The sequence below is a fragment of the Microcebus murinus genome, chromosome 4, assembly GCF_040939455.1.
Source record: "Microcebus murinus isolate Inina chromosome 4, M.murinus_Inina_mat1.0, whole genome shotgun sequence".
Classification (NCBI taxonomy): domain Eukaryota; kingdom Metazoa; phylum Chordata; class Mammalia; order Primates; family Cheirogaleidae; genus Microcebus; species Microcebus murinus.
Genome location: NC_134107.1, coordinates 22,799,271 through 22,869,165, shown reverse-complemented (window position 1 = coordinate 22,869,165; position 69,895 = coordinate 22,799,271). Strand labels below are relative to the sequence as shown.

At 53.4% G+C, this 69,895-nt stretch overlaps 1 protein-coding gene across 5 annotated transcripts; it reads left to right on the top strand.

The window, feature by feature from the left end:
* The first annotated feature begins 17,308 nt into the window (after nt 1–17,308).
* On the top strand, nt 17,309–67,775 carry PRDM11 (PR/SET domain 11). Of its 5 annotated transcripts, none has more exons than XM_076002010.1 (8): nt 17,309–17,811; nt 18,404–18,523; nt 18,866–18,969; nt 19,549–19,811; nt 38,992–39,059; nt 53,047–53,234; nt 57,104–57,730; nt 58,872–67,775. In XM_076002010.1, exons 2-8 carry the CDS (start codon nt 18,405–18,407, stop codon nt 61,034–61,036), a joined length of 3,534 nt encoding a protein of 1,177 aa, XP_075858125.1. In that variant the 5' UTR covers nt 17,309–17,811; nt 18,404; the 3' UTR covers nt 61,037–67,775. The 5 variants fall into 5 exon arrangements, with proteins under 5 accessions (XP_075858125.1, XP_075858124.1, XP_075858127.1 ...); XM_076002009.1 differs by having other exon boundaries at nt 18,399–18,523; XM_076002012.1 differs by lacking the exon at nt 57,104–57,730 and having other exon boundaries at nt 18,399–18,523.
* Nucleotides 67,776–69,895: the final 2,120 nt, after the last annotated feature.

The following is a 69,895-nucleotide window of genomic DNA, read 5'->3' as shown; positions in this document are numbered from 1 at the left end:
CACTGTCCCCTGATGTCCCAGAGGAGGCTGCTGCCTGGGAATGCAGCGGATGGTCGGGTTCCTGCCTGGCTTGGCCCTGGTGGGTCTGGACCAGAGCCGATGGGGAGGGAAGGAGGTCATCCTGACCCCTTGCTCGGCAGAGCTGGCCAGGAGCCTGGTAACGTAACCCCACCCCAAGGGCAGATTTGCCGGCTCTCAATGGGGCTTGTTGTAGCTGCGGATTTGATCTCCCTCGGCCTGCAGGGTGGGCAGGAGAAGAAAGCAGCTTGGGGCCAGCCTCTCCCCTGAGAGCCCTGGGATGGGACAGCTCTGGGCCACACTGGCTGGTCCAGGCTAGGGTTTGCCTCTGAGCCCGGGGCAAATCACTGCAGCTGGTGATTTATTTAGTGCTGGAATCACGGCCCTTTTGCTCTTTCTCTCACATCCCCCTTTCACGTCCAAACCACGTTAATGTCACTGGCTAAGCAGCTCCTCACACCCACCCTGTGAAACAGGCGGCCCGGCCAAGGCGGTTTCACATGCACCAATGAAGGCTTCAGGAGGTTACGTGACTTTCCCAAAGCCACACGGCTAGCCGCTGGCAGGCTGGGAATGGTAGCCAGGCCATCTGGCTCCATGTCCAGTTCTTTTCCATGAGGCCACTCGATGGGACAGTCTTGCCAAAAGGTGCCTGGACGGGCAGCCCCACTTGGCCCCTCGCCCCCTGGGCAGTGGTGTGTGTGGGCAGTGAGTGCAGAGGCTTGGGATTATGTCCTAAGAGGCGAGAAGCGCCCTGGCTGGCCCCAGGCCCAGCCCTCCCCGTCACCAGCCGCAAACCCTCTCGGTAGCCAGCGGTGGCTGGGCGGCGGAGTGTGGCTGCTCAGCGAAGGCCCGTCTGCCCTGCTGGGGAGACGCCTCGCTCTCCGAGCCTGTCCCGTGACGGGGGCAGGGGCTTGCAGCAGCCCTGGGGACTCCAGGTGCTTCTCCACGGAGGCAGGAGAGTAGCCATCATGGCACCCGCTTTTGGGCTGGAGAAAGTGAAGCTCGGAAAGGCCAAAGGCTCATCTGAGCCGGCGGGTGCAGAGGGAAAACTCAAACCCATCTTCTGGTTCCAGATGTGGGCACTCACCCATCTTGCTGCTGGGTCACACTGACGCAGTCACCTGGCCTAGCTTTGGGTTACGAGCACAGCCCATCGGTGTCAGAGGGGTGTGGTTTCGGTTCTGGCTCAGTGGTCACCATTCATACTTAGGGGGCGCGTATGTGCCAGGCGCTGTCTGTGTCTCACAACGTGTCACTGGATCCTCAGAATGCCCTTGTGAGGTAGAGAAGCTGACACAACTGAGCACCAGGAGGCTGAGTGACCTCCCGAGGTCATACAGGGCGAAGCTGGGACTGGATGGTGGCAGTGTGGCTCCGGGAACGCGTGTGAACCACTACACCCTAATGCTGCTGACGGCCAGGAGGCCACTAAGGCAGCAAGGCACCTGTCTCATTGCCTTCACGGCACCCGACACATGGCAGGCGCCCAGTAAATTTATCGAATAAATAGTTGCGTGAATGAGTGTGAAGCTTTGGGCAGGTGACAGTCTCTCTGAACGTCGGTTTCCTCACCTTTCCATGGACACCGATGGGAAGGTCCAGCGTGGTGGTGTCTGGAAGTGCTGAGCTCAGGGCTGGCGCCGGGGCAGCCGCAGTCCCTCTGGGGAGAGGGTGCCCTGGCTGCTCTGAACCGCGTCCTGGGGAGTGGGCGGTGCCGCCCCCGGCTGCCCACACTGGCACTCAGCTGCCCGCCCAAGGGGACAGAGGCACATTCTCTCTGCATGGGTGGCTGGTCTCGGGCTTCCTCTGGGCAAAGCTGGGGGCGGGGGAGGCGGGGCAGAGGGGCTGAAGGCAGGCACTGTGCCCACGTTCAGGCCGGACCTGCAAGTTCCTATTGAACCCCCCAGCCTACTGGGTGATTCACAAGCACATGCTTTCTTGTCAATTTCATGAGCCCATCTTTAACCAAGGCTCAGGAGGTCAGGGACTGGCCCGAGGTCCCACAGGCGTGGGGTGGGATTCCAGCCTGCCCCACCTACTGCCCTCTGATGAGCCCTCTCCAGTTGCTCACATGGCCCCTGTGCATACCCAAAGTGGGGGCAGGTGCCCAGGGGCAGAAGATCGGGACACCCCATTGTCTCAGGGAGTTACTCCCCCCTCAGCTGGCCCTGCACGTAGAGGACCCCCCCCCGGGCTCTGATTTGCTGTCTTTGTAAATGGTTGTGACGCAGGATCTCTGCAGCGGGACTCAGTTCCAGCCTAGGCCCAGACACGGGTTTGCTGTGTGGCGTGGAGTGAGTCTCTTCCCCTCTCGGGGCCATGGAGTATCACCCTAAAAGTGAGAACAAGGGGCTCGCTGACACCTGCTTCCAGGGGCAAGATTTGTGTCTCAGGGCCCAGACTGAAACTTTCCTTCTCAGCCTGTTTTTAAGACACCGGGATGTTGGGGACCCTCCACCTTGCCAGTCAGGACAAGTGGGCCTGGAGTCGAGGGCCACGTTCTGGTATCGAATAGTCCTGAGACTGAGAAAAGCATGTGCAGGGCGTGGTGGGCCTGGCAGGGTCCACTGCCCTTGCCCCCCAACCCCCCGAACTTGAGGTTCGGTAGATGCACACAGCGTGGGGGAGCAGGCGCAGCTGTGGGGCTCAGGAGGTCTGGGTTCGAATTCTGCCTTTGCCACGTACCGTTGGCCACCCTCTTCTTCTCTCTGAGCCTCAGTTTCCTCGCCTGTAAAATAGGGGAGGGGAAACTTTCCTCCAGAGGTTGAGGTGAGGGTGACATGAGTCCATGCGTGTGACTCCCTGGCAACTCGGTGCTGGCACTTAGCAGTCCCCAGCGCTGTGTGCCCAGTGTGCTTTAGTCTGTTGGGTGGGCCAGGGAGGGGTCAGAGAAAGCTCCAGAAACCTTGCCAACAGCCCTGGAAGCTAAGTCCAGAAATAGAAGACCCGGGAGACAGAGGCTCCAGATGGCCGGGCTGCCCTCTGCCAGCCCCCGGGAGGCCACCGAGCTGGCAGTGCGGGCCTTCCTCCCTGCCCGGGCTGTTGGCTGCATAAATTACTCGGCAGCCTTTGGGCTAATTTTACCTTCTTGGTTTTCATGAATCATTTCCCATCCGGGGGCGTGTGAGCGAAATGGAAACGGCTCTGCCAGCTGGATGCCGGGCGCCAGCCGCAGTGAGCGGCGCGGTCAGACCTGCGTGCGTGCTCTCAGAAGGGCCCCCCAGGACAGGGCACCACGGGCCACAGGGAGGGCCCCGGCGCTGGCTCCTCCCAGCCGTGTCCCTGTGCCTTGGGGTTATCGTGATTTGGCGTAAATGAGCCGCAGCAGATCCCGGGGCTGGGACTTGGGCCACATCCCGGGGGATTTAGAATCAAATGGTTCCACCCTTACGGTCCTTGGGGTCTGCTGTGAGCTCAGCGCTGGAATGGTTTGGCAGAGGGACCCCGTGACCTGCTGGGATGCTTCTTTGGGGCCCAGCTCTGGGAATGTGCACGACGGCTGATTTTTCATAGTCACAGAATGCCAGAGCCAGTAGTTTCTAAGTGAAAACCAAGCCCACCTGCGTCATTGTAGAGACGGGTAAACTGAGGCTCAGAGAGGGAAAGGGATTTATGCAAGGTCAGTCCATCAGTAGAAGAGGCCAGACTAATAGTTATTGACTGGGTGCTTATAACTTTACTCACAACCCTATTCGAGTCTTACTATCCCCATTTTATGGAGGGGTAGCTGAAGGCACAGAGGTGAAATAACGCGTCCAGGTCATGCAGTTAGTAAGCGGTGGGGTGGGATTCGCACACAGGGAGTCTCACTCCAGAGCCCTCGTTCTAACTTCTACACCAGGCTGCCCCTCGGCAGTGCACCGCAGGGCTGCCTAGCGTTGTTCGTGCCCTCCTTGCCCCTTCCCGCCCGTGGGGGTGGGTTTCAGGTGCCCAGGAGGTAGTGCTGGAAACCCCAGTCCCCCCCTCACGGTTCCTCCCTTCCTCCACCAAGTCTGCACTGAGCCCCTGCCAGCTGCCAGGAACCACGCCGGGTGCTGGGGACTTGGGAGCAGCCCGGGTGGAGACAGGCTGGGAGGCTGGGATCTCAGAGGACAGCGTCTACACGGCACCTTGGTCTCTGCCACGCAGCCCACAGACGCCGGCGCCCAGCCCAGGCAGGAGCACACGTGAGCGACACAGGTTGACCGAGACCTGAGCAGGGCCACCACCCAGCACAGCAAGTTGTTGCCATGTGGGACCGCCTGCGTGGTGGTGCCAGCCCTTCCGATTTTCCAGAAAAGCTGAACATCCATGTTTTTACAGGAAATCTGTTCCTTCTGAGCTGGCAAAAATAAAAATCAAAAAAAGAGCAGCCACCAGTTTGCAGCCTGTGTTTCCTTTCCTCCGCTGCCTCTATGCAGGCCGTCTGGGATGGGAGCTGGTTCTCATTCCAGTTACCCCTCAGGGGCATGTTCTCAGGAAGCCCTTTCACTCCCTGCCATGGGAGACAATTTGTCGGCCACCACACTAGACTGTCACCTGGGAGTGGTAGAAAGGGCTTGGGCTTTGAGTTGCACATACTCCAGACGGCCTCTGTGCAGCCTTGTCCAAGCCTCTTAACCTCTCTGATCCTCCATCTCCTAAGTGAAAAACAAATGTAAAACTGTACCTACTAGGTTGTTGACGGAACTAAATACAATCTGACAAAAACTCAAGTCAAGCAGGAGTAGGCAAAAAATGGAATGTGTGGGCTCAGCAAAAGGTCCAGGAGGATCTTGAGAGCTTCAGGCACTGTTGGATCCAGGGGCTCTTGCCCTGTCATTAGGAGTCGCTCTATCTGTGCTGCTTTGCTTTCTTCTGTGCTGGCCCCATTCGTAGATAGGCTGTTGTATGTGGTGGCATAGCAGCTGGCTGCCAGCAGATCCATCCTTATGTCCTATTCTTTCGGTAATCCTTGCAGTGAAAGGACATTTCTCTTCCCAAAGGATTCCCCCAAAGTCCTCAAACTGCAGTGCACCACTTGGCTGGGCCCTAGACCCTATCCTGCACCAATCCTGGGGGCTGCCATGCAGAATAGAGATTGGTCGGTCCTCAGTCACACTCTCAGCCTGGAGTAAAGCGTCTGGAGATGGGGCTCCCCAGGGACAGCAGGGCATCGGGTGCTGGCAGGAAACCCATAGGCATTCCACCCAGGCTGCAAGCCCTATGGCGGAGGGACCTTGGTTCCCCCAGGGTCGCGGCACCTAGGACAGTGCCTGGCACTTGGCAGGATGTGAACACACGTCAGGAGCGGATGCATGGAGACGCTTCACAGTGTGTGTGCAGCGCCCGCACAGAGCCTGACAGCAGCCACATCTGTGCCCCTCCCCCCTCCTTCCAGGAGGACTGCCGCCTTCGGAGGGTCACTTTCCTGGCAGAGTGTCACGGCTCCACAGAGGTGCCTCCTCCAGGATGAGCTTGTCAGCGTGGCCAGAGGAGCCCCAGTGTGCCTGTTTGTTTTCAGCGAGCTTGACATGTAGTAATCATAATCACTAGTGACCACATCGCCTTGCCTTCACAGGTGTCATTCTCTGCAATCATCGCCCTCTTTGTTTGCTTCCTTATGGCTTGAGTCTGGCTAATTCATGTTGCTTGTTACTCTTTTGAGAGTGAGCTGTGTGCTTCGATTACATCAAATGTAGGAAGGGGATATGATCTACCCTGCTGGTCATCGAGAGGACTAAGTGAGATAATGCAAAAATGGAACTCACTTGGCACAAAGACTGGCAGTAACTCGGTGTTCAAGAAAGGTCAGGTTCCCTTTGAATGCCTTCAAATCAGGGTCTTAGTGGGAGCTGACATGTATGAGCCTTTCCATGAATATGCGGGAAGGTACTTAATTCTTAATGCATGACCACGAATGGTGCATGTGCTGCATGCATACACATACATGCACCTATGGCCGCGGAGGAAGCCCAGTCTTGTAGCGTAGATGCTCAAAGTGGCCAGGACTCAATGGATCAGCAAGACAGTTTATGACTCACAGTGCAGCAAACATCAGGATGAGCAGGATGGAAGCGCATACACACACACACACACACACACACACACACACACACACACGCCTTACTTGTCCAAAGATGGGATGGTGAGCTGGCTGCCTGGCAGTGAGTTCACTGTTGTTGGCGGTATTCATGCACACTTGCATCTTGCAGGAAGTCTTCAGTGGTGGAACTCAGCAGTCTGCATTTTGAACAAGCTCCAGGTGATGCCGCTGCTGCTGGTCCGTGGGCCACACCTTGAGAAGCAAGGATTTGGATGGCTTTGAAAATTTCCTTTAATTCTGAGATTCTGTGCAGGATTGGGCGGATAAACAGCCAGTGAGACTGGCAGGGCGGATGAACAGTGAGGGAGAGAGGAGAAGGGAACTGCAGGGGAGCAAAGGCCCCGTGGCCCTGCAGCCCCTCCTTCCTCAAGCCGTCGTCCCCTCTGGTCTCACAGTCCTGGGAGGGGACCTCTTTCCTTGGGACCAAAACACTGAAAAGAAGCTTGTTCTGTTTCTTCAGGGTCCAACCTCCCTAAATGGAGGCTCTGGCTCCGTGTGTCAGAGGAGTTTGAGAACCTTGTGTTCTGTCCTGGACAGGGGCTGGAGGGTGGTCCTGGGGTCCCTTCCCCTCTGGGCCCCACTGTCCTTGTCTAGAAAGGAGGGGCTTGGGCCGGTGTTCTGGGCGCACCCTTTCCACTCTGGCAGTCTGCAGGAGGCAGCGAGATGTGAGAACACACCTTTACCTGGGTTGGCATGCTGGCCCTGCTCCCCAGGGGCCACAGGCGTGACTTAAGCGCTCCACCTTCCTCCTGAGCATCCTGGGGGCGTGGAGCGACCAGACCAGGGCAGCGCTGGGTCACCAGCACCCGCCCCGCGCCCGGCGAGTGGCTGGTGCTGCACGGCTCTGACTGTCCTTAAGTGAATCTGCACGTCCAGGCCTCTTTCACATGTGGCCTTCCCACTCTCCCGCTCCCAGCTGGCCTCAGCCTGACCCTGGCCCTTCGCAGGCCACACCCCTTTGTCCCCAGTTCTTACTTGGCTGTGGCTGACCTGGTGCTCGGAATTCTGGAGCTAGACTGGGCTCGGGGAATTCGTGAGGACTCCGGGGTCCTCTTCCACGGAAAGAGCAGGTGGTGGGGGGAGGCCCCCTGCGCCCCCAGCCAAGTGGCTGCCAGGCTTGGGGTGGGCTGGGGTGTGGTAGGGCCAGCCTGGGACTTAGTTTTTAAACGATTAATACCAATAACTTTTTCTTTTTTTTTGAGACAGAGTCTCACTCTGTTGCCCCGGCTAGAGTGCTGTGGCGTCAGCCTAGCTCACAGCAACCTCAAACTCCCGGGCTCAAGTGATCCTCCTGCCTCAGCCTTCCGGGTAGCTGGGACTACAGGCATGCATCACCATGCCCAGCTAGTTTTTCTATATATTTTTTTTTAGTTGTCCAGATAATTTCTTTCTATTTTTAGTACAGACAGGGTCGAGAATCGCTCTTGCTCAGGCTGGTCTCGAACTCCTGACCTTGAGCGATCCTCCTGCCTCAGCCTCCCAGAGTGCTAGGATTACAGGTGTGAGCCACCGCACCCAGCCCACCAATAAGTATTTTTTTACTTCTTATTATGCAGAAAAGGTAGATACTCTACCTATACTCTCGTATCTACCAAGAGTATAATAAACTTCCACATACCTGTCACCCAACCTCAACAATTAACACGTAGTCATTACTAGCTTATTTTTAAACTCAGAAGTGCATTATACCAGATGGTATAAAATTCAGTGAGAAGTAAGTCCCTTTCCTCCTCTAGCCCTCAGTCTAGGAGCAGCAACTGTCGCAGCCTAGAGCTATTCTGAGCACATCTGAGCACATATAAATAAATGGGTATGTCCTTTTAAATTTTATGCAACCAGGATGTTTATTTCATATAACATAGATAGCTTACTCACTTTGTGCCAGACACTGTTCTACATATATTACAAATATTAGCTCATTTATTTCTCACGACAACCTCAGCAGGTAGGTGCTGTTATCCCTAGGCACAGAGAGGTTAAGGGATTCCCCCAGGGTAACACAGAGGGACGTTGGATGCAGGCAGTCCAGGGTCGGAATCCGTGCTCTTAATTAACAGTTTCTGTTCCTGACTTGGATTTTGCTTTCACTGCCAAGTCAGCAAGTCATTTAACAGACGTCTGTCGTGTGCCGACTTCGTACCGTGCACGGTTCTGGTTGCAGTGAACAAAGCAGGTCGACTTGTCTGCCTTCCTGGGGTTTACAGTCTGGCCGGGGAGACAGAAAGCAAATAACACGACGAAGCGCTACCTAAATGTGATGGTGATACGTGTTCTGGAGAAAAGCACACCAAGGAAGGAGGGGTGGAAAGTGTAAGGGGGTTGGACATTCTGTAGGGCAGCCAGAGGGTGTGCCATTGAGCGCAGGCCCGAGGGAGCAAGCCACGTGGGTGTGTGTGGGAAGAGCACCCCCAGACAGAGGGAACAGCCCGCGCAAAGGCTCTAGACGGCCAGTGCCACGCTGCAAGCAGAGCAGGGCGCCCCGTGGCTGTGATGGGAGCGGCGGGGGAGCAGGAAGGGCTGAGGGCTCAGAGGGGGTGGATGCAGACTGTGTCTGGCTGTCCCACCACTGGAGACCTTTGGCATTTGCGCTGTGTGATCTGGGGGTGGGGGTGGGGGCTTGAGCGGCCTTGTAACAGGTTCGCCCCGACGGTGGCATGGGGACTGGGTGGTAAGGGCAGAGTGGAAGCAGGGCGACAAGTCAGGCTGACCCTACAGCCATTCCGGGAAGAGGGGGTGGTGGCTCGGAACAGGGCGGTGGCCATGGAGGAGGGGGTTGAGTTTGCTCCACGGCTTCCTTCTTTGAAACCACTGTCTGTTTTGTGGTTACGCAGGCATTTATGTGACCAGCCCTCCCGATGGATACATTAGTTGTCTCCAGTCTTTTGCTGTCCCAGACAATGCTGCAAGGAATACTCTTGCACGTATCTCTCGGGGAACCCCTGGATAGAAGGTTATGTGCCTGTTTTAAAGTTCCACAGGGCCAATTTGCTGTCCATGGCGGTTCTAGTTTGCGCTGCCACCAGCAATGCATGAGAGAGAAAGCCCAGTTCAGCTCTTGGGCTTAGGGGAGAGGGGTGGCCAATGGTGGAATGCGCTTTGGTAGGGCAGGGTGCCAGTGAGGATGGCTCACGGCTGCAGGTGACGGAAGCCCTGTTCCTGATGGCTTGGGTGGTAAAGCAGTGTAACAGGAAGCGCAGAGGGACGGTGGGTTTTAGGACTGTTGGTTCAGCACCTCAGCCGGGACAGTTAAAGTCCCCATCTTTGAGATGGTTTCCAACACCACCCACGTCTCTGATTTCCCGACCCCAGCTGGGTGTCTAGCAGTTCAATTCAATTCTGAAACTATGCAGTTAGCACAGACCCCACAGGTGAAGGGCTTGCTGTTATTCCCTAACAAGGTATTGCACAGCATTTACATTGTATTGGATGTTAGAAGTAATCTACCTAGAGGTGATTTAGAGTGTGTCGGGGACGTGCGAAGGTCATGTGCGCATGCTGCGCCGCACGCTATCAGGAACTTGAGCATCCAAGGATTTCGGCGTCTGAGGGGGCCCTGGAACCCATCCCCCTCAGACACCGAGGAACTGTGTGTGTCTTATTCTACCGCCGCGTCCCTCTGCCCTCACGTACCAGCTCCATGCTAAGATGCTTCCTGCTGGGTCCTCCCCGGGACGTGGCTGCCATTCGCAACAATGGCTGTGTGTCATCTCCCGCAAGTCAGGAAATAAAAGCTCTTCCCTTCCCTTTGACTGGGCCAAAGTAGGTCAGGTGTCTGACCTCGGAGGGGCATGCCATGTGCTGCTAAGCTAAAGGCCGGTTCCTGATCCAGTCATGGGAAGGGAGTTGGCATTGCTGTCATCGGCTTCAATGAATCTGAGCCCACGGCTGCAGCTGGGCAAAGGCCCAGCTTCTCTGAATCTCCACGGGTCCTGCAGGGAAGCAGTGGCACCGGAGCAAAGTCCCACTTTTAGTGGGGAGTAACAGGGAGGTGGACGCCATATAAGCCACCCCCAGTGTCCACTGTGAGAAGCCAACACATACAACATGGTGCCACCCCTGCTCACCTTCTCCATGACTCACGAACCTTTACACTGCTTCTTTAACCTCTTGTCATCAGAGTCTTACCAATGATGGGGTCAACAGATCATCTCTAAATAGTTCTGCAGGAGGAACCTCCTTGGGAGACTGTGACCCACTGGCCCTGGCCAGCTGTACCCCTGCTGCTTGGTGGAAACTGCCCTGTGGGTGAAGACCTGAAACCCACCTGCTGTGACCTAGGCAGGAGCCCCCACTGGCTGGAGCCCAGTTCCCTCACCTGCAAAATCAGAGGCTAGACAGGGTGGGAGGGCCCCATATAGGAATTGTGCCTTTAGGGCCCGTATAGATATTTTTTCTTTGTGTTTATTAACATAGAAATACATACAGAAAAATGCACATATTATAATAGCATAGCTCAATATATTTACACAAACTTAACACACCCATGTGAGCAGCACCCAGATCAGGAAATATAACATGACCGGCATCCTAGAACTTCTTTCCTAGCCCTTTCCACGTATCCCCAAGGATAGCCACAAGCTTGCCTTCTAACACCAAAGGTATTCTTGGTTGGGTTTCTCTTTTGTTGTTATTGTAACTTTATATAAATTGGATCATACAGTATGTACTCTTTGGGGTCTTGTTTCTTTTCTCAGCAGTATGACTCACGTACATTATATTTAGTAGCACATAGTTGTCCTTTGTTTATTCTCACTACTGTATAGTATTCTATCCACAGAACTAATTTTTAAACATAAAGAAGGTTAGTGGGCCGGGCGCTGTGGCTCACGCCTGTAATCCTAGCTCTTGGGAGGCCGAGGCGGGCGGATTGCTCAAGGTCAGGAGTTCAAAACCAGCCTGAGCAAGAGCGAGACCCCGTCTCTACTATAAATAGAAAGAAATTAATTGGCCAACTGATATATATATAAAAAATTAGCCGGGCATGGTGGCGCATGCCTGTAGTCCCAGCTACCCGGGAGGCTGAGGCAGAAGGATCACTCGAGCCCAGGAGTTTGAGGTTGCTGTGAGCTAGGACGCCACGGCACTCACTCTAGCCTGGGCAACAAAGCGAGACTCTGTCTCAAAAAAAAAAAAAAAAAAAAAAAAGAAGGTTAGTGAATGTTGTGCGGCTCCCTCTGATTAGGCAAGACAGATGAATGAAGGTGCCAGATTGCTTTGCTTTTGCTTAGGATGATAGCAACTAACCATTGTGTTAGCCCTGGTTACCACAGCCCCTCTGTGCATAGGAAAAACTAGGAAGATGAATTAATTATTATGGGATGCATGCTGTCTTTTTGGGAGACAAAAATCTTTCAAAATGGGAATCATAAAAATAAAAACATGTTTATTGAAAAAAAATGTTTCAAGGTAGAGATATTGGGGTCCTTACTCATTCATTCATTCATTCATTCATTCATCAAATATGCATCAATTGCCAGTTCTATGCCTGGTCCTTAGTCTCGAATTTGGATTCCTCCTTTCTCCCAACCAATTGGTTGGATCTTAGCATCTAATGACAAGTATGTAGAGAAGGAAAGACCTTTGAAATTATCTTCCTTAGCAATTTCTAAACTAAATGAGTGTGAAGAATTCCTTTAAAGAATGTTGAAGTGATTTTTTTTCCTTGTAAGCAAAAAGAAGAAAACATAAACACACAACCCTCCCCCTGAACTAAACACTAGTGGTGCCCCAAAATACACCCTCCCAGACCTGTGTGTGGAAATCCATATCATCCTATATAGATTTTAAATGGAATTATATTTTTAAAATTTATCCTCTCATAACTTTAATTTTTTTTTACACTAGACTTTATTTTCTAGAACAGTTTTAGGTTCACAGCGAAGTTGAGCAGAAAGTGCAGTTTCCTTATATGTCCTGCCCCAACACACAAGCACAGCCCCCACTTGTCAGCACCCCCTCGAGAGGGGGATGTCTGTTACAGCTGATGGACCTGCACTGGCACGTCATCACCGCCCAGAGCCTGCAGTTTTCATTAGGGTCCACTGCTGCTGTTGCACGTTCTGTGGGTTTTGGCGAATGCAGGACGACATGTATCCGCCACTGTAATGTCATGCAGAGTAGTTTCGCTGCCCTAAAAGCCCTCTGTGTTCTACCTGTGTGTGCCTCCCTCCCCTCAACCCTTGGCCACCACTGGTGTTTTTACTGTCGTCATGGTTCTCCCTTTTCCAGATTGTCATATAGTTGGAGTCATACAGTCTGTAGCCTTTTCAGGTTGGCTTCCTTCACTTAATAACAACTTTAAATATATTGAGCACGTGTTTCCTTGCCAATAAATGTTCTTCTCCAACATGGTTAACTGCTGTCTAATATTCCACTGTGTGCTGTAGATGAAGTTTTCTCCTGTTTTGGAGGTGTAAATTATTTCCTATTTTTTGCTACTAAAAATAATGTTGCAGAGGACAGCTTTGTAGGTAAATCTTGTCATGCGACATGTGTACATTCCTAGATGCGGAGTTGCTCCTACAAAGGGTTTGCCATTTCAGGGCTTTTGATTTATGTTGCAATTGCTCTCCAGAAAATGACACCAGTTTACACTCCAACCAGTGGTGTGCGAAGAACCCATTTCCCCCACACTCTTGCCAACTCTGAATATCATCAGGATTTTTAATCTTTGCCAATTTAATAGAGGAGAAATGATATGTATTTGTTTTAATTTATATTTATTTGAGTATTAATATGTTTTCATGGTTTTCCAAAAAGCATATTAACCACGTATTTGTCTTCCTTTGCAAATTTCTGGTTCATGGTTTTTTTCCCATTTTTTTTTTCTTTATAGTATTCATAAAAAGGGTTTATCTGTTAGGGGTATTAAATGCTTGTGAAGGCCCTCTTTTTTTTTTTTTTTTCTTTTTACGGCCCTTTTGGTGTGTTATGAAGGCCCTCTTTTCATGTCAAAAAATTGCCCCCAACATACACATCTGATATCTGTTATACTTTTAAATATTAATAAAATGAATGACAATAATAACTAATATTTATAGAATGCTGATTACAGGCTGGGCATTAGGAGAAGGCAGCCCTATGAGATAGACTCTGATATTGGTCCCACTCCTCAGATGGGGAAACTGAGGTAGGATTGGTCCATTCATTATCCCAAAGTTATACAGCTTGTGAATGGCCATCCAGGTATCGGTTGATGAATGAAGTACACAGTGACACAAGGCTTCTGTGAATTCAATAACACTTTTTAATAGATTTACCTTTCATTTATCACAAAAGCATTCATTAGCAAATCTGTCTTATATAGAAGTTTAAGACATATAACTTATTCTTTTTACAGGCTTCATAGGCTTGCTGAGCACGGACCTGCAATAACTCCCTGTCGTAATTCCAAGCCCAGGCCCCCCACCTCCATGGTTCACTGTTAAGAACCATTTCATGGGCCTTTTATTTTTCAGGAAGGGGACACTGAGGGCAAGGCAGAAACTTGCCCAGGGCCACTGAAACAGCCAGAACTGAGACCCAGGGCTTGGGAGACCCAGCCCAGGTCCCTGTTGCCCCTTTGTTATCATGGGCAACAACAGAGGATGCTGTGGTGGGTACCAGAGTCAACCTTCCTTCTCATGGTGCCAGCCTCTAGGGAAGCCAAGTGGGCACAGATTCCCAGTCCCCTGGCTACACTGGCTGCCGGGCATTCCAGGATCCCGGCACCCTGCCAAGGGTGAAAACAGAGCTGCAGGCTCCTGGGCTGCATTCTGCCCCCTCCTTTTGGGTTTGCATCTCATTGCTGGGTTTGCAACCAGCCTAATCTCTGCATGTGCAGACTCAGAGGAGCCGGCTGACAGGGAGCATTGCCAGCAGCTTGGAATCCTGCATGAGGCTTGCAGACCACCCTTCCCCCAGGCCCTCCGCCAGGCAAGTAGGGCCAGAGCAGTCTGCAGAAAAGGCTCCCCGGGCTTCACCTGGCCCGGACCTTCTCGTGCCTGCTGAGATGGATCCCATGAAGGACACCAACCCCTGTTCTCTCTCTCTCCCCAGTGGAAGTTCATTTGGTCCTGCCACATCCCATCTCCTATCTCCCTGCCCCTACAACCTTTATTATAGACCCAGAAAGTCTGTCTGTCTCTATCTCAAAGTGGAGACGTCTGTGGGCCACTTGAGGATTATAATGCACATCAGTCACACTAGTAAGGCTTGGTCCAGGTTCTCCAGGCAGCTAGACTCCTCCAGTTATGGAGAGAACTTAATTATGCATACAGTCAATAAATTGGTGTCAAATAATAGAACTCTGTAACCCATCATGTCTCCTTTTTTGCTTTGGCTGCCAGGAGGCTCAGAACTGAATGGAAAGCTCAATTGCTAACCATCTTACAACAGATTCTTGATATAATCGGCACCCCTCTTTCTCCATGACATTCTTTCTGGTTGTTTTCTAACTGTCCTGTTGAGTAGGCGTTTGTTATAAAACATTACACATCTTTCATGTGATGAAGGTGGGGTGTAAGTGAGACATAAGACATGAAAGCAAGTAGCCCATAGACATTTCTACTTTGAGATACAAACACATGCTTTTTCCACAAGGGGATGCTCTGCTGGTGACAATTTAGGACTTAGAAAAATGTGTGTATGTCTCAGTCCTTCTCTCTGTCTCCTTGCCCTCCCCACTTTCTCCCCCCTTCACCTCCATCCTTTATTCTCTTACTATTGCCTACTTTTCTTCTCTTTCCCTACTCCCCTTCCAGTCCCTCTTCTCTCGTTTGTTCCTCATGAGGACTACCAGGCAATTAATGATGCTTTCCATTTTACCAGAAAGACACCAAGGCCTAGAGAGTAAGAGGCGTGCCCTGGCACACAGCTTACGCTTCTCGGCTGCTTGGCAGAATCAGGCTCCAGGCCTCTCGAGTCTAATTCCATCATACCCTCCAGTGCACCTCGCCACCCTCAGTTCCCACCCTGCCAGCCTTTCATGCCACCTACCTTGCCTGGCAGAGCTCACTGGGAGAGAGCCCCATGGGAAAGAGGATTCCAAACGATAACCCACCCACCCTGTGTCTCCTCCTCAGGTCTCTTAGAATTGAGATTCTCAGTGGGACCAGCGGGACATATTAGAGAGGGCAGTGAATGTGACGTGGGTCATTGGGTCACTACTTCATTTGGCAAATATTTATTGAGACTATGTTACATGCTGGGCAAGACTGAGAGGAGGGGGAGCCAAGCCAGGCACTTAGGGTGCAGAATTTAAGGAGGCCCTCACTCTCAGGGGCCAGTCCTGCCAGTGCATGACCCTGAGAGTGAGGGCCTCCTTAAAGTGTATGCCATAGCGCCTGGTTTGTCCTCCCTAGCCTTGGCCCTGGTGGCAGGCACCATCACCGTGCTGGCAATTCAATGGGGCACCAAGGGGCCTGCACCTTGCCCCTGGGGAGCTTACAGTCTACCATAGCAAACAGGTAATAAGCAAATAATCATGCTAACAAAAGACTTGTAAGTGCGACCAGTGTCATGAAGTGTGACAGAGGGCTGAGAGAGGGTATTAGGGGGGTGGGGGGAATAAGGGCTGAAGGATGAGTGGCCGTTTCCCAGGTGTGTTTCAGGTGAGGCCACAGTGAGTTCACAGGCCTTGTGGCAGGATGACGCATGGCATGCAGGTGGGGCTGGTTGAGGGCAGAGAGGCCAGAGCGGGGCGCCCCATGCAAAGCAGTCCTCGGCAGTCAGTTCTAATACAGTGCCAGCGTTTGCAAGTGATTGGCTCATAATAAATGTAATTCAGTGGAGAGAAAACAAAGCCACCCCTCTACGGTCTTCAGTAGGATGGGCAGAGACTGTGTCTAGCCCCTCCAAACTCACTTCCAGATAATGCAGCCATGTCTGTGACAGAATCTGTGAGTGACATTTTCAAGATGAAGAAAGGGGAGGACAGAGAAGGCAGAGCCTGCTGTATTCGTTGGCTCAGGCTGCCATGACAACATGCCACACTGGGTGGCTTAAGCAGCAGACATTTATTTCTCACAGTTTTGGAGCCTGGGAAGCCCAAGGTCAAGGTATCGGCCTATCCAGTTCCTGGCGATGGCTCCCTGTCTCATGGATGGCTGCCTTCCCGCTGCTCATTCCCGCATGCTGGAGAGAGCGAGCTCTGGTGTCTCTTCCTCTTCTTCCAGGGGCCTGACCCTTATGACCTCATTTATCTTTTATTACTTCCTCACAGCCCTGTCTCCAAATACAGTCACATGGAGGGGTTAGGACTTCAACATAGGAATTTGGGGGGGGGGCGGGGGACACAGGATTTAGTCGGCAATGCCTGCCTAGAGTTGCACAGCCAGTCGGTGGGATTTGAACTCAGCGCCTCTTCAGAGCCCAGGCTCCTAACCACTAGGCTTTGCTGCCTCGGGGAGTGCTGTGTGGGAGTACGGCCCATCCGAGTGAGGGCTGCTTTTCAGGGCAGGGGGTGTCCGCGGATCCCTTGCAAGTCCACAGGGCCTTGCCCCCGCCCGGCCTGCCAGGGCGATCCCCGTGACTGCTCTGAAAGAGAACTGCGCTGAGGATCCTGCATGGAGGCGAACCGGGCCCGAAACATACGCTTGGATTTCGGGGTTCTCCTGTTTCCAATTTACCGAGCGCTCCCCAGCCTTCAGTTCAGACGCCATCAGGCATGGTCTGCGTGACCTTGAGCAAGTCACTTGACATCTCCAGCCCCCAGTCCCTGTCCCCTCGCGAGTGGCGCGGGACCATCCCACGGGCTTCGAGGTCGGCCTAGCAGCAAGCGAGGCGCCCCGGGCATAACGCTGCCCGGGCAGGGGAGCGGCGGCGCCCGTGCCCACCCGGCCGCGCAGGTGCGGGAGTGGCTTGCGGCGCTCGGGAGCTGGGGTCGGGTGTCTGCGCCGTGGCACCGCAGGCCCGGTCGCCTCCGCGGGCCCAGTCGGCTTCGGGGCCGGGCCGCGGTGGGCCGCTCGCGCCCTTCACGCCCCCCGCCGGCCTCGGGCCCTGGCTCCCGGCGCGCTCGCCCACGCCAGGCGCCCCCGGCCGAGCCCCGCAGGAGGCCCAGGAATTCCTGCGCAGCCCGGCTCCAGCGGCCTCCCGCGGCCGCCCCTCCCGCCGCCCGCTTCCTCCCGCTCCGCGCGCCCCTCCCGGCCGCCAGCCAACTGCGTGCCCCCGGGGCCGGCAAGAAGCCACATGCCCCCGCAAGGAATGCCGGGCCTGGCGGGCGGGGCGGGCGCTGGGCAGGGCCGGGCGGGCAGGGCAGGAGCTCCCCGCCGGGAAGGCTGGTGAGAGGCAGCGAGCGGGCCCGCGCCCGCCCCGGCCCGTGCCGGCCTCCCGCGCCACCCAGAGCTCACGCCGTCCCGCGGCCCCGCACTCGGGGCGCCCCTCCCGGCTCGCGGGCTGGGGGCGGGGGAGGCTCGGCCGGCCCGGGCGGCCCCCGCCCCCTCCGCGCGCCCCCGGCCCCGCGCTAGCGCTCGGAGGAGGGGGCAGGCCGTCGTGGTTCCCCACACCCCTCCCAGCCGCCGGCTTTGGGGCCCCGGTGGGGAGCAAGGGGCTGATTAGCCGAGAAGCAGGGGTGTGGCCAGCGGGGCCCGGGGTAGTGAGTCACACACGCTGCTCGCCCAGTCCCGGGGCCCAGCGCGGTGCCAGCCTGAGCGGCGTGCCACCCCAGCCACGAAGAGTATCCCTGGGCTTGGCATGAGGACCCTGGGGTGTCGAGGGAGGGGCTGAAACCCGGCGCATGGTGGAGGGCGGTAAGCGGGGGACTGGGGAGAGTCCCCTAGAGAGAACCGGGTGGGGCTTGAGTGGGGGCTTTGGCCCTGGCCGGTCTGCACCAGCAGTAACCAGGCCCCGCCTGTACCTGCTCTGAGCTGGCAAAGGGGCCTGGCAGCCCCAGGGTGAGGGACACCCTGCCAGGCACTGAAGGCCCATTTTGGGTGCCCCCTCTCTTGGCCCCAGTTGACTTGAGTTCCCTCCTTGCTCCCCTTTGCAGAGTTTTGTGCCCAGGCTCATGTGGGACCCTCCTGCCCTTTGCCCTTTGGTCTTGGGGTCCGGGCTGTATATCCCAGCTCTGCGTCTTGGCCTGAGCTGCCCTAGGCCCCTGACCCCAAGGGGCTGGCGGCTCCAGTCGTCCCCAGGACCAGCCCGGGATAGAAATGGCATTTCCTCTTGGCCAGGCTACAGCTGTTTTTGTTGTCTGTGTTCTCAAGCGCTTCCTCTGGGGATGGCAGGGAGGGTAACCAGACTCCGCGGGACCCCCACTTGCCCTCTCCGCCACTCACCCCTCTTCCCCTGTCTCTTTGATCCTCTTCCTGTGCTGGTCCCACCTCCTGCGTCCCAGGACAGAATGACTGAGAACATGAAGGAGTGCTTGGCCCAGACCAAGGCAGCCGTAGGGGACATGGTGACAGTGGTGAAGACAGAGGTCTGCTCACCACTCCGCGACCAGGAGTATGGCCAGCCCTGGTGAGGCCCCCGTGTGGGGACTGGAGAGGGAGGGAGGTCTGGGCTGGGCTGGCTGGGGACCCTGGGGAAAGTTCTCACTCCCTGCCCACCTTCCTAAACCCTGCTCCTGGGGTGCAGGCTCCAGAACAATGTACGCAGTGGCCCAGAGAGGCCTGGGCCCAGGTCTCAGGACCGCAGTTTTTCCGCTGTGCCCTGCGCTGAGCGGCATGCTGGCTGGGGCTCCTCTGCCTGCCCCAGGTCCCCTTGGCCTCCTGGCCAGGTCTGTCCCCAGCTTCTCTCCCCACTGGGCTGTCACTCTCTGATGGCTTCTTTGCTTTCTTTGCTGGATCCCGTTCCGGCCAGCTCTAGGAGACCAGACTCCTCAGCCATGGAAGTTGAGCCCAAGAAACTGAAGGGGAAGCGTGACCTCATCATGCCCAAAAGCTTCCAGCAAGTGGACTTCTGGTGTAAGTGGAGCTTGAGGCTCGGGGCTACTCCTCCCCTCACCCTGGTGGCCCCGTCCCTGGTTAAGGAACCCACAGCAGTGGTACTAACGACAGGGTCTCACCTGTAGCGTACCAGGCCCAGGCGTCCGTCAGTCCCCATCATTAGCCATCGAGGTGGCTGTCGTTGGCTCCATTTTCCAGGTGAGGGCACTGAATCTTAGTGAAGATTAAGTATCTCGCCTTAGTCCTGCAGCTCATGGAAGTGCAGTTGAAATTCAAACATAGACTCATTGCACTCTAAAGCCATGCTCACTCTTCCACTTTTTAAAATTTGAGACAAAGGAGTCGACTGGCTTCCTTGGCACTGGCAGGTGTTTACTTTGAGTCCCCAGGGAGGGTGATGGGTTATTGCCACTAGGACTCAGGGGCCTGTGGCTGGCTGGCGTAGGCCCAGGGCTGGGACTCCGGAGTCGCACACAGTGTGCTTTCTACTGCCCCAGGCTGTCCTTGGGTGGGACTCGCACCAGCCCCACCGCCTCCTCTGCAGGTCCGACTGACTTGCAGCGACTGAGGCCCTCCCTCCTCTCTCCATCCCTCCAGTTTGCGAGTCCTGCCAGGAGTACTTTGTGGATGAGTGCCCAAACCACGGTCCCCCGGTATTCGTGTCCGACACGCCGGTGCCCGTGGGCATCCCAGACCGGGCGGCCCTCACCATCCCTCAGGGCATGGAGGTGGTGAAGGAAGCCAGTGGAGAGAATGACGTGCGATGCATAAACGAGGTCATCCCCAAGGGCCATATCTTCGGCCCCTACGAGGGGCAGATCTCCGCCCAGGACAAATCGGCTGGCTTCTTCTCGTGGCTGGTGAGTGTCCCCTGGGCTGTCCCATGGGAGAGGTTCCAGAGAACATGGAAGGAAACCAACAGGTGGAGCTGTATGCTGGCCCCGCCTGGCCCTAGAGCTTTTCTGCCATCACTCCTGGGCAAGTGGATGATGGGTCTGTCCAAGGGGATGGCTGTCCCCTTGCCCTGGCTGAGTGGCTGCGACCCTTGGTGTCCAAGGACAATGCTGAGAGAGCCTGCCTGGCAGTAGTCAACAGATCAGTAAATCACCAGGCAGAGCTCAGGGCGATTTCCCCGTGTGTATGTCTGGCGGCATTCATGAAAGGTTTACCTAACCCCTGTTCCAGAGTGGGTGACTTGGAGCTGGGGCTGTGGATGCAGAGCACGACTTCCTTCTTCCAAAGCTGTAAGGCCAGGCACTGGGCTAGGCGCCGCAGGTAAAGCCTTCAACAAGACAGGCTAATTCCTACACTCAGGCAGCAGATGGTCTGGTGGGAAGACAGTCATTGAAAATGTACGCATGTGATTACTGTGATCAAATAGGGGGACACAGGACACCCTGGGAACATAGCACAAAGGGGCATGGCAGTGTTCATAGCACTCAAGAATTTGAGGCCTGGAGCCTTAGTTTATAATGTGAGCCAGCTTTGGTCTTTACTATCAAATGTGACCTTGGACGAGTCATTTACTTCTCTTGTGCCCATTTTGTAAGCATAATAATACGTGTTGGTGAAGATGAAATGAGTCAATATTGTGAAGTTCCTAAGATTCTGCTTGTAGTTAGTAAGCATACAGGGCTATCAATTATCATTATTATTGTTATTAGCCTAGTGAGGGGCTTGGGGTAGGTTTTCTTTAGCCTAAAACGTGAAGAATGAATCACAGCTCATGTTGGAAGAGGGATGGAAAAATGCAGACAGAATTGCTGAGGGAGAGGAACTTGGAGAAGTCCAGGCTGGTGGCAGCAGTGAGCCCGAGAGGCAGCGTGGCCAGACATCAGCAGGAGAGGAAGGCAGGGGTGGCTCACGCTGCATTTCACAAGCCACAGTGAGTGCATCCTCCGTCCCGGGGCCAGGCAAAGCCACTGATGCCTGTCAAGCATAGGTGTGACCCGGTCAGATTGCAGCGTGGGAAATCAGAATTCCAAGGAAGAGGCAAGGGTGGGGGTTCAGGGAAGAAAAGCTAGTGGCTGCAACTCAGGTGCTAGAGGTGGACAGATGTGAAAGAGGTTTAGGAGGGAGATATATTGATGGTTGGGATGCAAAATGAGGAGCAGGAAGGGTTACCAAAGACAGCTCGCCGTGGGAGCCAAGCTGGAGCTACCAGCCAGAGACGGGAGAACGTGGGTACTAGAGAAAGGCAGGCGGTGGGTGCAAGGTCCTCGTTCATTAAAGACACGCTCTTGAGTATCTCCCGTGCCGGCCCTGGGAGTACATGGCCGGCCAGACTGGATGTACATCCTGCCCTCGTGGAGTTTGCTATGGAGGAGATGGAGTAATCCAAGAACAGGAAAAATCCACATAAAATTACAGCTGTAAAAGTGACGGAGAGATAGTGAGGTGGGGAGAAAGTGAGCAACCAGGCAAGTGATATGGCCAGAGGTCGGGGAAGGCTTCCTGCCATTGAGCTGGGGTTGGAGGGAGGGAGTGCCCACCAAGCGAGGATGGGAGCGGGCCATCGGGTGGATGGAACAGCAAGAGCAAAGGGCCCGTGGCAAGAGAGAGCATGGCGAGTCCGAGCAGCCGGACACAGGGCAGTGCGCTAGAGTGCGGTGCGCACGGGGCCTGGAGGAGATGCAGGCGTGACCACGTAGAGCCTAGCGGGCCAAATTGGAAGTTTTGTTATTTATTTTAGGAATAGTGAGAAGCTTTCAGGTTGTTTTAAGTGGGAGCTAGCAGGGAGTGACCTGGTCACATCTATGTTTTGAAAGGGTGACTTTGGCTGCAGCCTGGAGAGCTGATGGGGCGGCAGGGACGGTGGTCGGGCATGGACGCCCACTCCCCTCTCCCCAGTCAGAGGGCTGGGGAGTGCCCCGAGTCAGCCGTGGTGGGAGCTGGGGCTGGGAGGCTGGGATGGGGGCAAAGACACGGAGACAAGCGCACTGCTTTGCGAACCGTGTCAGAGGTGACAGGTCTGACTCGGACATAGACTAATTAGGCTAAGTAAGGGAGTGGAAAGTGTCAAGGACACCTGCAGGTTCCTCTCCCAACAGGTTGGTAAAGGTGCCTTTCTCTGAGAAATGGAGGATGCTGGGTTGAAGGATAGATCATGGTTTTGGTCTTGGACTTGAGTTTGGAGTGACATCAAGTTATCCCAGTGGTGATGTCTGGTAGGCAGTTGAATGTGCAGGTCTAGAGCTGGAGAGGAGGTTTGGAGATGTCACTTTGTGAGTCCCTTGTGCATAGGCAGTCAGGGGGGCCAGGGGTGTGGCAGGCAGCACCTGGGGAGACCAGGCTGCGTGACAGGTGGACAGGCCTGGGACTAAGCTTTGAAGAACTTGAGCAGCTCATGGTCCAGAAGGGGAGCTTGATCCTACAGAGGAGACAGAGAAGGGGCATCCAGAGAGGTAGGAGGGAACCAGGGCAGTGGGTGACCTGGAAGTCAAGGGAGAAGAGAGGTTCCTAAGGGCCACAATGGCCAACAGTGTCAAATTCTGCTGAAACGCTGAGCAAGAGAACAGCTGAAAAGTATTCCTTGGATTTAGTGCCACGGAGGCCATTGGTGACTTTAGCAAGAGCTGTTACCAGAAGACAGTGGGTTTCAACCCAGGGCAGTTTTGCAGCCCTGCCCCTCACTCTGGACATTTGGCAGTGTCTGGAGACCTTGTGGCTGTCACAGCTCAGGGTAGGGGTATGCTACTAGCGTCTAGAAGGTAGAGAGCAAGGTTACTGCTAAACATTTCACACTATGTCCCCCAAAAGGGAATTATCTGCAGAAACTCTGGAGGAGAGCACTGGGCGTGGAAACCTGATTAGCATGGAGGTGGCCAAGCATGGTCATTTCTCAGAAGCTTGGTGACAGATAAGATCAGATGTGGAAGAAAGAGATAAAAGAGAGGAGGAGTCGAGGGAGTTTGTACGGAGAGACGCCTGCATCCTTAAGGAGCCAGTGGGGGAGTCCTGCTGAAGAGGTGGTTGAATGGAGAGGAGAGATAAGGCACTGATGGCCATGCTGCGTCACCTTAGAAGGTTAGATGGAGACACTGGGCATTGAAGGGGTGGGTCAGCATCTTCCCTGTCACTGGGGCAATAACAGAGCATTGGACCAGATGGAGGGAGGGAGGTGTAGCAGGCCAAATTATGCCCCCCAAAGATGTCTGCATCCTAATCCCCAGAATTTAAAAATGTTACCTTAATGGGAAAAGGGATTTTGCAGATGTGATCAAGGATCTTAAGATGGAGAGGTTATCTTCAGTTGTCTGGTGGGTCCAGTGTCATTACAAGTATCTTTATAAGAGGGAGGCAGGAGAGTCAGAGTCAGAGAAAGAGATTGGAGGATACTATCCTGCTGGCCTTCCAGATGGAGGAAGGAGGCAGGAAGGGCTGTAGGCTCTGGAAGCCTCCAGAAAAAAGGCAGCCCTGCCAACAGCTTGGTTTTAGGACTCCTGACCTCTAGAACTGTAAAGTAATACATGTGTATTGCTTTAAGCCAGTGTGCTTGTGGCAGTTTGTTACAGCAGCGATAGGAAACTAATGCAGTAGGCGCATGTGCTTGGGGTGCTTCTATTAGAGTGTGCAGGGAGTGAAGAGGCCTGAGATGGAGGAGATCAGAGAAGGCAGTTCAGGTTCAGGGGTCGAGTCCAGGGTGCCCAGGGAGGGCTGTCCAGAGACGTCAAGTTGGGGTGCCTGGGTCTGCAGTCGAGGGGAGATGCTGGGATACAGGGGAAACTGAGTATATAAATGCATGCATCTGGGGCCCTGGGAAGGGAGGGGCTGCCCACAGACAGTGCGCTCGGGAGGCGAGGGGGGCCTTTCCCTAGGAATGCGGGTTTCATGAATCCTTGGTGGGAGAGGAGCTGAGAAGGCGTAGACGGTAGGAGGAGACTGTGAGAAGTGAGGAGAGAAGGAGGGGTGGTCGGTGGGGTCAGTGCTGCAGTGGGTCGGGAAGCCTGAGGACCGACAGTCCCCTGGCCCAGGTGACACACAGATCTTCGTCCCCTTGGCAGGAGCAGTCTCGTGGGAAAAGCCAGAGTGCTGCAGGTGGAGGTGTGAGTGGGAGGTGAAGAGAGGGAACCAGCAAGGGTGCGTGGCTTGTTTTAAAAATCTGGTTGCCCATTGAGCAATTATTATATACCAGGTGTATACCAGACACCTCTGGCATCTCATACTCCTTCCTGTGGCAGCCCTGCAGGTGGGTGTTGCTGCCCCTCTTGTTCAGACAAGGAAGCGCAGGGCTGGAGAGGCTAAGTGAGCAGCCCTGAACCCCGTGGCTGGTCCGCCGTAGACCTGGGCTCCCTCAGAGCTGGTGCCTCTCCACCATGCTAGAGGGCTTTAAGGGGTTCCTTTCTGGGGAGGCAGGACTAAGGAGGTGGAGCAACTAATAGCCGCCCCGGGCCAGGTGTGGTACATGCCCACGTTCAACTCCACCTCATAGCCACAGGGCAACTCCCAAGCACTGGGCCCTGAGCAGGGAGCTCTGGGTGAACGGAAATGCGTGAGGTTTTCTCTCTGTTCTCATGGAACCTGTGGTTCAGTAGGAGGAGCAGGGCCTGTGGTGGCCAGGAGAGGAGGAAACTTATTCCCAAGTAACAGAGAGACAGAGTGTTGCTGTGCGGTCACGGTGCTGCAGAGGGCTGCAGACGCAGGGAGAGGGGACTGGCTTCAACAGGGCAGATTGGAGATGGGTCTTGAAGGATGGATAGAAGTTCAACAGAGGAAGCCCATGGCTTCTCAGCCTATGGAAAATTGCAAGGGAAAAAACACCTAGGGCCGTGCCCAGGGAAGGGCTATTAGGATCCCCTCCTCCTGCCGCCGGAGTTTACACCTTGCTGCAGCCCAGCCGGGGAAAGTTGAGCATCGCTAAAGCAGACAGACTGCCCCAGGTTTGCTGCCTGGCGTGGGTTGATGGTGGGAGGAAGGAAGCATAGAGGGCCCTGGAGTTTGCAGCCTGGGTATAGACCAGCTCCAGCCGGCAAGAGTGGGCTGGCCTGCAGTTCAAGGGTGGGGCTGGCGGCCAGGAGTTTTCTCCCTGGCAGGTTCCTTCCCAGGCCTGAGCACTGCAGCAAGCAGATGGGAGCAGTGAGGGAGTGGCTGCAGGGTGTAGCACAGGGTGCAGGCTTTAACCTTTGGGAACCTGAGAGGTGAGAGGCATTGGAGGTCTTGAGGGACCAGATGCTCAAAAGGGCTCAGGAAGAGTGTGTGTGTGTGTGTGTGTGTGTGTGTGTGTGTGTGCGCGTGCGCACACGTGCACGAGCGTTGGGGTGGGTGTTAAGGCCTCAGCTGGGGAAAAGCAGGCATAAAGATGGCTTGGCCTGCTCAGGTGATGTGTGGGCTAATGGTGTGGCAGGGGGCAGAGAGAAAGGTGGGCCGAACCAGGGCACTGATTTTGGACCAGCATCTGGAAGTCCCACATCCTAAATAAATCACGTTCGTTTGTCCAGTCCTGTCCCAGAGCCATCCCGGCTATTGTCTTTTCTTGACCTTCTGCCTGCCTTCAGGAGCTCTGCCCCCCATCCAGCACAACATGTTTCTTTTCACGGTCCCTCGTATGTGCGCTCTACTCCGGCAGAAATGCTGGTGGTGGTCCCGATAAGCCTAGCTGTCAATGTTTATTGAGCACTCACTACATGTCTGGGTCTGTGCTCAGCGCTTTATAGCATAATTGCATTTGATCCTAACAACACTTCTGTGATGTAGGTCTTATTCTATCCATTGCACAGCTGAGAAAACTGAGGCCTGGAGAGGATCAGTCATTCTGCACAAAGCTAAACAGCTGGTGAGTCGCTGAGCTGGGGTTCAAACCTGTGCAGTCTGACTCCAGAACCCACCCTCTCATTCCGCCTCTTGGTCCTCTCTGCCTCCCTTAGTTATCGTGTTTCTTCCTGTCTCCTTGCCTTGGTTGACTCTGTTCTACTCATGCTTTCTGCCCAGCACAAGTTCCCCGTCTTCCCTCACCCTCACCCTGCAGGAAAGCTGGCCCTGTTGCCTGCACCCAGGAGTTTGGTGCTCACTTTTGTCTGTTTGGAAAAGAAATGCCCCGTCCTCTGTTTTTTCAATCCCATTCGAAATTGTAAATGCCATAAATCATTGCCAAGGCTTCCCAGGCCGCCCTCAGACACTGGGGGCCAGGAATGATGCTACAGGCACGAGGTGCATGGAGGTGCCATGCAGCCATGTGGTTTTGTAAAGAGGCAGAAGAAAGAGGAGGCCAACTCAGGGTTTTGGTGTAAGTTTTTCACACAGACCTTGGCTTATTCCAGAAGGGATTTAGGGCAGCCTAGCAGGATACATAAAATATACCATGATAACATGTTAAAACTGGGAGAGAGAAAGAAGAAAGAAAAACAAGGGCGGAGACCTTGTGTGGAGCCAAGAATCGGGCTACAGACGCATACCGTAATGCCCTGTATCTGCCTTCAGCTCTGTAGGCTCCAGACCCGGCAGCCCCGAGACGGGGAGACTGGCTGGCTACTAGCGCCTTCTGCCGGTCACATGAAAAGGACCAGAGGCCTCCTGAGGAGGTCCTTCCTTCTGGGCACGGACACTGGACAGATTTCCCAGGGGCCCTGCTAAGGGGACGTGAGGTGGAAGGACCCGGCTCAGGCCAGGCAGCCCTCCCGCCTGCCAGGCGCTACTGTGCTGGGGGGAAGCAGATGTGAGACCCAGCTTCCGTGCTCCATTGCGAAACGGGGCTTTCTTTTCAAACTTGAAGTTGGACGTTTGAAAGGTCGTGGCACACCCTCTGGAATAGAATCCGAGAGACACTGAGTGCCTGGACAAGACAGCAGCGTACGCAGACAGTTGCGAAGTGGGGTGGGAACAGGCAGGTTTTACCAAGTTTGGGGGAGCTCAGAGAAACGAGGAGTTAACCGGCTTGTCCGGTTAATGGGGCATTAGAGACAGGTAGGCAGGGGTGGGGAGGTGTGCACATGAGCAAGTGCTTTTCATGCTTGTTTGATTAGTTTCTATTTTGGAAGTGTCAAACTCTGTTAAAAAGTTGTAAGAATGGTATAGTACACACCCACACACCTGCTTCTAGATTCACCTACTGCTAACATTTTATAACTATTGCTTTCTATTTATATATACTTACAGAAACACATGCACACACATTCTTTTTTTGTTTGTTTTCTGAATTGTTTGAGATGTAGTTATAAGCATCATGACATTTTCCCTCTAAATACTTAAGCCTGTCCTTCCTAAGAGTAAGGCATTCTTCTATACTTGGCATGGGGCAGCATCTTTTGAAATGGCCACGTGGTAAATATTTCAGGCTTTATGGACCATGCAGTCTCTGTCACAGCTACTTAACCCTGCTGTTGCAAAAGCAGCCGTGGATGAGAAATGAATGAAGAACATGGTTGTGTTTCAATAAAACTTTATTTATAAGCACTGAAATTTGAATTTCATATGAATTTGAAAATCATCTAAATGAAATGACATGAAAAACATTTTTCAGTCATTAAAAAATTGCAAAAACTGTTCTTAGCTCACAGGATGTCTAAAAACAAGTGGTGGGGGCTGAATTTGACTTGCCGCTGGCAGGTGGTTGGCCCCGCTTCTATTTAACCCCCCTGTAATTATTACACCCAGGAAGTTTAACGTGGATACAACACTGTCTCATCAATGGTTCATATTCAGATTGTACTTTTTCCCCATCTGGGACTCATGCGTGCATTGCGCATTACATTTAGTTGTTAATGTTTCCTGAGTCTCCTTTGTTCTAGAAAAGTCCCACTGCCTGTGTTTTCTCTTTTATGATATCACACTTTTAAAGAGTTCAGGCCAGTTGTTTGCATAGTGTTGCATAGTTTAGATTGTCTGATTGTTTCCTCATGGTAGATTCAGATGGTACCTTTTTGGCACAGGTAACAACATAAGAGCTTTCTCATGACATCCTATCAGGAAGTGCATGATGTCAGCATGTCTTGTCTTTTACACTGTGGTTTTAGCAACTTTGATCTTTCTTACCTGTACCATTTATTATTCATAGTTTTAAATGGTTTTTCCTATTTCTTCCATTCTTTCTATATTTATTACTCAACATTCCTCTGTTTAAAAAAAAAAAGTGTTCAGCCTTCTCCACCAGCCCATCTCTTATTTGAAAACTATTTTTAGTATCTGTATGGACTCATTGGATTCTTTTTTCATTCATCATGTTACAGTCCGTTCATGTCATTATTCATTTTGATGTTTAAATGGCCCTGGGTGTAGCCAGTGGGAGCCCTTTCAAACTGGCTCTTTGTTCTTTTTACACATCCCCATCATTATTTTAGCACTTCCTTTCTGGCACAAAAAAGATGTTCTAGCTATCTCTCCTAGGACCTCTGATTCCTTGTAGTGGGAAACGGTGTTTAGAAGCCAAGATCTCTGGGCACTAGGTGTGCAATTGCCATTGGGGTATCCTTACTTCTAGGCCTGAGCTAGGTTTTGAGAAATAGGTTGAAATGAATGACCAACAGGTCAGAAACCGAGGGAACACAACATACAAGCAATGGGCACAGCATGTACAAAGGCCCTGAGGCACAGGTGCAATGTTGAGGTGGGGGTGGTAAAGAGTTTAGCAGAGGTATTGAGTGTGCTTGGAAGGAAAAGTGGAAGATTAGGCTAGAAAAAAGTCACTTTTCTCATGTTGCCAGATACTATGGATTATATAAAATGCTATTGATTCAGTATCAGCTTTTCAGGGAGTAAAAACATGGACCTCAATCCTGAGATTCCTCTTAACATCAGAAGTATTGAATGGGCTCAGCTTCTATAGCTGTTTCATAAATGCAAGTAGTTTGGTTATTGACTCATAAACCAAACCAAGGATTTCTCCCCCAAAATGGTGAACCAGTTCTGGCAGGAGCAGAGTCTATAATTCTCAAAATCTATTATATTGGAACAAAAGTAGAACACGAAAAATGATTCCGTGTTGGTCCACTGTTTCCAGCAGAGACCAGGCCCTAACCTGACCCTCTGTAGTCCTTGCACCCGGCCACATGCTACTGCAGCTGTTTCTCACTTGAGTTGTGTTCAGGTGACTTTTAATGTTGGTGGAGTCCCGATGTTACATTAGTTTTATTTTACTGCTACTTAAAAAGGTATAAACATAAAGCTATGTAAGTAAACACAAAGTTCCTTACACTTATAACTTTTAAACAACTATAAAACCAAAACAAATTTACAAATATAAAATGAACAGAACGGCAAAAACTTCAGTATAATTCAAATTAACAAAATCATTTTAATGTGATGGGTGATATTGTTTTATGTTTATAGGGAGAATATGGTAGTGATTGCTAAGACACAGTGTCACTGGTGTTCAGAATGCCTTTTATGAGCCACATGATATCTTTGTTTTGCTGTTTGTGTCTATTTGAAACACTGGGAAATCTTTTGTTAATGCAACTGCTACAATGTCCCTTGGCCTTTTCTTTGCCAGAATGCAGCATTTACATATTAAGTTTGCATTCGTGCATTGTGCATTTGGCAAGTAGTAATAATTACCATTGTATGGCCAACTGTTTCCATGAAACAAGCTACCTCAAAATTCAGTGACATAAAATAGGGGTCAGCAGGCTTTTTCTGTGAAGGGCCAGATAGGAAAAGGGTTTTGCAGACCACACAATGTCTGTCGCAATTACTCAATTGTGCCGTGGTAGTGCAAAAGCAGCCATAGGTGTGGTATGTTCCCATAAAAAATATATTTGTGGATACTGAAATTTGAATTCCATATACTTTTTACATCATGAAGTATTGTTCTTTTGATTGATTTTCAACCATTTAAAAATGTACAAATCATTCTTGGCTGGTGGGCCGTACCGAAGCAGGTGTGGGCTGCAGTGAGCCAGCATGGTTTGCTGGGCCCTGGCACAGAACAGCCGTGTTTACTCTTGCTCACGTAGTTGCTGGTTGACTGCAGTTACTCACTTACACTCGCGTGACTGCTGGTCTGCTGCAGCGTGGCTGGTGTAGCTTGGCTCACTGGGCTCTCTGGGCGGCTTGGCCTCAAGCTGCAGCTGGCCTGGGCTCCTTCCTCTGGAACCAGGCCTGCGCCAGGGACCTGGAGCGCGTTTGTTCAGGGCCCAGGCTGAAGGCGCGGGGGCTCCCTGGGGAAGCTCTCCTGTGTTTCAAGACTTTGCTTGCGTTGTGTTTGTGAACATCCCATTGGCCACGCAAGTTTATGGTTGAACCTGAGGTTGTGCAGACCACCTGTAAAACAGAGTCGAATGCAGAGTCACGTGGGAAAGGGTGATAGGGACGGGTGAAGAGCTGGCGCCAAGAATTCAGTCTGACACAAGTGCCAACTCAGTCACGAACACGTTGCTCTTGTGGGTGCAGAAATCTCGCGGTGATTCCCATGTATTATTTTTTTTTCTTTTCTTTTTTTATTTCGGCATATTATGGCATGTATTGATTTTTTAAAAAATGAAAACATTGAATCAAAAATTCTTAAAGAGAACATTCAGATCTTGGGAATATGTGCAAAGACCCTAGTTTGAGAAATATTAATTTCTAGCAAGCGCCTTGGCTTTGACAATGGGGTATTTTGAGTTTCCTGGTGTTTGAAAATTCCCCAAGGAGAGGTCTGGTCCAATCTACGCTCCCTGAACCTAATTCAGCACCGCAAACTCCAGTGGGTCTGCAGCATGTGCTAGTTAGGCTTATGGGTAGAACACCAACATCAACAATAATGGTCATAATAGTAACTGCCAGTTATTGAGTACAAATGATTTGTGTGTCTTAACTCTTTGCATCTCACAACAGTATATGGGGTAGTTATGGGGCTTGAAAGGCCAAGTTACTTATCCAAGGCTATACAGCGAATTATAGGGCCGGGATCACAAATCAGACTAAAGCTCATAATCTCCAGGCCCCAGATGTGAATGTCTAAATGCCCACATGCTATCCCGTTGGTCATCCTCCCGTTCACATGGAAACCTCCTGTTTCTTTAAGGAATATTTTTCGAGCATATAGTATAAGGTTGTTTCCCTTTCCCTCTCTGATTGCTGCTGCTGAATTTTTGGCAGATTTTATTTTTCTTTAACAGTTCTATTGAGATATAATTCACACACCGTATAATTCACCCATTTAAAGTGTGTAATTCAGTGCTTTTTAGTATATTCACAGATATGTGCAACCATCACTGCTGTCGATTTTAGATCATTTTCATCACCTCGAGCAGAAATCCTGTATCCGTTAGTTGTCATCTCCCCTTCCCACCCACCCCAGCCCTAGGCAACCACCGACCTCGGGCTCTGTAGATTTTTCTATTCTGGACTTTCATATGAATGAGATCAAGTAATATGTGGGTTGTTGTGACATCCTTTCTCACTTAGCTTAATGTTTTCAAGGTTCATCCGTGTGGTAGCATGTGCCGTTCCCTTTTGTGGCTGAGTAATATTCCACGTGTTGTTTATCCGTGCGTCCGGCGGTGGACAGTTGAGTTGTTTCACTTTTTGGCTATTGCGGATGATGCTGCTGTAAGCATCGTGTGCGGGTTTCTGTGTGGATATATGTTTCCATTTCTCTCGGGTATAATCCCTAAGAGCGGAACTGCTGGGCCTTGTCGTAACTCCGTGTTTAATCACCCGAGGAGCTGCCCTGCTGTTTTCCAAAGAGCTGGACCACATTACTTTCCCACCAGCAGTGTACGGGGGCTCCTATTTCTCCTCATTCTTGCCAACACTTGTTTTTATCTGACTTCTTGATTCTAGCCATCCTAGTGGGCGTGAAGTGATAGCTCGCTGTGGATCTTTAGGTTTTATTCTCTGCCTTTTTTCTGTCTCTTAGTCACTTCACTGGTTACTGGAGCGTGGCCACCCATGCTGGCTATGTGGGTCGCCGCTGAACAACTCCATAGGGTGTTTTGCACATCAGGCCTGTTAATTGCTTCCTCCTCCATGTTACCTTGGAAGAGCCTTCTAATCTGCAGCATGACATTTAAAGTTTGTTTCTCCCTGATTTCCTTCTGGCCACGGGCTCATTCCGGTTTCCATTTTTACTCCCTCCTGGCTGGGGGGATACTCCCGGATCTCTCTCCCACCCTTGCCCAAGACCCTTCATGTAAAGCATAACCAGGACACAGGATTCAGGCTGGTCTCCTTGATGGCCGCTCCTCAACCCCCCCACCCCACCCAAGGGCCCCTTCTGGGACTTCAGAATGCTGTTTGCTTGCACCAAGGAGAGTGAGGCTGTGTGTGGCCAGGGCTGGGAGGGGTGGAGGACAGAGCTGTCTGAGTGGGTTACAGGGCCCTGGACTCGCACGCTCCTGGTTCCAGTCCTAGCTCGGCCACTTGCCGGAGGTGTGATTTTGGCTGTTCACCTGTTCTCTCCGAGCTCCGTGTAATGGAACACACCCTGTGAGCTGTGAACGCTGATGCTTGTTGCATGCCTGCTGCCTAGCAGGGGCTGAGCAGCTCACAGCTGGCTTGATTTTCTCCAGTTACGTCACATGGGTTTCAGGAATGGCTGGGGGGTGGGGGGGGTGAAATCAAACTATATAAAACCCGGATGTGGAATTGGGGGTTGTATGTAAACATGCCTCATTTCCCAGGGCTCCAGAGTGTTTTGTAAGCATTAAAGAGAAGGAAGTGCTGCCATTTGCAACAGCACAGATGAACCTGGAGGACATTATGCCAAGTGAGACAAGCTAGACACAGAAGGACAAATACTGCCTAATACCACATGTCTGAGGAATCCCAAATAGTCAGATTCACAGAAGCAGAGAGTAGAATGGTGGTTGCCGGGGGCTGAGGGGGAGAGGAAAACAGGGAAGTATTAGTCCAAGGATACCAAGTTACAGTTATGCAAGATGAATAAGCCCTAGAGGTCTCCTGTAAACCATAGAGCCTGTAGTTGGCAGCTCTGTACTGCATACTTAAAAAGGTGCTAAGAAGGTAGATCCTATGTTAAGTTTGATCACAACAATAATAATAATTAATTAATTAATTAAATAGAGCAGGAGGAGTCTTTTGGAGGTGATGGATGTGTCCGTGACGTAGTTTGTGGTGGTGTTTTCACGAGTGTACACTTACATTCAAACCCATCAGGTTATAGGCATTAAATGTGTGCAGCTTTTCGTATGTCAGTCATACCTCAATAAAGTGGTTTAAATAGAAAGGGAATCTGATAAAAGGTAGTTTTAGAACAATAAAAGGAAGTACTAATTTCCTTAGCAGTAACATTAGGGCAGATATGTTAGATCATGGTTCTTGAGCTTTTTGAATCACCTAGGAAGTGATTCAAAAATGTTACACTCACATGCCAATATTCATAAAATGCTGCACACATTTTAAGGGACCCCTGGATACCAGGGTAGCAACCCACGGCCTGGATAATCTCAGAGGCCCCTGTCCAGCTTCAGTGTTTTGATTGTTTGTTTGTTTAAGAAACAAGGTCTCGTTCTGTCACCCAGACTCTAGTGCAGTGGCATGATCATAGCTCACTGCAGCCTCAAACTCGGTGCTCAAATGATCCTCCTGCCTTGACTTGTCCAGTAGCTGAGACTATAAGCATGTGCCACTAAACCTCGCTAAGTTTTTTAACATTTTTTGTAGAGACGGGGGTCTCACTGTGTTGCCTAGGCTGGTCTGAAACTCCTGGCCTCAAGTGATCTTCCCGCCTCAGCCTCCCAAAGTGCTGAGATTACAGGCATGAGCCACCGTGCAGCTTCAGTGTTCTTCACTCCATGTTTCTGGGTGTAGCAGAGGCCAGAGTTCAAGTTCAGGCCAGCCTCTTTATCTCTCAGGTCTTCAGAGAGCCGTTATACCGTCTGCCTTGGGGAGGAGCATCTGAGGTGTGCCGAGGCACTTGGTCAACTGTGAATGCTTCGCAAATCATCTTTATGACCACTCCGCTGCATGAGGCGGTGCAGGACTGAAAGTCAGAATGCTTTATGGATTCAGTGGGTTCCTGGAAAGTTCCAAGCAAATCAGGTTTTTGAAAACCCAGTCTCTGCAGCCTCTGGTTATGACACCATTTAGAGGAGCTCAACAGTGACTTCTCCACTGGGGTGGGCGTTCTGTTGCAAAGCGGGGCATTCTTCCCTATTACAATGCCAAGTTGCACATAGCAGATTCACTTAAACCAGAGGCGAGGCTGGAATTTCAGGGAGGGCTCTTGAGAGTCCTGCTTCATTCTGATGGGGCCTCCCAAAGTGCTGAGATTACAGGCATGAGCCACTGTGGCCAGCCCAGTTTCAGTGTTCTTCACTCCATGATTCTGGGTGTAGCAGAGGTCAGAGTTCAAGTTCAGGCCAGCCTCTTTATCTCTCTGGTCTTCAGAGGGCTATTATACCGTCTGCCTCCCGGGGCTTGGGGAGGATTCCCTTAGGGGAATCTTGGGGGTAGCATCTATCAAGCTAAAGCATGGCCTGTACCGTCAGAGACCTGAGTTCACGCTCCAGCTTCCCCGTGTATTTCCTTTGTAGCCCTGGCCAGATATCCTAACGGCCCTAAACATCAGTTTCCTAATCTGTAAAATAAAATGAGGATAACTACTTCATAAACTGTGGGAATTCACGCAGTAGTGCTGCATGAGTCGTAGCTGTTGGTGACATTATTGCTGTCTTTATTAATTATTACCATGGTCAGAAATATGGTTCTGGTCCACATGGACCATGCTTGACCCAGGGGGCCAAAACTCATGCTTCTATATTATTTTTCTGAGCATCTCTCTATGTAGAATCATACACTATTAGTTATAGACAGAATCTGAAGGTCATCTAGGACAGGTTTCCACTCGGTGAGGGAAATCCTTTTTTTCAGTCTCCCTGATAGCAGATCATCCACTGTTTACATACTTCCAGTAACAAGAAACTCACCACCTCATGGGCTGCTCATCCTGTGTCAGGACCATTCTGCCGGTTGGACAGTTATTCCCTGTGCCGAGTTCAGGTCTGTGTCCCTCTAAATGCGTGCGGGTCCTGGTCCTGCCCCCCAGTGTGGTGGGCCTTCCCACATTTGACGACAGCTCTGCTGTCTCCAGCCTCCCCTTTTCCAGGCCAACGACCCCTTCCTATGCTGGTTGTCCTTCCTTGAGCGGGTCCAGGTTACCAAAGTCCTCACGTCACAGTGCTCAGAGCTTCTGGGCTGGTGCAAACTTAGCACCAAGTTCAGAGGGGCTGCCGAGGAGTTGACCTTGAGGGATCAGGCAGGGGAGGGACCTGGGAAACCAGCCTCCTGGGGAAAACATCCAGCCCTGGCTGGCTGGCCCCGGCCCCATCTCGGCCCCAGGCCTGGAGGCCCACAGCCCACTGCCCACTCAGGCTGACATGGGCTCATCTCTGGCCTGGCCCTCCCGCACCATCACCCTCCCCTTCTTCCAGATCTCAGCTTAGACTCCACACCCCCCAAGAAGGTCCGCGGCTCACTCCCCGGCACGGGGCTCCAGCTCAGAGTTCCCGTAACCCCACGCTGTCCCCTCCACAGCAGGGACCAAGCATTGTCACAGTGGCCTCGCCGCTGTACCCCACTGGGCTGTCAGCTTCTGAGAGCAAAGATTCTGCCTGCCGCCATCAGCATTTTACACCCAGAGCCTGTCACTGTAGCTGCCCCCTCTGTGATGTTTGTTGCTTGAATGAATGAGTGAATGGACAAACAAACAAATAAACACCCCTCAGAAAAACCCCAGAACCCGCAGGCAGAGGTCCTAGGCAGCTCCTGGGTCCCCCACAGCCCCACCCAGGCCTCTGCCCAGCTGAAGCTGCAAAAGGCTGATTATAACAACTCAGTGTCGACCCACGGGCCTCCCGCCACCCAGAATTAGTAGTAACCAACGTTTGACTTCTTCATCAGTAATCACTTACCATCGCAGTGCTAATAGTGACCACTCATCGAGTGCCTTCCACATCAGTCGTGGCGACAGTGCTGCAGGGTTGGCTGTTGCCCCATTTTACAGATGAGGAAACTGAAGCCTGGCCAGCGAAGTCATCTGCCCAAGGCCATTCAGCCTATAAGTGGTGAAGCTGAGATTCTAGCCAATTCCTCCGGCTCTGTGGCTCCTATGACTCTCTAGATGCTTCCACTACAGGCTGTGGGAACTAGAGATGCTTCTTTTCCCCCCAGGCATGAGAGGAGCAATCAGAAAATGACAGTGTGGCATGATTACTGTTATGATAAAGTACAGTGTTTTGTGAGACCCCAGGGGAGGGTCGCTACAGACTGCAGCAGCATCTGGGGAGACCGCAAGAGAAAAGGAAGCCCGAGCTGCGTGTTTTCTTATTTTATCATCTTTTGAGATCTTTAAAACACAAAAGCAGGATAGTCTGATGAATAGACAAAGCAAAAGCACCCCCACTTCTGTCTGTCCTCCCCTCTAGAGGTAACCAGAGGGGAGAGTTTGAAATGTATCTCCCACTCTTTCTGGGTTCATGTAAACATGTGCCTGGTGCTGTGCTGGTGTGTTTCACGCTCTGCTGGTGAGGGGCGTGGGGAGGAGCATGTGCCGATTGCCCTGGTGTAAATGCTCCCACCGTGGCTGATTCCAAGCTACTGACATGAAACCACTGAACGTGTGGTTGGGAAGAAATATGCAGTAGCAACTCTTAGTGTTATATGGTATTTCTACTGTTCTGATACACTAGATGCCAGAACCCTCAACGGCATAGATAATAGTAAAATGTAGTAAGTTAATTGGGAAGTGGTAAGTTTTGAGTGTCCTGTTCAAAAACTAAATAATCTATTGACTTGTAATTTTATATAACTTAACTTTTAATAATGGTTATGTTTAACACCTGGTTCACAAAATCCTGAAAATGTAACAGTTGCGCCTCAGTCAGCACAAGCCGTCTTCAGCACAGCACTCATTTCCTCTTTAAAATATTAACATTGTATCAAGCTGCAGTGAGCTATGATGGCACCAGTGTACTGCAGCCTGGGTGACAGGGTGAGAACCCATCTCTAAAAAAAAAAAAAAAATTGTCATTTTTTTTTTCTTCTTTAACTTGCTTTTTACTTAAAAGGTTCTTTTCATCCATCCAGTCATTGGTTTTTTCACCCAGGACTCTACCAGGTGCCATGTGCTGTGTTAGGCACCCACTCCACTGCCGGGAGGGGGCAGCGTATGCTTTGGCCTCATTAGCTTCCAGTCTAGAGAGGGAGGCTGTCAGTTACCAAGGTGACAGATAGATAAACGCTGTCAACACTCCAAAAACAAGAAAACCACTCACTGTAGTGAGGGCTGTAAAAGGAAGTAACAGGACGATGCACTGGAGATGCGGCTTCGGAGGCCGGGGTGTGGATGTCGGCCTGCGGCAAGGAAGAACTTACTTGAGGTTCCGGTTGGGGAAAGGCTCCTTCTGGGGAGCTGATGTCCCCTGAGACCCCAAAGATAAGAAGGGACCAGGCGTTCAGAGCTTAGCGAGAAAGAGTTGAAAAGGGGATACGTTCGCTTGGGTGCCATTTCTGTAAACCTTACAAACGTGCAGAACAGTTCCGTACGTTGTTCTTAGGAAAATCCTTGCATCCTGAAAATAGGAAGCTCCCCGCCAGGATGGCAGCTACCCTTGGAGGGAGGAAGAGAGAGAGAATGAGCAGAAGGAGGCAGAGAGGGTCTTCAACTGCCCGTAGCAAAAGGAGAGGGAGATCTGGGCCATATAAAACTGATGTTAATTTTTGCTGGCTGCAGTTGATGGGGACAGAGTTGTCATTATTCTTTATAGTTTCTGAATAGCTTGAACTATCTTAGGATTATTATTTTTTAAGAGTAGGGAAAAGAGGTTCTAGGCAGTGGAACCAACCAGGTGTTCAGGCTCACTCTCAGAGCATCGTGGCTGCAGACTAGGGAAAGGGGGAGAGAGGTGCAAGGTAAGTTGGGAGGCAGGCCGGGAGCAGTCACGTGGGCCTCAAAAGCCCAGACCACGGATACAGTTTTATTGTAAGTGCAGCTGATGCCGTCTTGAGCTGCTGAGTAACGTGATCTGATTTGCATTGGGAAGAGATTTCTCTGCCGCTCTGAAACTCATTAAAAAAGTAAGCAAAGAAAGAAAGGAGATGGGAGAAACTGTGGATTAGACACAGTCAGAGAGATAATTAGTGAATTGGAAGAGAATTCAGAGAAATTTTCCCAGAGACTGCCTAGAAAGATAAAAGGAAAAATATGAAAGGGTAGTTAAAAGACATGGTGGATAGATTGAGCTATTTCCATATGTGCTTATTAGAAATTCTACCAGATGAGACTGGAGAACATGACTAAGAAGCTGTACTCAAAAGCATAATGGCTGAGAATTTTCCAGTTTTAAAAAAGAGAAGTCTTCAGTGGGAAAGTGCTCATCAAGTAATGAGGGAGAATTTCAAAAAAGTAGATCTCTACTTCAAAACCACATGGCAAAACTGCAGAAAATCAAGAGTAAAGGGAAAGTCTTAAAATTGACTGCAGACAGATCACCCACAAAAGGACATTAGGCTAACAGTGGGTTGCTTTTGAGCCTATGGCAGTCTCTTTAGCAATCTTCAAAGTGCTGTAAGAAAGTAAAATTTAAGCAACCTAGAATTTCATATGCAGCTGAACTCTGATTCAAAAGCAATGATGGAAATAAAGACATTTTTATTGAAGAGAAGGTGGCCCAGCCCCAAACCCTGAGGCTCTTGAACACTCAGAGGTTGGGGAGAGGAGGAGCCCTCTCAAGTCATGTACACCCACTCATCCAGCAGAGACCATGGAGAGAGAAGGACTGGATCTAGATTTTGATGTTCCAGTGGAGGCTGTTGGAAATGCCGCTTGCTGGCCATGGTGCTGAGTATTCTATCAAGACAGAGGAGGGAGATGGTGCTGCCCACCTGCCTCCCGTCTCCCATGAATTCAAAACACCTGTGAAGGGGTTTGCACCTCCTCCAGTGTGTCTAGTGGAATGGAAATGGGTGGAGGGTAGGTAGCAGGGATTCCTGCCCCCAGACTGGGTTTCAGTCCAGTAGCAGCGGGACATGTCAGGGACAGGGCAGAGGGAAGGGAGGTAAGGTAGCAGGTGGGGCCACGCCCTGGGCCCTGGGTCTGGAAGGAGCCCAGGGACGTGAGAGCCCCTCTAGGATGGCCCATTCTAGACTGTCTGTTTCTTCCAGATCGTAGACAAGAACAACCGCTACAAGTCCATAGACGGGTCAGACGAGACCAAAGCCAACTGGATGAGGTGAGTCCTGCTCTCTGCTGGTTTCCTGGGAGTGTTGCCTGCCTCTGACACGGAGTCCAAGGGAACGTACGGCCTATGGGGTCTTCAGTAGTGGAGGACACTAAAGGCTGTGGGGCTGCCGTTTGCAGGGTTGGGGATGTGTCTAGTTCTGGAGGACCCTCCTGCTCCCCCAGACTTCCATCAGGAGCTCTGGAGGAGGACCTGTGGCCAGGCTGGTGCGTTACAGGGACCCCTCGGGCTGTGCACTTGCTAGTGTGTCTGGCATACTCAGGCCCCAGCGTTCCTGGGAGGAGGAGAAGAGTGTCCCCTGCCTAGGACTGTGGCACCTTCTCCCAGGGCAGGTTCCTGCTGGGGTGGTTTGGGAACCATCCCAGTGAAGCCCTCAGCAGTTGCTTAAATGGCCCTCATGGAGGAGGAGCAAAGCCATTAGCGCAGTTTTTGACAGTGCCTGCTGCCCAGGCCTGATTGCTTTTGAGACTGGTTTTACCTTCCTGCACATCATATGGGGCAAAAATTAAAAAAAAAAAAAATTTAAAGAGTTGTTTTACCTGCTCCTGTGTTTGGGACAGAAGTTTGCACCAGCAGGACCCCAAAGGCCAAGCAGAGAGAGCAGGAGACTGGCCAGGGTCGCCCGGAGGCAGCTGAGCTGAGCCTGGAATCGCAGGTCCACCGTGGCGCTGCCGGTCTGGGGCCCTGCGCAGTGGCATGTGGGGGAGGTGGGGACGGTGGGGGACCAGCCATGCCTTGTTCCCTACTTAGTGGCCTCTCCCTGGGGCCCAAGAGCGGTGACTTGCGGTTTGGATCTGGGTGGGAGGGAGGAGGCCTGTCTGGAGCCAGGGCACAGCTGCAGCGGGACCTGGGGCCTCCTGGTGGCGTTCATGCAGTTTCGTGGCTGTGGGTGCCGGAGTCGGGGCAGCGAGAGAGCGAAGGTGCTTGGAGAAGGGAGTGTGGCGTGTTGCACTCTGAGACGTTCTGAGCAGATAAGGGGACATTGGTTTGAGGCGGGGGGTCAGTGGGGGGGTCTCCTGTGCCCTTCCCAGTGGTCCCACTGTCCCCCCGGGCTCCCCTCTGAGCCCCTGACCGGCCGAGTGGCAGTTCACACCTCGCAGAGCACCGTGGCGTCCGTCCCCTCGTGGGCTGGGGCAGCTGCTCTCGTTGCCACGTGACAGGTGCAGAATAGAGGTGCCAGAGAGGAGTGGGCCTGGCCGTGCAGTGTGGGGCAGGCCCCACTCCCCCCGATACCCATTTACACATTCTGCTCAGACGTTGGCCTGAAAGCGGCCAGGAAGGTGGCTTGACATGCCTAACTCCCCACCACCGGGCCCAGGTCAGCTCGGCACGTGCAGTTATCTCCCTGCTACTGAGGGTCCGGCCACGTGCTGGGCACCCGGGGCGGATGCCCGGCCCCGCTCCCCACCCCCACCCCACCCCACCAGGACTCACACTCAGCACCACAGGAGTGACCTCCAGCACAGCTGCGGCAAGGGGCACAGACAGTGTGCTGTGAGGGCCCAGATAAAAGTTGGGGGGCCTTTGACAAGGGCCTTCAAAGGGGGCAGGCTTCTGTGCGGGGGCATTGTGAGCAAGTGGGGTCAAGGAGTCCAGGCAGGCCGTCGGGGGCTGCGGCCCGGCCCAGGCGAGCAGAGGCGTGTGTGCGCGAGTCGGCGCTGGCACCAGGCTTCAGTGCTGCTGCTGTCCAGGTGCCAGGACCTTGGCCCAGAGAGCCAAGTCTGCCCATTCTCCACCCGCCTCTGATCTGTCCCACAACCCCAGAGAAGGGGAGTGGTCATCTGCACCAACTTAGCCATCACTGGGCACCCCGGAGATTCTGACTTAATCCCCTGGGATGGCCCAGGGCACTGGTACTTCTAAAGCTCATGTAGTGATTCCGATGAGTTGCTGGCATTGAGAACCATGCTCTGTACCCATCTTCGTACCACACTGGTCAAACTGAGGCCCAGGGCAGGGCAAGGTGTTGCTCAGGATCTCGCAGTCAGTGGAAGAACAAGGATCTGAACCTCTGACTCTGGACTCCCAGGCCAGTGTTCCTTCTGCTTGTGTGCAAGGGACCAGGCAAAGCATGGCTTTCTGGGCCTTGTGGGTGCGGGGGGTGGGGGGGGGGCGTCCTGCTTCCAGCACCTTGCTAGCATGGGATCTGTCCATTCTGCTCCCAACCTGTCCTGGTCTTGATGACTCGGAGCAGGTTGGGGTTGGGTGTGTGGCCCACTGCCATGGAGACGCCCCCCTCCGCCCCCCATAGCTGTCGGAGCAAGGGGAGAGCCAGTGCAGCCTGGAGACCCCTCTTCCCCTTCCCCTTCCCGGGCAGCTCCTCATTCGCAGACACTCTGGCTCGCACGGCAGAGCACCGGGCTGGGGATGATCCGCTGGAGTCAGTTCGTTTCTTTACAAAGTAAGTGGTGGGCCAGGAAGGGGATGAGCTCTCACGTTTTGAGTTTTGACCCGATGGATGGCCCTGTGCACGGTGCTCTGCAGGTGCTGTTTCTCAGCCAGGGCTACTTTGTGCTCCTGGGGAGGCATTGGGACATCTTTGGTGGCCACATCTGGGAGTGGATGCCGCTGGTTTCTGTTGGGTAGACGCCAAGGATGTTGATAAACATCCTACATTGCACAGGATGCCCCCTTCCCTGAACAAATTTTTCCAGCCCCAAATGTCAGTAGTGGTGAGATTGAGAAACCTGTGTTAAATCACCCCAAAGCCCTGGGCAGCAGCATTAGAATTATCATGGTAGTTTCATAGAAGAGGAAACCGGGTTTACACAGGTCCCCTCCATGGCTTGCCTGGGGTGACTCAGCCTCTGGTTCCAGGTCTGAGTGTGAGGCCTGTGTCCCTGCCGCTCTCTTGGGCCGGGTACCAAACGCCCAGCCTTCTTCTCCCCATCTTCTGGGCCTTGGTGTTTGGGCAGGTGGGCGGGGCAGCGAGGGCTGACGGGTCTCGGCGCCACTGACCTCTCTCTGTGGTTCAGAAGCAGTCAGGGGGGTGGATCAGGCTCCGGGTTTCCCTCTATACCCTGAGGTCTTCTCTGGGGTGGATTTTTAGAAACCTTTTAGCTAGTTAAAGGGTAAACAGAGCCACAATGTGGGGAAATTGAGTTCCAAAGCCACGGCAGGTGCCAGGTCAGAGGGAAGGGCTGTTCCGTGTCCCCTGCCCGGTGCCCCGGCCACTCTGTGGAGGTGGAAGCTGAGGTCACTCCTGGTGTCCATCGGAGTGGAACTTGCCTCCCTCTGGAAGCTCACAGGTGCCTCTGATGTTGCCACTGTGCCTCGGCAGCCCACCCCCAAAGGGACACGCACCCCCGTAGGATGGGGGACCTGTTTTCCTACAGGTACACAGGGGCGGGCACTTGGGGGACTGGTGGGGCAGGGGAGAAAGCCACTGACAGGGGGAGCTTGCTGTGATCACATCTCCGTAACCGGGGGCACCACCAGTGCCACACCCCGAGGCAACCCGCTGTGAAGGCTCCTCGGAGCCATTCTTTGGGCCATGGGGCTCCGTGTAAATATCGCTGGGTAGAGGCCAAGAGCTAATCCTGATTCCAATAAGGACCTTTGTCACGACCTTTCAGGGCTTTAAAGCTCTAGTACAGCATCATGCCCTTCGCTCCTTAGTAACAACTGAGAGGTTGGTGTGGTTGTTATTCCCATTCCGAGGCAGGAAAGGTTAAATGAACTTGAACTGCCCTAGCTCTCACCGCTAGTAAGAGGTAAAGCAGGCCCTGAAACCGACTTGAGTCCCACGCTCCCACCCACTGCCACTGTCTCCTCTTCCCAGCCTCCCCCGGAGGACTAGGAGAAGGGACCTTCAATAGGAAGAGGGTGTGGTGGGGCCAGGTGGCCCCAGGTGCCTCCTGGGCTCCCCAGCTGGGGGCCGGCAATTAGGAAGGAGGAGGACCACCCACGTTGACAGTCATTTACCCAATTGTGCTTTGTGGGATATTCAACCCAAGGAACGTGGCACCCCTGGCCGAGCGTAAGAGGAAGCCCAAGTTCTCCAAGGAGGAGCTGGACATTCTGGTCACAGAGGTGACCCACCACGAAGCGGTTCTCTTTGGGAGGGAGACCATGCGGCTGTCCCATGCTGACAGGGACAAGATTTGGGAAGGCATAGCTCGGAAAATCACCTCCGTCAGCCAGGTGCCCCGCTCCGTGAAGGACATTAAGCACAGATGGGATGACATGAAACGGAGGACCAAGGACAAGCTGGCCTTCATGCAGCAGTCCCTGTCGGGCCCTGGGGCCGGGGGCCGGGCCCCCGCCATCGTGCTCACAGCCCACGAGAGGGCCATCGAGTCAGCACTGCTCTCGGCCCGTGCGGGGCGCAGCTTCCCCAGGGCGGAACTGGACGGCACCGACAGCCCTTCGACCAGCTGTGAGTATCTGTCCCCAACACCCACTGGGCTGTCTGGGCCCAGCCTGCTGCACTCAGTCTCGTGCACCTTCGTCCCTTGCCCTCCTGTCCCTCTCCGAGCAGCCCACTTTGTCCGTTCTCCCCCTCCTGCTTCTGTCTCCTCTCCACCCCTTTTTGTGCATTCATTCTAGAATATCTCCTGAGCATCTCTGTGCTAGCAGCTGGGAGGACGGCTGTGTACAAACTGTCCCCAAGCCGTGCTCTCGGGGAGGTCCTAGACTCACGGGAATAAGCCAACTTTAAATAATCGCACAAGTAAACTCATGATGAAGGGATGAAGGACAAATGAGTCTAGCAAGTCCCAGAGGCAGGGCTGGCTTCACAGGCACAAGACCCTGCAGTCCCAGGGGCCCTGCTGGGTTTAAGGCTCTGCTAGTGTCATCTGGACATGCTTAACAATCTTTGGACCAGGGGCCCCGGGTCTTCCTTTTGCCCTGGGCCCTGCAAGTTACGAGGCAGCTCTGTCTGAGAGTGAGGAGTGGTGGACGCTGGCTGTGCTGGGGGCTGGGGAAGGATCCCTAAGGAGGTGGCAGGAGGCTGGACGTGCAGGGTAAGAGTTAACCGGGCCAGGCAGCAGCGAGGGGCGCAGAGGAGGGGAGGGGAGAGCACGCAGGCAGAGAACAGCATGTACAAGTCTCTGCTTCAGGAAGGCGCTTGGCACGTTCCAGGAACAGCGGGAAGCCCGGGAAGCCCAAGCGAGGGGGAAGGGGCTTGGGACGAGGCAGCCAAGTTGTCAGGGCCCCAAGCAGTGGGAAGATCAGTTCCTTTCTGTGTCTGGTCCTAACTGCTTTGTTGTTTCCTGCACTTGCGCTCCTGTGCCATGCTGCCCACCCCACTCCTCTCTGCCCACCCTAAGGCTGTCTCTAAGCTCTCAGTCCTCCTGTCTGTCCTTCCTTCTCCTCCCATATGTGTCCCTGGCTCCCCTCTGCTCCTTCCATCTCAGACGCACTTGGAAGCCGGGCCCAGCGACTGGGGCGGATGTCCCTTGGGGCTGGAGTTCTAGCTGGGGCTCACCAGACAGTCCGAGGCACTTCTGTGCCCCTAGCCTCGGCCTCTGAGAGAGGCCGTCTGCCTGAGGGGCCCAAGAGGTGGGAGCAGAGCAGGAGGGGCTCTAAGGAAGCAGCCACAGCCCAGCCCAGGGAAGGTGGTGCACAGACTCACGCCTTCCCTTCCCAGGCCCCTGCCGTTGGGATCTGCTCATTTCCTGTTTGGCTGGGGTTCCTGACAGGTGGCAATGCACAGAGTCAGATTTTCAGGACTGGAAAGGAGACCATCTAGTTTGACTTCCTTGCTACCCAGACGAGGAAGGTCAGCTCCAGAAACAGAGGTGGCCCCGAGCTCGATCCAGAACCAGGGTCTGACAGTGTCCTGGGAATCGGTGCTTTCCTAAGTCTTGGGGTGCTTCCACTGAATTGTGAGCAAAAAGAGGGGGGGCCAGTACCCAGTAAAGCCTGTTCCCCGAACCCGCTCTGCTCACCTCCGCATCTCCCTGAGACTGAAGGCAGCAAGGTTGCCAGAGACCTGGCTGCCAGGGAGCCGTGCGGGGCAGTCAGGCGGAGCACCCCACGCGGAAGGCTCCGCCAGCCCTGCTTGGTGGAATGAGGCCCCGGCAGGGAGGGAGCCTCGCGCCTTGCAGCGCTGGCTGTGCCAGGCTGTGTTTCTGGGAGCTCCTGGCTGCTGCCCCCCCCACGGAGGGCCAAGAGGCACTAGCTCCTACTGTGCTGGCCCAAGTGTCACCCGGGGACTCTGGGGAAGCACAAGGCGACCTGTAGGGTAAACCTGGGTATCTTCCCTGTCACCTTCCTGGGTGTGGTCCTGAGCTTAGCCCCACAGGCACAGGAGGTGAGGATTTGCCTGTCGGTCCAGTTTTTTCATTTCTGCGTGGGAATCGGTCCCTAGCACTGCTCACCAGAGTAGGCAGGGGTGGCCCTGTCTCATCCGGCAATCTGTCTGACGGTCCCTGCAAGGTCAGGTGCTCGTGGGTGGGGGCACGAGCCAGACCTGGCTACCTGCCTTGGGAGTCGAGGGGGGCGTCAGGGTGGGCTGCAGAGGGGGCTGCCCTGCCCTGCACCAATCCTGCCGTTTCTTCCGCCTGTCAGCGTCCCCCTGCGGAGATTTAAAGTTGCAGATTCCAGCAGGGCCACAAGGTGGCCCCAAGCAACTCAGAGACGGGCTCAGGGAGGCTGGAGCTCAGAGGGCGGAGAGCATCTCAGTACCTTTCGGCAGGTGTCACCCTTTCAGCTTTGCCGATGCCTTCGTACCTGTTGTCCTGTTTATCACTCTTTTTAGCTACCCGGCTAGGTGGCCAAGTGGTGAGGTAGGTAGACAGGACAGGCATTATCTTTACTTTGCAGAAACTGAGTTGCAGAGAGGTACAGTGACGTGCCTAAGGTCACGAGGTGCTGGGTTGACATGCTGTCACTGGGACTGGGGTCTCCTCTTCACGTCCCCCGGCCCGGGCTCCTCCGCACTAGAATGTAGCCATTTCCAGGAAAGAAGGGGAATCGGGAACTGCTCATGCTCACTCTTCCCCGGGGCGCCTGGCCTGTGCACCTCAGGGATTAGGGGTGTCTTGAGGGGTGGGTCCAAGCCCAGGGCTGCCCCCTTTCTCCCTGTTGTAATCATTTGTCATTTGTTTCTGTTCCCCAAGATGATGAAGATGAGGAGGCACCTGGGCCCTCAAGGCAGCCTCTTCGAGTGCCCCTGCAGCGGTCTCCAGAGGAAGAGGCCCAGCTGGCCAGGCCCGCCCTGCTCCGTTCATCCTCCTCCTCAGACCAGTCTGAGACAGTGGGCCCCAAGCCAGAGGCCCTGCCCCGGCCCTCGCCCCAGGCCCAGGCTGCCTGCAGGACCCCTCGGCCACACCCCAGCCCGCCCACCACGGGCCTTGACTGGCAGCTCCTCCACGCCCACGCCCAACAGACCGAGGTGTTCCGGCAGTTCTGCCAGGAGCTGGTGACGGTGCACCAGGACATGGCCAACAGCATGCACGTCATCGGCCAGGCCGTGGCCGAGCTGACCAGCCGTGTCGGCCAGATGTGCCAGACGCTGACAGAGATCCGGGATGGGGTTCAGGCATCTCAGCGGGGGCCAGACGGGGCAGCCCCCACGGGCTCAACCCCCCAGGCCACCCAGGCACAAGCCCCCCTGCCGGAGCCCCCACCAGCGCCTCCAGCGCCAGCCCCCACACGGACTACCAGGTCTCGGAAAAGAAAGCATCACTTCTAACCCGACCAGTCTGCTCTAGGAGGAAGAACGACAAAGGAGGGGTGTCTGGCCTTGCAACAGCAGCTAGTATGTCGTGTCCAGGACCGATGACCCTTACAGGACATTGGGGGCACTGCCACCTCCTCACCGAGTGCAGATCGCTGCCTGGTGCGCTAATAGCACGTGTTCAGCCCCATTCCCTCATCTTTGGCGGATGCTCAAGGTGCAAGAAAAGCTACCTGCCTGACGCTTGCTTGGCCTGGAGGACCACTGTCCTCTTGGTCTGTGTCCCATGGCGGCAGCAGGCCTTGCGGGGAAGGGGGAGCAGCGTGGGCAGCATCTGAAGGGGCTACTGCATCCGCCTCCCAGACCGGGCATTACCCCAGCCCCGTCCTGCTGCTTTGGAGGGGCCAGGCCTGAGGATGGGCAGGTTGAGCCTGCCCTTCAAGAAGGGGCCTGTCCTCCCTTGCCCAAGAGGGTGGTGCCTTGGCCCTCCGCTTGCCCTCGTGCCTGTGCTCAGCTGCTGCGCTTGCCTTTTGTGGAGTGGGGAGAATGGGAGGATGTCAGAGGAAGGAAAAGACAATCCTGCATTCGTAGAGAGCACTTTACGCCTTTCCCTACCCTTGCAGAGGGTTCTTGTTGGGTTCTCAGGACAATCAGGGAGGCAGCCAAGTTGGATATGATTATGATCATTACCATTATCATCTGCATTTTACCGATGACAAATGATACAGCCAGTTAGTGGGGGGCCAGGACTGGCAGCCAGAACTGTGGATTTTTCCAGCTTCCTTGTCCAAGGCCAGATCTGGAATAGTGGGAAGAAAGGTCTCGCCCTTTCCTGGCTTCTGCCCCTGCCGCAGCTCTCCTGGGCGGAGTGGGAGGCAGTAACAGCACTTGGGAGGTGAGTCTACATCCCACCCTGGCCCTGGGGCTCACAGCCAGTGGCTGGGGAGAGGCAGGGCCAGGATCAGGAGCTGGAGGGCAACCCCCTCCTCTGGCTTCTGTAAGAACTCAGAGCCCAGCAGGGCTTGTATCCCATTCCAGGTTCCAGCATGCCTTGCCTCTGCTCGCTTGGGCTGCGTACGCACTAGCTACACACATCTCTAGCTTTGTGTTTCATTTTGGAGTGTGCAGAGAGAGCCAGGTTCTTAGCATCAGGGAGGGAATGGCAGGTGGCAGATGCAAGCTTTGCTCTGACCTGGGTGCAGCTCAACTCTGTGTCCTCTTTGCTCCCTGGCCTGAGGCTGACGCCAGCAGAACTCCCCCAGCCCACCCCTCCACCCTCCTGTCCTGCCCCTAGTGCCCTAGTGGGAGCCGGGGACCGCTGTGCCAGCACCTGCCGAGGCTGTTCCTGGAGTGCTGCTCGTGAACCCAGACCCAGCCTTGTCCAGCGTGGGGAGCACAGAGGGCACCTGAGATGTCCCTGCACCCTGGAGTCCATCTCCACCTTCTGTGGTTCTTTGGGGGTTCCTGCTCCCCCAAACTGAACACTCCCCTGTCCAATAGCCTGAAGGCTTGATTATTGCCTGGAATCACCCTGCCCTCCTATGCTGGAATCAAAGATTGCCTTCAGAAGTATTTTTGTTAAGATGGCAATAAAAAGGAATCAATCTCACACTTTGAACACACACAGTCTCCAGGATCGTTCTTTGGTGTATATTCTCTTTCTCTGCTTCCTGTGAAAACCTCAAGGCCCCCAAAGCAGCGGTTAGATGGTTCAGGAAAGGCATGTTGGCGAGAAGGGTCCCGGTTCCCCTCGAGCTCCCCGACTGCGTAGGCTCGCGGCTGCCCCGTGTGCGGCACACACGGCGCTAGCCTCAGAGAACGGGCGGCGCGCTCGGCTGAGGAGACAAAGCCGCCATGCGCGAAATCGTGCAGTTACATTCCGTTTCTCTGCACATCAGAAGTGAGATGTTGCTAAGTGAATTTCACCTTTTGTTCCCTAAAAGTTAAGTTAGGGATCCTGGGGAAAAATCACCACTAATGACAGGAAACCGCAGAAGGGTCAGGGGCTGTCCATGTGCCAGTGCACTTTAGGGACCACCCTGGGGTGTGACCCTCCCCCTGACCCAAGTGTCTGTCTGGCACAGGTAAGGCCCTGCCCACCTGGACCTGAGGCTCCTTGAAGTAACTGCTTCCTCTGGTTCTCACCGGGCCTCTCCACCTGTGCATCGCCCTGGCTTCCTGCCAGTCACGGGAGAGCTGCTCCCAGGCAGGAAATCCCCACATCTTGACCACAGATCCCTTTTCTAGAGGGTTCTACCCTACCTTTTACGTCTTAGAGTCCAGGCTGTCCTCTGTAGTTCTTGGCCAAAAAATATGTCCAAGGAAATCATGACCATTCAACTTGCAGGTGATGCAAAGATGCCATGAAAGCAGGCCTGGGGTCTTCCACCCCAGGGACAATGTACTAAGCAGTGACTGGCTGCTCCTGGGGAGGCAGGGGGCCAAACTGGGGGGAGTGAAACAGAGCGAGTGTCAGAGGGCAAGGACAGTGAGGTGTAGAGACTCATCGACTAGGGCTGAGAAAGATTGCAGTTTCTGTTTCTTGGCTTCGGTGGGGACTTTGGTGCTAGCACATTAGGGCACGAAGAGGAAAGCAGGGTGAGCAGAGGCTGGGTGGTGGCCTGTGGGAGGCCAGGCGACCCCTGGTGGGAGGGTGCAGGACCGAAGTCCCTCCCAGCCCGGAGACCCACATGCACGCAAGAACAGAGCCCAGCCTCTTCTCAGCCAGTCTTCGCTATTTCTGCCTCGCTGACCGGGGCAGCTTCCTTTCCATCGGAGAGATCCCCGCTAGAAGCCGTGGTGTCGGAGCCTGGCCTTTGTCGGTCCCCTCTGATAAAATAGATGCCCTGTGGGTTTTCTTCTCTTTTGAGCTGGAACTGCTGGTCATTTCCTGACCCAGCTGGACATGTGGTGCCCTTGATAAGACACAGGGGTGAGGTCTGAGAATTGTCGTCTTCGTGCTTATCCGCCCAGGACTCAGGGTCAGTGAGTAGGTTGGAATAAAAACACTCCGTTGTCACCCGGACAGGGCCAGTCCAGAGTTGCCCACAGCCAGTGGCCACAGCACTACTGCCACTCCCTGACTGCTTCAAAAGCCCCTCGTGGTGTGAGCTGGGTTCGAAATGCTGTCAGATCAGCACTGGCATTTGCAGAACAGCCTCTGCTAGACCTTCTCTCCAGGCGCCGTGACCCGGCAGCTCCTCAAACCTCTTTGCAAAGGGCTGATCGGCCACAAAGAGCAGAAAGATGTTTCCCTCCCTGCAAGCCTTCCGCTCTTTGCAGAGGGCTCTTGCTCCCCCGTAGCCGTGGCATGGTGCTTCATAAAGGGGTTGTCGTGAATGGGGACAGAAGGGTTGTGGGAGTGAGTTGGACCATCGGGTACTACCCGCAAAACACTTAAAAGGGGCAGGCTTAATTAGAGGTAACGGGTTTGGGGACTTAGCTGGCTCCATTTAGCTTTGCCTCAAAAATGCTGTAACATAAACATCTTGTTGGGGTATGGGTGGTGGCGATTCACCAGGAGTTGTCATACACATCCTGTATCAAATGCCAAATTTCAAAACTACCGAATATAAGAAAATGCCGAACAAATTTCCATCTGCCTTTGAAAGTACTTTGTGATCTACGCGAAACCTTGGGGTTGTCTTTGTAAATACTGATTCTTACCGGGCAGAAGAGGACCAGAGGATGGAAAGGGAAATTGACTTGAATAAACCTTTTGACACACCGTAGAAGTTGCTCTTTCACATAAATAAATCCCTGATAGGAACATGTTCCTCATCTATCTTTTTTTCCTTAAAGCTGAGTGGCAGGGAAATAATTCTAGCTTTTAGAGCTTGATGGCTGTTTAGAAACTGAAAAAAGAAGGGAAGTTGGTTTTCTCCTGTCGCTGTGCTCTGTGATTTAGTCTTGTGAAAAAAAGCTGAATGAATGGGTTCCCTTCTGTATCTGGGAGCAGGACAGTTTGGAACGACTTCATTTCTGTTCTGTACTCACCGCAAGGCTAATTATTTTTAGATGTCAAATCCCATACTTTCGCTAAATTGGGGGCTGGAAATATTTTGCATGTTCAGAAGAAATCTCAGATATGGAGAAAAGGGCAGACTCTGCATTTGGAGACTTGAGATTGGGAAGTATTCATCTGGAATGACTTCTCTCTGCTGGGGGCCGTCTTCTCCTTTGTACCATCATGGTTGGCTGCAGGGGAGTCACCCTGGTGTCTTTGCAGCTCAGGGAGACCGAAGCTCGTGCCAGACGCTGATGAGAACGCAGATGTGTTGAGGCTGAGTGAGATCTGGACAAGATGCAAGTTCTGGGGATCTAAGCATTGTGAATCTTGCGGGTTCCACACCCCCAGGGTGGAGCCCACGACTCACTTCTCTTCAGAGGGCGAAGCAGCCAAAGCTAGTGTCTGTTCTCCAGTCTGCCCGATTCTCACTCCCCCGGGGGCTTGCTACATCCTGCTGCCAGAATGAATTGTTCCCTGGACTCCCATGGTCTCCTTTGAAAGGCAGTAGCCTCCTCCAAGGGTCCCCAGATGAGAAGGGCAGGATGCAGGTGAGGGCGGATGGGGCGTCTGGAATGCAGATCCCCAATGCTGCTGGCTGTGCCCACAGCCGCCGTGTACTGGAATTGGCATTTGTGTATTTCTTCTGTGTGTGTGCGTGTGTGTTGGGGGGTGGAGCGAGCGAGGGGTTGGATAACAGTAATAATCACTTACTGAGGAAAGCTTGGAAAGTGCACAAAATTACAAAAAAGATCCACCTATAACGGATAATCACAGTTAAAACATTGGTATATTTCCTTCAAGTAGTTTACTGAGGCTGGTTTTTAAAGCATTCCTGGAGCCAGAGTGCAAACAGCTTCCAGCACTCTTGTTCTCACACTACATTCTATCAGCACCGTTTTTCCATGTTGCGAACGATTCTTTGAAAACATTTTTCTATAGATGAGCAACATTCCATAGTATGAATGTAACATCATTTATTAAATCATTTCCTTTAGTAGACATTCGGATGTTTTTTCTTTTGCACTAGCTAGTGCACACGGTGATACAACCGAGCGTAGTGGTAGGCAGGGTCTGCATACTTAATCCACATCTTATTTTTATTGACTCGTATTCCCAGTTAGTTTCCCAAAGGGTTGTGCCAGTGTATTCTGCGCCATCAGAATGAAGATGTTACCATTTTTAAAAAAATCTGTGCTGATGAGACAATGTGCTACTTTGTGTTTCTTATTAGCGATGCTGAATACTTTTCATTTGTTCATTATCCATTTGAATTTTTCTGTGAATGATTGTTTTCTTCGTACGATTCCAAATACAATTCCTTGGCTTATGGACAGCTTTGATTTTCTTTCTTGGCTTTTGAAACAAACCGTAGCATAAGGAAAATGAGTTTATTTTTGACTACAAATTTCCTAGATGCTTACGTAGCATAGAGCTCTAAAACTCCAAATAATTTCCTCTTGCCTTTGATCTGTCCACCTGCGCCCCTTGGCGGATATGGCATCATCCCACCTTTGGGAGGTGGGTAAGGAGGCGGGTTGGGTGTGGGAAATGGCATTTCGGTGAGACTGGGTGAAAGCCATGGATTCTGAGGGTTTGACAGAACTTTCAAGGTTATCAGGGCATTGCTGTGTTGGTGCTTTACCTGCCCACATAGGGCCATGAGTATGTGGGAAGAGCATAAGCCTCGAGACTCCATCTCCCATTTATTGGCTGTGTGACCTTGGGCAAGTCACTTTGCCTCTCTGAGCCTCAGTCACCTTATCTTAATCATTTAGTGGATTAACCAGTGGTTGCCGACCTGCTGTTGTCTCTCATTTCTCTCCCTCCCCTGTCCCCATTGGACCCCTGTTTGTTTTAAAGATTTTGATCTTTAGCATTTATTAATTGATGTCTTGGGCCCCCTGTCACAGGGGCTGTTTGTGTTAGGCTTTATGAAATACTGGAATCAGTTCAAAGACTCTACCTTTACCACCGTCAGAGGCCTGTGGGTGTCTGGGGACCCTTGAGGTTACAAGTCAGTGAGGAGTGGATGGGATGATCTCCCAGTTTTCCAATCACCTGTGTATCTGGCGTTGAATTTTATATTTTCCATAGCCTATGAGGCAAGCAGCGAAGGTGTCATTTTGAGACTCAGAGAACATATTCTTCGAGGTTCATAGACTTGCTCGAGGTCACACTGGGCAGCGATGTCAGGACAGGGACCGGCTCTGGCTGGAGCTCCTTCCCTGGACAGCTGCTTTGCCGACGTTGACACGTGCCCACGTGCCTAGCAGTGCGCCGGCACCGGCAGGCACTCAAGGAAGGGTGGCCCGAGCGTTCTCATCTGTCCCCCTCGCCCCCAGGTACGTGGCCATCTCCCGGGAGGAGCGGGAGCAGAACCTGCTGGCGTTCCAGCACAGCGAGCGCATCTACTTCCGGGCGTGCAGGGACATCCGGCCTGGGGAGCGGCTGCGGGTCTGGTACAGCGAGGACTACATGCAGCGCCTGCACAGCATGTCCCAGGAGACCATCCACCGCAACCTGGCCAGAGGTGAGTGCCCACGCGCCCGCCGCCCGGCCCCAGGGGAGGCTGGGAGAGCTTCTCGTGGAGCTTCCTAAGAAAACCGATGGGGAATGCAGCTCCCCGGCAACGGGGAGACCCAGAGCGATTCAGGGGGACAGGCGGCCGAGGTCTGAGCAGCAGCTCTAGGCCAGCCAGTGGCCGCCCCTCTGTGCTCTCCTCCCCCAGAAGTGGTCTCGGGGACCCCTGCCACACACGTCTCAGAGCATCAGTGACAGAGACAAGTCCCCACAGCCAAGCACATAAGTTTAATCAAAATGTGTCCCGTTTCCTCAATTTAAATGGATGGAAAGATGTCACAAACCGCCCCGCCTCAGTGACAACAGCAATGATGGGTAACGTTTACTAAACACTTGCCGTGTGCTGAGCAGGTTTTCTGCACGCCCCGGGTCATCATCACAATTGCCCCCCCCCCCGTCAGTGTGCTGTGAGAGCTAGACGGAGCGGTGAGCGTGACACATGTAGAACGATGCCCACCTCGGTCACAGTAAGCCCTCCGTGATGAACTTCGCATGCTCACGATCCCATGTGGATGGTTTTGCCCATCTTACAGCTGTGCAAACTGAGCATCAGATACACACAGTGAGTCATGCAGGGGCACGTGGCTAGGAAGGGCAGAGCTAGGTTTCTAACCCACACCTGCCGACTTCAAGGTCTAAGTTCTAACCTATGTGGCCTCCCAGACAAACCAGTCTCCTTGCTGCCTCCTCCTGGTCTCATTACCGGAAGCCCTAATGATAGGACGTGAAAGGACAGTGTCTGTCGGAAGGTTGGATGGAGGTGGGGAGGTGGCCTTAGTCACGGGGAGCCTGGAGGGCAGGGTGTCCATCCAGGCGCCCTTCACATGGTTGCACGTGGTCTTAAATACCCCCAGCCTCTAGCCCTTTACTCCTTTCTCACCCTGGCCAGAGAAAACTGGTGAGCCCAGGTCCTTCTTCCGAGGGGATCTTCTTTGCACCAAAGCCACACATCCAAACACCCAGAGTCCCTCTGGTGCCAGGGACCACAGCTGTGCCTAAGCCCCACCATGTCATGTTCCTGACCAAGCTACTTATTGGAATTAAATCTTCCTTTGGGATATGAGTGGGGAAGACAAGAAGGGACTAGGGGTAACCTATTGAGATTAAGCTGTCTTTAAAAAAGAGAACTAAACAAATTGTGACCATTGAGTGCGCAGCTGCTGCCTGACTTGGTAAAAGGTATCTGGTGATTGCGTGGGCAGTGAGAGACACGACACACATATCCATCTCTTGTCTTCTTTGCGTCTGGGGGTCGGGCACGTGTCGATTTCACTTGAAGGCACGCTTGCTTCCGTGATAAGGTTGCAGTGGTTTCCATGTGACCTCTGGAGATGCCTCATGTAAGAGTGTCTGGCATATAGTAGGTGCTCAATAAATCTTTCTTGAATGGATAAAAGAAGAAATGAATAAAGACCGCCGAGAAGCTTCCAAAAGACTCATACCACCAGAAGAAAAGAAAATCAAGAGAAGTCATATCTGAGCACACAGGTTTCGTCCCTTGGCCATAACCTTCTTGCATTCTTCTGGATTCGCAAGGCCCTTTTCTTCCCAGCGTCTTCTCCAGCCTGCGTAAGGCTGCACCACCCTCAGAGACCCCTGGAGACAGAGAAGGGAGTGAGCTTTCAGGAGTGGTTCCGGGGAGGCACGTCAGACAGACTTGAAAGGACAAACAGCGAGACCAGAAGGGAAGGGTGTCTGTCCCGGCCAGGCTGAGCAGTGGGAAGCGGGAAGGAAACGGGAAGCCACAGCAGGGCAGTGCCAGAGCTGCAGGTGGTCTTGGCTCGGAAGCCCTTGGGAGAAGCCTGGGAGCTCAGTGGCTTTTCCACGTGAGTGTCCGTAGCGGCAGCTTCAGCAGACTCTTGGTGCTTCCGTGCTGTCTTGGATTGCTGTGCCTGTCCTGCTCCGGAAGGGCGAGCCCTGCGCCCTAAGGTCTTACCTAGGAGGAGGCTTCTTTGTAATTGTAGGCTGCCAGAGCATGAATTATTAGTTCTTATTAAGTAGGGACATTGGTTGGAGCCAGAGCTGCTTCCCGAAGACAGTATAAATTATTCCTTTATGGTTATCTTTGAAGAATAGAATGCAGCTGAAGCTTATATTTTAAAAATTCATATTATTTGACCTGTTTTGAATCATTGATTTACTTTGAGGGTTTTCTGCTTGTTTTTTGTTTTTCCATATTGTATGGAGGCTTTGGAATCCATTTCATATGACTTAGAGGTCTTTTTTTGGCCCATAGATTTTTCTAGAAACCTTAATCCAACAAAGTCTCTGGCTCATCCTAGGAAATTTGAGCTACCTTATTTTTAAGCAACAGTGAAGACTCTCTGGCAATGTACAGCTTTGACCTCCTAGTGTCCTCCACTGTTTGCTGCCTGATTGGTCCATGGCAAGGTGAAAAAGGGTGGCCCTTGATTTTTTGAGAGTCTCAATGGGCAAGTGCCATATCTAATCTATGAGACAAACGTTGCATTTTAGTAAGTTCTCTCCATCTCTCCCCTTTCTGCAGCTCGGCTGTTATAGAAATGCAGGTTGCGGGGGTGGGGGGGTGGGGCAGGGAGGCTGCCTGAGTTGCAGAAGCCTCAGAGAGAAAATTGCCCCTTATGCATTCATCCCAAATAGATCACTCCCTTTTGCACTGTTACCTGTAGGAAACCTGGAGTCATACGTGCGGCAGGGCGCAGCACCCCATGCCAGCTGTGGGAAGCCGAGCGTGGAACATCTGGATTGCTCGTGGACAGCCCTTGGCCTTCCACTCAGAGCCCCAAATTAGCAAATGTAGCTATCAGAGCCTAATTACAGCATAAATTCAGGTCAAGGCACTGCTCAGTGTCACATCACCCAGACTTCCGAACCCCACAGGCTGCAGTGGGACCTTCTGAGGGCTGAAGAGAGGCCGCTGCCTTCCCAGCGTCTCCCCCAGGGAGCTCGGCTGTTCTATGGCGGTTGATGAGACTGTGTTGGCCACTTTAAAGAATCAAGCTAAAATCATTCATTCTTGGGGAGCTCATCAAAGTCTTTGGAATAGTTCAGAGTCAACCGAAGTAATTCACATGACAGAAACAGAAAAGGAGACATCCTTGGAATTGTCAGGGAAGGCAACACGGCCATATTTGGAGGCTGCGTCGGGTCACCGTGGCCACCCTGTCCTTTTTCTTGTCGGAGGCTGCCATCGTAGGCATGCCTGTCCTCCCTTTCTTCCAGCCTTGGCTGTCAGTGAGAACCGCAGAAGTTTGGATCATGCTGTCTCACCTATCCCTGGTCTTCTGATTGCTGGGAGAGTCAGCAAGGACAGTTGCTATAGGATGGACTCGTCCCTAAGTGGGTTGTCTCAAGAGCAGCCAGGCAGGAGGCAGGAGTGAGGCTCCTGGTGTTGCACGTGTACCTTTTACCAAGTCGAAGCAGCGTCTTGTCATTGCTAGGGCTGGGGACCTATGCTCACTGGCCCCCAGGTATGTTCCCACCGCCCGGCGTGTTGGGTGGGATGGCATCTTCTAGGGTCACAGGATGTCCAGCCCCTTTAAAAGAACTTGTGATTACCCTTCCCTATAGACTGCTCTTAACTTGTAAGTTTTACGCTTCTATACATGAGGCTTCTTCGAAACTGTCTCTTTAAAAAAGGTATTTCCACTTTCGGGTCCTGTGACGCTAGCTCCCACGATCACCCAGAGATCCACCTCTCCCTGTAGCACCTGCCCCACGAGGCCAGACTCAGAGGGATGTGTCAGGCGACTTCCTAACAGGAGGCCTGCTCTGTTTTCTGTTGGTTTCTCCACGTCGGGGATTTTCCCCACTTCCTTACGCCCTGGTTTTCCTTCCTAGGAGAGAAGAGGTTGCAGAGGGAGAAGTCTGAGCAGGCTCTGGATAAGCCAGAAGACCTGAGGGGTCCCATTCAGCTCCCCGTGTTGAGACAGGGCAAAAGTCCCTACAAGCGCGGCTTTGACGAGGGGGACGTGCATCCCCAGGCCAAGAAGAAGAAAATCGACCTCATTTTCAAGGATGTGCTGGAGGCCTCGTTGGAGTCGGCGAAGGTGGAAGCCCACCAGCTGGCACTGAGCACCTCGCTGGTCATCAGGAAAGTGCCCAAGCACCAGGACGACGCCTACAGTCGGTGTGCTGTGGCCATGGCCCGTGGCGCGCAGAATGCCGGCCGGACCCAGGGGGAAGGGGACTGGAAGATCCCCCAGGGGGTTTCCAGGGAGCCGGGCCCACTGGAGGATGAAGAAGAGGAGCCTTCGTCATTCAAGGCTGACAGTCCCGCCGAGGCCTCCCTCGCCTCTGACCCTCATGAACTTCCCACCACCTCCTTTTGCCCTAACTGCATCCGCCTAAAGAAGAAGGTCCGGGAACTGCAGGCAGAGTTAGACATGCTTAAGTCTGGGAAGCTTCCTGAGCCCCCCGTATTGCCACCACAGGTACTGGAGCTCCCAGAGTTCTCAGACCCTGCAGGTAAGTTGGTATGGATGAGATTATTGCCGGAGGGACGAGCTCACGGCGGGCTTTGTGGAGGGTAGCCTAACACTGTAAAAGCCACCTTCGGGGAGACCGGAGGAGTGTGACGTGGAGGCGGCCCCTCTGGGGGTGGGAGCCCGCATCCTCGCTGCCTCTGACAGCCCACCTGCAGCTCTGGCTGGATGCTTCATGTGTCGCCCTTGTATCCTCCTTGTCAATAAAGGAAGTTCCGCTGCAGAAGGGGTGTGTGCTGTGTTCTTGACCCATTGCCTTTCTGTGGTGGTCCTGCTGGTTTCTCAGCCCAAAGCTCAACTCCGAAACCCAATCTTTCTCTCTCCCCAGTCCCAAGCAGGGTGTCCTGCTGGGGAGATCTCACGGCTCCCCAAACTCTGTCTGGGAATGCAGCCCCGTTCCTCTCTTCCTGAATCTCTGTTCTGCCACCCGTGGTGCTAGTTCCCCTACCTGGACTTTTAGGACAGAGAGCCCAGGAGTGAGCCCAGGGTCCAGTGTGCTCCCCTGCATGCCTTCGCCCTTTTCTGTTGGCCGCCTGGATCTTTTAGAGTTGGTCAACAACCAGGGAGGTTTTTCAGGCCACATCTGCAGCTGAGTGAGACTGTTTATACAGCACTTCCTCTTTTAACCACATCCCTTAGCTCAGAATGAGATGCTTTAGATATTCAAAGCATGCACCTGAACTAAACTGCATTTTGATCCCGAAATCACTGGAGGCCATACCCAAGCTGCCTTCATTCACCTTAGTGGAGAGCAAACGCACGCAAGTCCTGAAGCTGTAACTTTGAGATGTTCAGTGTGCTGCTCTCCCCACCTGGGCCGCGCCAGGCAGGGAGCATTCGAGTCCCTCGAGCACCCGCACGTGGAGGGCGAGGGCAGGTGGCCTGGCGCACGGTGGAGGGGATAGAGGCCACGGTGGACAGTCCACAGAGAGAAAAGGTTTACATGGGAGAACAAGGGTGCTTAGGAATAAATTCTGGGCTGGGATTCGCTCTTTCCTAGGCTTCCATGGACTTCTGTCTCTCACAGTGCAGCACCTGCCTTTCGGGCAGTGTCTCCTGGTCCTTTTGGAAGAATCTGTGTTTTTCCAGCAGGTGTGAATGTTTCTTTCCCATCTGTCTTGCAGCCTCCGAGAGCATGGTCTCCGGCCCCGCCATCATGGAGGACGACGACCCGGAGGTGGATTCGGCAGACGAGTCCGTCTCCAACGACATGATGACTGCAACCGACGAGCCCTCCAAGATGTCGTCCGCCACCGGGCGCCGCATCCGGCGCTTCAAGCAGGAGTGGCTGAAGAAGTTCTGGTTCCTGCGGTACTCCCCCACCCTCAACGAGATGTGGTGCCACGTCTGCCGCCAGTACACGGTGCAGTCCTCGCGCACCTCCGCCTTCATCATCGGCTCCAAGCAGTTCAAGATCCACACCATCAAGCTGCACAGCCAGAGCAACCTGCACAAGAAGTGCCTGCAGCTGTACAAGCTCCGCATGCACCCGGAGAAGACGGAGGAGATGTGCCGCAACATGACCCTGCTCTTCAACACCGCCTACCACCTGGCCCTCGAGGGCAGGCCCTACCTGGACTTCCGGCCGCTCGCCGAGCTGCTGAGGAAGTGCGAGCTCAAAGTGGTGGACCAGTACATGAACGAGGGCGACTGCCAGATCCTCATCCACCACATCGCCCGGGCCCTGCGGGAGGACCTGGTGGAGCGCGTGCGCCAGTCGCCCTGCCTCAGCATCATCCTGGACGGGCAGAGCGACGACCTGCTGGCAGACACGGTGGCCGTCTACGTGCAGTACACCAGCAGCGACGGGCCCCCGGCCACCGAGTTCCTGTCTCTGCAGGAGCTGGGCTTCTCCAGCACAGAGAGCTATCTCCAGGCGCTGGACCGGGCCTTCTCGGCCTTAGGCATCCGCTTGCAGGATGAGAAGCCGACCGTCGGCTTGGGCGTGGACGGTGCCAACGTCACAGCCAGCCTGCGCGCCAGCATGTTCATGACGATCCGCAAGACGCTGCCCTGGCTGCTGTGCCTGCCCTTCATGGTGCACCGGCCGCACCTGGAGATCCTGGACGCCATCAGCGGCAAGGAGCTGCCCTGCCTGGAGGAGCTGGAGAACAACCTGAAGCAGCTGCTCAGCTTCTACCGCTACTCCCCGCGCCTCATGTGCGAGCTGCGCTCCACGGCCGCCACCCTCTGCGAGGAGACCGAGTTCCTGGGGGACATCCGGGCCGTGCGGTGGATCATCGGCGAGCAGAACGTCCTCAATGCCCTCATCAAGGACTACCTGGAGGTGGTGGCCCACCTCAAGGACGTCAGCAGCCAGACCCAGCGGGCGGACGCCTCGGCCATCGCCCTGGCCCTGCTGCAGTTCCTCATGGACTACCAGTCCGTCAAGCTCATCTACTTCCTGCTGGACGTGATCGCCGTGCTCTCACGCCTGGCCTACGTCTTCCAGGGCGAGTACCTGCTGGTGTCCCAGGTGGACGACAAGATCGAGGAGGCCATCCAGGAGGTCAGCCGGCTGGCCGACTCCCCGGGGGAGTACCTGCAGGAGTTCGAGGAGAACTTCCGAGAAAGCTTCAATGGGATTTCGATGAAGAACCTCAGGGTGGCCGAAGCCAAGTTCCAGTCCATCAGGGAGAAGATCTGCCAGAAGACCCAAGTCATCCTGGCTCAGAGGTTCGATTCCCGCAGCCGGATCTTCGTGAAAGCCTGCCAGGTGTTCGACCTGGCCTCCTGGCCCAGGAATAGTGAGGAGCTCATGAGCTATGGCAAGGAGGATATGGTGCAAATATTTGATCACCTGGAGGCCATCCCCACCTTTTCCCGGGACCTCTGCAGGGAAGGGCTGGACCCCCGGGGGAGTCTGTTGATGGAGTGGCGGGAACTCAAGGCTGATTACTACACCAAAAATGGCTTCAAAGACCTGATCGGCCACATTTGCAAGTACAAACAGAGGTTTCCGCTCTTGAACAAGATCATCCAGGTTCTGAAAGTCCTCCCCACTTCCACCGCTTGCTGCGAGAAGGGCCGCAACGCCCTCCAGCGAGTTCGCAAAAACCACCGCTCCCGCCTGACCCTGGAGCAGCTCAGCGACCTGTTGACAATCGCTGTGAACGGACCTCCGATCGCCAACTTTGATGCCAAGCGAGCCCTGGACAGCTGGTTCGAGGAGAAGTCTGGCAACAGTTACGCGCTGTCTGCCGAGGTCCTCAGCAGGGTGTCCGTGCTGGAGCAGAAGCCAGTGCTACAGACCGTGGACCACGGGGCAGAGTTTTACCCCGACATTTAGGGAGCTGGCGCTGCAGAGTTCACTAAGCTGTTGAATATTTTTTTAATCTATACTCATGAGCTTTGATATATTATATAAATATATATTATATTATATTATATATATATATATAAACTCACACTGAAATTTTTTTAAAAACCAAGGTGACGTGTCCACCAGAAGCCACTGGGAGCTTTCAGAAAGGAATAATGTCAGAAACTGACTCTTGTCTACAAAATCCGGCAGCTGCAACATACGTGGCAACTCATTTTCACTCACAGAAGCGTGTGCTGGGGCCACCTGTGTGCCCACCTAACAGTCTACCAAGAGCATAAGCTAAAATGACGGGTCTCTGTCATCACCTTTAGGTAGCTTACTTGTTTATGTTTTCATTTGGGGATTGAGAGGGTTTGGGTTTGGGTTTATGTTCTTGCTTTTTATTTTTTGCGTGTGGTTTTATGATGGGGGGGTCTTGGCCTCCTTGTTGACATTCTGGTCCAGCTGAATCAGATCCCTGATTTCAGATGGGGTGGGGAGGGGCGGTGTATCTGGATTGGGGTGTTTGATCTTTCTCCCCCCCCCCGTCCTGACTTCAGCTTGAGAGATTTTTATTCATTTCCTGATGAGGGTTCCTTCACTGTCCTAGAAACAAAAGTGTCGGTCAAACTGTGACACCACCATTCCTCACCTCTGTTGCTTTTCTCCCTGTCTGGGGTTGTGGATTCTCCCCGTCCAGGCCCTGGATACTCTAGATATCACCTGTTAGACTGAAGATGGCATTGCCTTACAGCCGTGCTTGAAATCCTGGGGAAGGGAGAAGGTGTGAGCTTCTTGCATTCCTGTTTTCTTATGTGGTGGAAGATAAAACAATATAATTCCATTCAGATCCAGGGCTGCTGGGGAGACAAGAGGCCAAGAAGTTCAGACCCCAATAGGGCAGTGACTTTTGGCTAAAAACAAGTAAAATGAAAAGTATATATTCAATTTACATGAATTATTTATACTTTGTCTTTATAATCATATCACGTGTTAGTGGGTTTTGTTTTTTTCTTTAATAATTGAGAAATGCCTGCTATAGTTCAGTGGCAGGGGATGTCAATGCAAGTGTGCAAATGAGAGTCTCTAGAGATGTGGCCCAGGCTGGTGACAAGCCCCGCAGCCTGGCAGGAAGGCCGTGGGAAACTAGGGAATGTGTCTATGCCTGTGAACTCTTCCTTTTTTGAACAGGGTAGAGATGTCCTAAGGAAAAGGAAAAAACAGGAAGTAATACAGGACTCTCAAGGCATCAGCCTACACACACACACACACACACACACACACACACACACACACACACAAAACCACGTATAAGCTTTAGAAATAGCCACTTGCCTACTCCCTGGGGCAAGCAGCGGTTTAAGCTAGAGGAGTCTGATCAATGCTCTTTCGTTCATTTAACTACAGTATACCTCGCAGGGGAGTTTTAAAAAATGTGCGTGAGCTGTTAAAAACTTCTGTTCATGTTTCTACATCTGATTTATGCATATTTTATGTGCAGAGATCCTATCGCGTGGATGCAGGTCATGTCTGGGGAGGGAGGAAGATCTGGATTAGGTGCGTGCAGTCAGTTCTGCTGAGCGCGGCCCCTCTCGGTTAGCAGAGCGGGGTGCCATCTGGCCACAGGCAAGGCCCCATGTCCTCAACCTGCATGGCTCAGACATTGTAAAACTGTGGTGGCTTCCTTCCTTCTTGGTTTATCTTATCTCCGAGGCCTCATGCCACCGTTGAGAACCATAGTGGAACTGTCATCAACACTGAACATGTTATTGCCCCTTCCTGGTCCTGCAATCCCTTTATCCCCTCCAGTCCCTTCCCTCTCACCCCCATGGTCTTGGTGCTAAGATAACTTTAGAATCATTGCTGCTAGTCAATAGCTTTTCATTATATAAATATATTATATATATTATATATTATTTTTGAAACGTTTTTGTTTGTTTTCAACAGTGATGTAGCATGTTTTAAAAAAACAAACAAACAAAAAAACTGGGTTCCTCCAACTGTCCCACTGCCAGGCCTCATATGCTGCCTTCTTCAGCGAATCAATGCACCCCTGTCTGGTGACATTCGCCCCACCCCCGGCCCGCCCTGACCCGAGTTGCACACACACTTCCCCACCCTCCACTGAGCAAGAAGAGAGTTCGCAGGAATTAGCAAGGAAAGACCAAAAGCCCCTTTCTGATGCTTTGGACACCCCCAGCCCTGCTCCACTTCCGTACTTGAAGCCGATGTCTCCCCCAGCTGTCCCCCATCTGGGTCGAAGCCTAACTGTGGTCAAGTGGGGTGCTGTCGCAAAGCACAAGGTCCCACCCTGCCCGGCGCCAGCCTCGGGTCTTCTCTCGCGCACACAAACTGCCGTGGCTGGGGTTTCACTGAGCATCGCAGAGACTGAGCCGAGCCGAGGGCAGAGTGCGCCTTGGTGAGGGGCAGAAACAGCAGCTTGGGATCCTTTCTTCTAGCCAACAGTTGCCTTACACCTTTTCCTTCTCTCTCTGCTCCTCCCTACCCATGACACTGGGACTCTCTACCAAGCGGGGCCGTCCCCCAGACCACTCATTTGAAAACCAGGCAGAGAGAGTCAGTGTCTGCCTGAGCACCTCGTCAGGGCTGCGACTGTTTCCTCTCGAGAGATCTTGGCCAAAATTAGCTCAGATCTTCAGCTAGGGGGCACACAGTGCTCCGGGTGAGTGCCAGCTCCTATTCACCTACTCTATCTCCTGAGAAGGCTGGGAGCAGGTGACTTGCCTCTGGGCCTAGCAGAATGAGCTGCTACTAGTAGCACATGGCCACCTCCTGAGGCAGCCTCCAGACCTAGGAGAAGCTAAGTTTGCAGGCGGTCTTGAAGGTCAGCAGGGTACCTCTAAAACTCTGGGTGCTCATGGCTTCTGCTGCATTCGGCTATGCCAGGGCTGTGGCTCACACTCTGTAGGCCACTTTGCCTTGGGACAGGGAGTAACCAGGGAACAATCTGGGTAACACACCACTGCAATTTACACAGGGTCTCTTCTCAGACTGCATGCTCCCCGGGAGGCTCAGTGCTCCTATCCTGTGATTTCTGTGAGTGATTACCGTGATTTCTGCCGTAGGCGTTTCAGGCTGATGGGACACTCGGGGTCTAGTGCAGAGAACCGTATGCTTGACTCGCCTCATATCCCCTTGATGAGCATAAAGATCTGTGGACAGGCGGTCCGTGCGTCCCAGATGACAGAGCCATTTAACTCAGCCCCTGGCTTAGGAGTGACAACCATAGGCTTAGAATGAAATGGGTGTCCCAGGCTGAGACTTGTCGTCATTGGGCTAGCTGATTAATGACTCTCTTTGGCTCATGGAGATGGTTGGAAGTGAGATCAACTCTGAGGCCCAGGTTTGGGGCCAACTGTGCCAAGCATATACATGGCAGAGCCGGGGAGCCAGGATTAAAAAGCCCTTAGGATTAAAAAATACCTGCTCTTCCTTCATGGAGGAAAGAGCAAAAGAGGCACTGCCACCTAGTATCTGTGAAAAATGAGGACAGCCCAGACCTGTCCGCAACTCTTGCCGTGTTATAGTCCCCATGTTTTGCCTGCCTGGTTGAACACAAGAGTCCAGGCATCATTTTTGTTTAAATGGCTACCCGCGACATCCTCACTTCCACGTCCTCACTTGGGAATGAAACAGGCTCAAGCTCCTGGGTGGTGGGGTTCAGTGCTGGGCACTTGGGGGTCTCTGACCTCAGCCCCTGCCACATGTCCCCAAGTTGAGTTGTTTTTCTGAGCCCCCTTCCCTTGACTTGCTTCTTCTGCCAAGCCTCTAATTTGGAGAAAGGACCTTGCAATTACTTAAGATAATGCTTGAATACTTTCCATTTGTTTGGAGGTGGTGCCAAGAGGGAGAAAACATGGGAAAGTACGCAGAAGGCTGCAAAGGACAGCAGAGAGCCTGCTGTGGACTACAGCCTTGGCACAGCCCGGGCTGAAGGGCTGGTGCCACGTGAACTGCCCCCCTGGAGCCCAGTGGGGGCCAGGAGGAGGCCCGAGGGGTTGAAATATAACTTCTCTTTTTCTATCACCCCTTTCATTTTTTTCTCCTGCCCCCTCTAGGAACAGGAGTTCTGAATCGAGATCTGCTTTAGGCTTATGGTCTAGGATGATTTCCAAGTAGAATTCTTGCTTTTTCTTGGTCCATGCACCCAATTTTGGCAGAAGGCACCAAACTCATACCCTCTCATCCCTTCACGAGGCAGATCTAGCCAGGCCAGGCTGGAACAGCTGGAGCAGGCAGGCCAGGCCTCCTTAGACAAGAAAGGATTTTTTAGAGGGCAGTCGAGCTTGGAACACCCATTCCAGACAGCAGTCTCCTGGGGGAGGTGGTGCCCTGTCGTGCGGGTTCTCGTCCAGCCTTCTGCTTGGGGGAGGCCCTTCTCTTGCTGTCTGTTGATCAGGATGCTTTCGTTGCGTGGAGGGTACTATGATATTTTAAGGAGCCTCTGAGGCAATCTTTGCATGTTAGCCAGAGGGAGAAAAAGTGTCCTTTTGGGAGGAAAATGGTACGGCCCTCCTCTTCCATCTGGCACTCCCTTCCCCCAACCCCGCCAGTGTATCGCCCCGGAAATACCTATGCAATCCAGTCTCCCTAGGAGAGAGTGCATGGAAGCAGGGGCATGTGCAGTGTACAATACACATGCTACAGCATTTATGTTGTATATATGGACATATACAGTACGTATACACACAGAGTAAGAGAGTAAATCACGTCTATATATCTATAAATAATATCCTATATATTTATACATTTCTATGTTCTAAATAGATATAAAATAGAGTTTATAGAGCTGGGAGAGCAGCAGGGAGGCCGGCGCTGTGCTGTGGGCAGGGGAGGAGGCAGGGCTTTTGCAGGGGAGACGGGAAGCTCCTGTCTCCACAGGGTTTGCCGGCCAGGGGGCCTCCTACCCGAGTGCTGGAGAGCAGAGTCGCTGGGTCCCTGCCCTGTCCGTGCACTGTGTCTCCTTCTCCGCAGGCTTGGGCTGAGGTTGGAAGGAGATACCCGCTGAGCTGCAAAAGTGGCCCTTCCGTCCCTCCCACCCGCCTCTGCCAGCCTCCGCTTAGGTGGTCACTGCTGCTTGGCAGCGACCCCTGGCGGAGGGGCCACTGCACACACTCCCCCAACACCCTCACCCACCAGAAACGAGCAGCAGCATCGGTGGCACTAGGAAAGGGGCAGATTGGATCAGGTGCGGTCTAGGAAAGATGCCGCCTTCACTACCACCACCCGGCACTTCTGCTGCCCCCTACAGGCCGAGCCTCTGAAGTGCAGCCGCGCGGGCCTCCCTAGCCGCTCTGCCCGTCTGCGGGCCGGGCCTGGGATGGGCAGCGCGGCCCACCACCCAGGGGCTTTCTGGCCGGACAGGGGGCATCGGCTAACAGGGGAGGGTGGCAGAGACACATCTGCACACTCACACGTTCAATGGCAACTCGCGTTCAGAAGCAGGGCCTCGGCCCAGCACACTCCGCGCAGCCTGCCGGCTGTACTCAGGACAACGCCGCTCCCCTCCTCCCGCGCCCAGGCCCTGCCCCTCTCCCACCTCCGTGGAACAGGCAGGTTTAGTTCACATACACTGTTCGCATTCTGTGACTCGAGGCAGCGGCTGAGCCGGGACGCCCCAAGCGCACCCGCGTCTGTTGGGTGGGGGCCTTCTTCACCATGTCCCCAGCTGCCACCCCAAGCCAGGCGGGCGTCTGGGGGCCCGAGGGGACAGGGGTGCAGCTGGCAGCACGACGGAGGGCTTGTGCAGCCCTGACCTGAGGCAGAAGCCCATTTGCTTCCAGTTTTTTCTCCATGGTTCTTTTCCTCCCAGAGGTAGGAGAGAGGTTCTGCAGGCGGTAGCCGATGGAGCCAGGGGCGGCTGCACCTCTGCTCTCCAGACCAGCCTCCCACCCGCGGCTCTGCAGAGGCACTTATTTCCAGCCCCTGCCTCCTCCACCCCTGCCCGCTCTTCCCCACCATCCTACAACGTACCTCAGTCTCCAGCAGACCCGCCCTGCACCTGCAGTCCAGGGCGGGGCTGCTCTGCCAATGCCCACCTCCTTGAGCCACAGCTAGCTGCCAATCGGGTCTGGGACACCCTCCAGTGCCTGGCTCGTGCGAGACCAGGCCCGGCCGAGCCTTCCTCCCACTGCAGTGGACCAGACCCACGGCCAGGGGATGGGCATCCCCAGGTAGCAATCCCACAATGCACTGTACCTCAGAGAGAGCGTGCCAGGGGCACCAAGGGACCGGGCCCTCCGTCCAGAGGGGGACAGCCGGTTACGACACTGCTCACCAAAAGACAAAGGCCAGGCTGCCCTCGGGCACCCCTCAGTCTTCACTTGTGTCTCTCCGGAAGAACCAGCAGTCTGATTCCGTCTTTTCAGCCCCTGTCTCTCTCCTCTCCACCCCCCACGCTGCTGAACCAATTTCATTTCAATCACAAAGGAAAAATAAAGTGGGGGTGGGGGAAATACCTAGGAGTCTATTATCACATACATATTGATATGTTAATACTTTCTTTCTTAAAAAAGAAAACCTCTTGATGTTATTATTTTGCAGACTACGCTTTATAGTACCTGTGTGACGGGACCTAGAACACTGGATACAAATAGAGCTATGTTGGTTTATCATAATATGTACGCAGAAACTTTCCTTTTGTCATATTATCCTTGTAATGTAAGAAGATTGTTAATAAAAGCATTTAAATTTGCTCACCACGCTCAAATCGCTGCCTCCTTGCCTCTGTCCCGGGCCTGTGCTCTGGGTGACTCCAAGTGGACCCCACGGCAAGGGCTCAGGTGTCAGGATAGGAGCCCGCCAGCTGCCGGGTTGGAAGGAACTAGAAGAGGCCTCTCTAGCCCCTTCCTGCTGCTCTCAATTTCCCCCCATTCCAGTCTACTCCCAGCAAGTAACCTACGTGGCTCGCCCACCAGGCAGGCCAAAAGAGGTGTGACTGAACCCGTTTAAAATAAATCTGTCTGCGCCCATATGCATCCATCCCACAGGGCTCTCTGGGAGGAGGCACAGAGCGCTGCTGCAGACAGGCTGCCTGGCGTGACTCTCCACGTGCAGGCCTGGTCCCTGCAGAAGGGTCTTCCTCAGTCGTTTGCCAGCGGTGCTGGTATCGGGGTAGTAAGTGATGTTTTGCCCACGTTGTTTTGCAAAGAAGATGAGCGTAAATTCAATGAAGACATAGATGATGTGGTTTTGGTTTTTCCTCCTGAGACCCTTGGTTCTCCTGCTCACAGCCTCCCATCCCACCCATCTCAGCCACCCCCCCTGACCCCTACTCTTAACCTCTGCCTTCTTAGTGTCTGCCATTCTCCTCTTGCCCCCTCAAGACACCCCCCCAATGCCACCACTTATAGGTCTCATGTTGTGAAAGCCACACCACAGTCCCCACGGAATGTTCTAGTTCTCTTTTTCCCAGAGGAGGAGTAGGGAGGAAGGAGCAAAGGGGCATAGCTGTCCACGCCTAGTCAGCCCGGTGACCCAGGCTCAGCCCTGCCCCCGTGCTGGCTGCTCGGATTTGGCTCACCTTTGCAGCAGAGTCTGGAACACGTGAGTGATTCCACCACCAGGAAGCGAGGGAAGGCAAGACGCCCCCTGACCCCGCCCTGCCATCTGCACTTGGCCGTGAGGTTGGTCCCCCCAAAGTGGGGGTTGGAGGATGAGGTAAGGGGGTGAGGTCTGTTCCGCTCCCTTCCCTCCCTCTTCTCCCCAGCTTCTCCCATTCTGCCCTCTCCAAGGTTCAAGGACAAGGTGAGTTCACCCCAGAGAGAAGACTCAGGAGACTGGCTCACCTGCCTGATGATCGGAAGGTCTGCCTCCTGACAATTTCCAGAATGATCTTTCTAAAACAAAGATCCAGTCGAGGCATCCTCTCTGCCCACCCCTCTCCAGTGGTTTCCCGTTGCCCTTGGGATGCGATCCAGACCCCTAGCCATGACCCACGGCCCTGCCTGCCTCCCGGCGTCGTCTTGTCCTCCCCTGCGTCGTGCTCCAGCCGCACTGCCTTTAATTCCTTAAGCTTTTCTACCTCGGATCCCTCGACACCCTGAGCCCTCTGCTGGGATAGCCTTCCCCAGGGTGGTCACATGGCTGGGTTTCTTCTCTTTTAGGCCTCGGCTAAAAGGCCACCTTCTTGGAGGGGCCTCTGCTGACCGCTCGCTCTAAAAGGCGCTGTTCTTTATTGCTCCTGGTGCTTTCCTCCATAACACCCATCTCGGTCTGCAACTGTGTGATCACTGTGTGTGTGTGTGGGGGGTTATATCTGTCTCCCCCAATCCCGATCGTAATGCCCACAAGGGAAAAGTCACAGAGTGGGCATTTCGTCAATGTGTATGGAGGGGATGAACGAATGTAAGCAGCTCCTGACAAAAGGACAATTCCAGCAATGCTGCATTGACCAGAGCTGAAGTCCTGGGTTCTTCCTCATTGCCAGTCTTTGTCTCAGTTTCCTCACTTGGTCAGAATGACCCCGCAGCTGACCTCTCGCTGCCTCTGGCCTTGACCCAGGCTCTACTCCACAAAGCCAGAGGCTGTTCCCATGGTATTTACTTGAGTTCCCTCCACCCTAACTTGCTCTTGCCCCGTGGACAATGTCCCAGCCAGTCCAGTTGGGTGTCTCCTAATTCTCCTATGGAAGAGAACATTTCCTGCTCCTTCTAGCTTAGTGATTCTCAGAGTCCATGGCTCCAGGTAGCATTCTGAAGCTATTGCCAATGCATCTAAGTGACCTTTCAATAAAGACCCTCGGCCACTGGTTGTACCCTAAAGTCTGGACTTTAGGGTTAGACAGTACCAGATTCAAATCCTCCTCTGCCTCTTACAAGCTGT

What these genes read in the sequence shown, in the direction of transcription:
- PRDM11 (XM_076002010.1), top strand. Translation starts at nt 18,405, where the DNA reads ATGACTGAGAACATGAAGGAGTGCTTGGCCCAGACCAAGGCAGCCGTA. An exon ending in CTGGCTTCTTCTCGTGGCTG is followed by an intron (nt 19,812 to 38,991) that starts GTGAGTGTCCCC and finishes TGTTTCTTCCAG; the next exon opens with ATCGTAGACAAGAACAACCG. An exon ending in ACCAAAGCCAACTGGATGAG is followed by an intron (nt 39,060 to 53,046) that starts GTGAGTCCTGCT and finishes CCTCGCCCCCAG; the next exon opens with GTACGTGGCCATCTCCCGGG.